This window comes from Mytilus galloprovincialis, chromosome 6, assembly GCF_965363235.1.
Source record: "Mytilus galloprovincialis chromosome 6, xbMytGall1.hap1.1, whole genome shotgun sequence".
NCBI classification, from domain to species: Eukaryota; Metazoa; Mollusca; class Bivalvia; order Mytilida; family Mytilidae; genus Mytilus; species Mytilus galloprovincialis.
The window spans coordinates 24,630,056-24,702,144 of record NC_134843.1 but is presented as its reverse complement, the minus strand read 5'-3'; positions in this window follow the sequence as shown (position 1 = coordinate 24,702,144).

Here is a 72,089-nt window from a genome sequence, read left to right as displayed (position 1 = left end):
TCCATACTTTGGTTGCAGAATAATGAAAATTTTTTTTTATAAAATTTGTATTTGGTCTTGGAACAAAAAGATCATTATTAGAGACAGATCGTAAGTTGTGGTGTTGCACATCATCAATATTTAGCATTTCTAAGTAATCAGGTGTTAGTCCATTTACAATTTTATACATTAGAATTGATTGTTGGTATTTCATTCGTTTGGTAAAAGATAGCCATTCTAAAGATGAAAACATGAAATTAGATGGAATAGAAATATCGCATTCCAGTATAATGCTTACTACTCTTTTTTGAAGTTTTATGATTCTATCTGAATCTTTTTGTAATAAATTTCGCCAAACTGAACTACAATAGCCTATATATGGTAGAATATATGTATTATAAAATAGTTGCCTTGTGTGTATTGGCAAATATACTTTAATTTTATATAAAAGTTATATTTTTGATGAGATAATTTTACATATAGATCAACATGATCTTCCCAGCTTAAATTTTCATCAATGTCAATTCCAAGTAATTTGAAAGAATGAACATTCTCAATACATGTTTCGTGGACGGTAATACATAATTCTGATAATTGTATAAGTTTTTGTTTTGAACCTAATTTCATACACTTAGTTTTCTGTGCATTGATTTTCATACTGTTAGTCTTACACCAAGATTGTATAGCATTTAAATCATTTTGCAATATGCTGTTTATTTTTTCAATGTTTTTATCATGAAAATGCAATGTTGAATCATCAACATATAAATCCATGTTGGATTGTTTAACATGAAGGGGTAAATCATTTATATATATTAAAAATAACAGCGGACCTCAAATAGAACCTTGCGGCACTCCATGCTTTACAAACTATTTATTAGATTTAATGTTAGCGTATTGGACTTTTTGTTGTCTTTCAGACAAATGTGATTTTATCCAATCTATCATATGTTCTCCGATATGATGAAATTTTAACTTTTCTAAAAGTATGGCATGGTTAATAAGGTCAAAAGCCTTACTGAAATCTAAAAACACTGTACCAATTATTTTCTCCATTATCTAAATATTTTAACCATTCTTCAATTGGTTTAGTTAGCGCTGTTTGGCACGAATTACCTTGTCTAAAACCTGACTGGGCGATATGCAACAATTTTTTATTGTTTAGGAATTCATATAACTGTGTACATACATGTCTCTCGAAAATTTTAAATATGGTATTTAAAATAGAAATTGGACGATAATTTGAGGGAATATCTCTTGGTTTTATGTATAGCAGTTAGTCTTGCAAGTTTTAATTTTTGCGGAAAACGATTTGAAGTTATACTTTTGTTTATTAAAAAAGCTAATGATGGGGATATTATTTCTGCACTTAGCTTTACAATTTTGTGACCAATTCCATCTAAACCTGCGGATTTATTAATAGTAAGGTGTTTTAGTTGAGAACACACTTCTCCAACAGAAATGAGTTTTAAATTAAAATTTTCAGTTTTCTTTAATTTTTTACTAGTAAAATTTTGTAGCATAGAAAAAACCATATCTGAAGTATTATTTCCAATAAGCTTTTCAGCTACTGATGAAAAATGAATATTAAGAGTATTTACAATATCTTGATTGTTACAAACAGTTTGATTTTCATACTGCATATTAGTTGGAAAAATATTATCCTCTTTTGGATTTGACTCTTTAATATGATTCCAAAGTTCTTTACTATTTTTGGAACTAGTTACAGCGTTTTGGTAATATTCCTTTTTTGCATTAAATATTAACGACGTTATTTTATTATGCCACTTTTTCAAGTTTACCCAATCTTTTTTTGAATGATACATATTCCTATATTGAATAGAATTTTTAATGTCTTCATTAAACCATTCGGCTTGTTTAAATGTTTTTACTCTTTTAGTTTTCATTGGTGCATGCTTGTTAATAACTTGATTAAAAAGTTCATACCATTTGTCGACAGCAATATCAATATCATCTTCCATTTCAACAATATAAAAAGGGGTTTGATGTAAGTCTGTACAAAAGGCATCTTCATTAAATTTTTTGAAACACCTATACTTTACTTCGATATGATTTTTTTCTTTAACTTTATATTGATTTTTCTATTTAAGCATACAGGATAGTTGTCACTTAAAGCATATGAAGGAACATGACAATGGACAATATTTTCAGGATTAGTAGTGTAAATATGATCAATTTGAGTTTCAAATTTGTCACAAATACGTGTTGCAGTGAAAATTTGTTGTTGAAGATTAAAATTGTTTATAAAATTGATCCATTTTTTATTCTCAATTTTTATCAAGTAATAAAGTCCCCCATTAAAATTATCTCTTTGTTTTCTGAAAGAGCTGCATTAAATTCCTTCTCAAAAAGATCTATTCAAACTGAGGGGAATTTGGTGGTTTATAAAAAGTACAAATGAAGAAAGGTTTAGATTTTGAAAATTCTACCTCTAACCATAAAGTTTCTAATGTATCAATGGATAAATCAGATCTATTGTTAACTGCAAGAGAATCTTTGACATAAACCAATAGGCCACCACCATCCTTACTCTGGCGATCTTTTCTGAAAATTTTGTATCCTGACACTTTACATTGTTCATTGTTAATATCAGGTTTTAAGAATGTTTCAACTAATCCAAATAAATCTAAATATTTGTTGTTTATAGTAATTATATTTTTCAACTCGTCAAATTTAGATAAAATATGTCTAGTAACATTAAGGCATACAGCATTAAAACATTTACATTTTAGATTAAGACAGTTGTTTTTATAATGTTTGTTTCTATTACTTTTAGGTTTTGAGCTGAAGCTATTAGCACGTATACCGTTTTCTGATTTATGAAAATTTTCTCTAGAACTTTTGATTTTAAAATTCTCAGCTACAGACTTACATTTTTGAGTACATATACATTTTGATGTATTACACTTTGGACATAAATAGAGAGTATATCGAAATTGTTATGAAATAGTAATGATTTACTATGTTTTGATAATTTGTCTACAAATTGAAATACATCAGATTTATCCTAAAGTGTGTGACAGTCTTTACAATGATGACCATAATATCCACTTTTAAAGCAGATACCATTGAATGTATTTGCAATGCTTTGTCTTTTACTATGCTGTTCATTACTTTCATTATTGGTTTGGTTGAAAATGTTTACAACTCTGTTTATGTTCCTAAGTAAAAGAATTGTACCCTAATTAGTCAGGTGTATGCCATCATGGTGATGGTAAGAAGAAACGAGATCGCCGCCTCTGGAAACAAATGCATCTGTTTGTTTAATGATATTTAAATTATGTTCAGTAAAAACACTGTGTAATATCGCATTATAAATTTCTGTATCAACATTCCGTCTTGGACAAATCTCAGATACAGCAATGTCTATGTCTGGGTTTATCGATTTGACAGTTTTTATCATACCATCATATTTTTCTTTGAACGCTACTGTATGTATTCTTGACGAGGCATCATTTCCACCAACAACTAAAATAATACTTTTGTAATGTTGTATATTAGATTTTTTTAATCTTTTCTGTTAATGTTGGTACTGTTGCGCCTCTATTTGTTCGTATATAAACATCTTTTCCAACTTTGTTTGCATCGATGCCTTTAATTATGGAACATCCTATTATCAATGTTGTTTTCTTTCCGTTCGTCTGGAAATATTTGAGAGTTTCTTATGGTTGTATGTGATTGATTTGTATATGCCTTTGATGTATTGGCTGTGTTGCTGTTAACACTACGATAATCTAGATTTTTATTATAACATCCACATCTTTATTATAACTGTCAAAACTGAAAAAAAGTATATGGGAAACCAGTTACATTAAAATTTAATGTCTCTTTGGTGATGCTCGAGACAAAACCTATTAGTAAATAAAAAACATAAAAAGAGCAAATGAAAAGGATAAAAATTTAGTCCCAGAAGTATTTAGATCTTACAGAATTTTGCTGAATTTATTCACGGATAGCATATTTTAGAGAAGAAAAAAAAATGAAAAACAAATAAAACACCCATACCCATCTTAAAACGGTGGCTAGTTCATATACACAGCTTGGAAAAGCAATTCTGTTCGACCAACAATCTAAAGACTACAAAAATATGAAAATGAGCAAATAATTGGTTGCCTATAAACTTGTTATACTAAAACAGAACTGTTCTTTATACCAACATAAGCAGTCATGATTCTACTTCGTCAAAATTATCTCCCCATTACGCCAGTGAATTTTCACAATCGTAGAAATGGAAGCCATTGTAGGGATGACGCGCTGCTAATTTTGCTCTTTGAAACCGATAAATTTATCCACATTGCACCATTACGATCCTTATATGTCAGTTGTATTTTAAAAGACAAATGTATCAACTAACTAATGAGCATCAGTTAGTGATCTTGTCTGCATTGATTCAACTTCAAACTATTGTCTGATCGGTTGTCAGGTGGAATTTTCGAAAATTCATAAACATTTAAAAAAAATCTAATAAAATATTTCGTGGAGGGGCAGACTAGATTTGTTTAGTGGTTAAAGATAATAAACCCTAGTTATCACACACAAAAAAATATAATTTTTCGAAAATATGCATTTTTATCATCCAACTTGAAAGACTGTCGTCAAGTACTTTCAGTGAAAAAATAGCTATTCGAACACACCAACTCTGTTTTTGTGATTCATTAGATAGGTATTTCACTTGACCCATATATTTCATTTTTTAGTACTGTGATTTTTTTTATGTTATAAAGTCAACCTGTAGCTTTGATATATAAAAAAATATAGAATCTGAAGCGAGACAATGTATGAAATATTCTTGCTTTATACGATATCAAGACAAAATATTCAACTCAAACACGCCCTAACATAAAAAGGTGCACTCGATTTTCTCTTTTCTATACAATTGTTACCCATTTTTTGGATTTTTTTCTTGAGTCATAATGGAAGGGCAGACACGTAAATTACTGAACTAATAGATTTATATGTTTTCCGTCTGTGGTAATTTTTTTTGTAAAAATCGCAGGTTATGCATTTTCTACATCCAACTTGAAATATACCCATGTCGCCGACTTGATATCTAATTATTCGGCTTTACTATGAACTAGATAAATTGAAAACTTATACAAATGGTGTTTTTAAAATAAAAAAACTTCATAATTGAGAAGAAAAGTGTAATTTTGTTTGTTTCTATTAACTTTTAAAAATTTTGTCACTACAGTAAACATTACAGTAAGCATTTATCGCCTTCTCTAACAAAGAGCTTTGATTCTTTTGTTCTATTTCAACCGGTTTTCCGACTGTTAGAGTATGCGATAACAATGCTTTTCATCAACATAACAGACCTTGGTAGACTTGTTTATTATGGAAACACGTTTTGTATCAATCTGTATAAAGTATTTCAAAACTTTAACCAACATTTCTAGTCTTTGAATATCCATTTGTACTCACAACATTATCGAAAAAAAACACAAACATAAAGAAGCATCTTCTATACGAATTTGCGACTTTTCGTCTGGAATCGTGACAAAAATTCATCAAGTTATGAAAGATGAGACAGCGCCGACGTCTACGAACTATATTTCTGATCCCTATTTACTGCCTAAACAAAAACACGGCATATTTTATCCATTTCAAAATCTGCAATTACCATTAAGAATATATAAAACAAAAATCTCTCGTCTGAAAAAAAAAATTTTGATATTCACTTTTATCATTATCAAGTTAGTTAAAATCGTCCTACAAGTGCAATAACTAATACAACAAAATATTATAATCTCATGAATCTATAAACAACGAACATCTAATGCCATATTACACCAAATAAAGACAGACAATGAACGAATTATTGAGCTTAAGCGACATAAGATAAAACTTTGAACATTTCATCACCAAAGACATTAAATGGTCAAAGAAAAAAGCGAAATTCTATATTACACAACATCAAACCAATCACTTACTGCCAGGTGAAACATTTGTTTACTATCACTGTACAGATACATACGGTAGTAGATTGCAGAAGAAAACTACTCATGTTCTTGACAAAATAGATAGATTTTGACAAAAATGCATTTCACTTGTTTAGTAAAATTGAGAAAAGTTGATAGAGTTGGGTCTCCTGAACAATTATTAAAATAAAATGGAAAAAAAAACCATGAAGAGGTTTACTTTTTAATATGAATTTTTCACATTTTTTTTTGGTTTTCTACTATGAAATTGCTTTATATAACAAAACAAAACAAAAGATATAAACAAAAAACAAAAAACAAGTGATGACTTTAATAACATTTAATTCAAATCGTTTTTGAGGCAAACGGGTTGAGTTTTCCATCTCAATTATTGTTATAGATGTATAAATATGTATGTGTGTGTTTGTTCTGACCTTTCTTGCTGTTAACGAAATTTTCGAAAGTACTTAAATTTGGGTTAAAATATAGTTGTTAGCATAGTTGATTTTGTAATGTTATTTTGTAATATAATTATCAGCAGTGCAATTCAAATTAAATTTTCATTGTCATTTGAATTTTGTACTAAAGATTTGTGCACAGAAATCAACTAACGGGAAACAAAAACAAGTTATCACAGTACAAACATCTGTCTAGGTCAAATGATGTCAAGGTCAATATAACAGTCTCATATACTGATGATTTTTCGCTGCGCAATTGTCGACAACCGTTGAAGCTAGTTAGAACCTTTTACTATTTACTCTCATAAAAGGACATAAATTGAGAACTTATATAATATATGATGTGCTTATTTTAGAATGAATGAACGTAATAGCCACATCCTGGTATCAATAATTCACAAAACATCTGCACAAATGTAACATGTTATTCTTGGTACATTTTTCAATTACGTTTTACGTTTTGGAAATAAATATAAATGAGCATACCTGATTCTCTTATGTAGAGGAGACGCGCGTCTTGCATATTAAATTATATTCCTGATACCTAATTACCTTGATAACTAATTACTAAATTAAGGAAGAACAATCTAGTGAAAAAATGATATTCATTTCTGAAAATGAAAATTGCACAAATATCAAAAAGCGACACTTTTTCTCTCTTCATTAATTTTTTAAGCATTCACAAAACAAGAAAATGTTTGCAATTCATTATTAAATGTTCAGAAGTACCACAAAGATTAAGAAAATGTGAAATGAGCATTGTTACACCTTATAACCAGTTTAGTAGTTCAGTACTGCAGGGCGTAACGTTTTGTACGAATTCGTTTTGCGTGTGTGCAAATGATTTATCACATGTTTGCGACAAATCGCTTCGTTACGTATATTCCCGTTTCCCTACGCTTTTAAAACGTAGTAAAACATAGCTCTTGAAATGTGACAGTGTGACTGGGGCTTAAGTAAGATAAAGTTTACCATTTTCGTAGGCAGACATGGAGAAACATCCATTGTTAAGTCGATTGTTTTGGTTATTGTGTAGATATAACGATAAAAAAATAAAACATTTTAAGAAGATAGACCAAGAAAAAAAGTAAAGATAGTTAATGAATTGATCGCGAATGGAATGTTTTGTTTAAGTACATGCAAGTCGCGGTAGTGATACTTCATCTCAACATGTTTGATTCATCTTTTAACTGTATTTAAAATTTTACTAAACAAATATCTTTAAATTTATTGAGGTGAAAGACCATGCAAATACTAATTAACAGATCGTTCATGTCGGGAAAATTGATACTCTATTTCATAAGAGACTATTGTATATGCCTTTAATGATATTTTTTTATATGCAATACAAAAGTGTTTTTTTACGGTTTGTTTGATTGGTTCAAAATTGAACCAATTTGAATACTACTGTAAGTCTATAATTGTTTTGTACACTGTTCTTTCTACAACAAGCCCTGAAAGTAATCTGTCTATAAATACAGTGTTTCAAATGATGGCGATCCCAGGTGCTCCGGTGGGGTTAGCAGATCCTGCTCCACATTTGGCACCCGTTGTATTGCTCATGCAAGTACTTATATATATGGTGTTAAGTGGAAAAAAAATCTTACAGAATGGGAGGTAATTCATTTTGTTCAGGTTTGGTTGTACTTTTATGATACAATCCAAGATTCAAATATTTCAATTTCGAAACGATAACTGAAAAAACACCATTTAGTATCATATTCGGATCATCTAGTGAAGAACAATATTACTGTTAATGTTATTATGATATGGAAACAACTAAGCGTCTTACAGTACAGACACTCTAATCATAAATAACATAAACAATCAAAAAAAATATTTCAAAAAAATTGATTCACTAATTGTGATTTTTTTACCGTGCAATGACCTCTTGACAGGGATAACATAGTGCAAATCACTGTCATATCATCTCTATAGATTTAATATAAAACGACCACTTTTTAATCAGTATATAAATCCCATATGGAATTAAATCGAATAACCATTACAGACTAGTAATTAATTTATATTTACAATATCTCTTAACTGTGACAAACAGACGGCGAAAAGACAATCATTTATAATAACTAGCAAAACTCACAAGTAATCTTCTTTCGTTGATTTGATCTGTCATGATCTACGGTCACAATTAACTTTTAGATAAGCATCTAGAATGAAGATGAGATTTGGCACGTACTACATGGAAATATTTTATTTGAGAAAAAAAAACTACGAATACTTCGGTGAAGAATTAAACGTTTCCTTGATACTGGTTTGAAAATCTTATGAAAATATTTGATGCAGAAAATAAAAACGATTATCCAATTTTCCAATATTAACATCGCCATAAATTATAACATTTTTTTCTGATAAAGAATGTTAATAAATTGTTTGATCTATAAAAACAAAGGGTTGTGTTGTTTTTGTTTTAGAACATTCTTATGGATAAAGATTTCCAAAAAAACGGAAATGGGGAATGTGTCAAAGAGACAACAACTCGACCAAAGAGCAGACAACAGCTAATGGGTCTTCGTGCTCCAGCTGGCCCCTAAAGAAAAATTTATACTAGTTCAGTGATAATGGACGTCATACTAAAATCTGATTGTGAAAAAAGAGAAATAAAGGGGTTCCAAAATTGTAAGCACACTTCCTTAATTTTTAAAAAGAACAAGAAATATTTGCTTTAAATTGCAAGTCACAGAATTATCGATATTCTTCAACATAGATAATTCCATGAGTAAGTTTATCGGGCAAATTGGAAGTACATGTAAGTGAGGAGAAATTTTAAGCTTTCAATGTGTGTGCATTGCTTACATAATGTCACAATGATATTTACGGACTCTTTTGAGTATAAGACCAATCAGAGAATAGATACATATGATTGTTTTTATTTCTGCTATTTGTGATAATTATCTGTATACATTTGCATACAAAAATACCCATGATCCTTATGTCATGTTCCCATAGCTTTTAGTTCAATTTAGTGTACATACTTCGATTTTGAGTGGTCCACCTGTTGATAAATCAATCAAGTGATAAACATAATAAATATCAGTGTTTTATTATCGCCTCACCCAATCTCGTTGGTTTTGTATTTCTAGGTGTCATAGTTTCTATTTTCCGCTTATGTTGTTAACACCGGTATAATATACAATGACATAAATATATTAGGCAAATAAAGTTAAAGAGGTATGGAAATATTACACTGCTTTTATGTCATTGATTTATAGTCAATATCTTGGAAAACTGTAAATCGGATTCATATAATAAAAAAAAATATGGTAGGTTAACTGTGGTTTGACTGACACACAATTGCATCTCATTTATAAAATTTCAAGACAAGACCAAATTTATAATGAAAACAATAGATACAGCTTAGCCAATATACAGCCTTTTCAGAAAAGTAACATGGCCCCTGGAAATGTTATAATGGATACGGGCATGCATTTCCCTTACCTGCTGACCCTTCAAAGTGACGTGGCAAGTATCCCTTAAGGTCAAGGAACAGTAAATGGGCTATGTCGCAGATTTCGCTAGATTTTACATACATGCATTGGCTCATTGAACTACAACTGAAAGTCGAAAAAATAATGTATTTATCTCTTTAACCATATGCGATTTTTGCAGATTGAATTCTTTCCAAATGGGTAAACATCTGTATAGAAAGAACACAAAATCAGCAAAATACCGTCTTAGATTTGTCTGAAAATCATCAAATGTCTAATTTCTAGTCGATAGATTTTCCTTTAAAAAATGTATGCTTTTGACACATAAAGTTCTGTTTTAGTGATATAATATAATCATATGGTCACCGACTTCGTTTTTTGTCTCATAATCAACTTGTAACCTTTTTTTGGTAGTGAAAAACGTCAAAAATCGAAGTTTAACGGAATACAACGTGATGACGTTACGATTATTTCGACGTGTTTTGGTATTTTTTTTCAGAAAGAACACAACTTTCTGATGTATACCGTTAAAACGAAGTCAGTGACCCTATCTCTTTTTTTGCACTAAAACGGAAATTTATGTATCAACAATATACAGTTTTTTAAGATAAGTCTTTGGAGTAGAAGTAAGAGATTTGATAATTTTAAGACAAATTTTAGACGATTTTGCGTTGAAAGAATTCATTTTGTAATATTTCAAATGATTATTGAGTTAATGGATTGTGTTTTTTTTCATTTTCAGTTGTAGTGCATCGAGCCAGAGTTGTATGCAAAAAATTACTGAAATCTGTGACATATAGCACATTTACTGTAACTTGCCCTTAACCTACATGTACAAGGAGCATTGAAGTTTACCTACTAAAGTCTTCGGATTCATCGTTCTCATTCTGACCGGATATGCATAAACTACTTTGCTATGTACTATTATGCAAGCAATTATCAATCATACGTTTTGTAGGTTATGTCGCAAACAAACCTTTTTCAAACTCAGTCATTTCCTTAACGGAACAAAACAACGTATCAGAAATAAAGGATCAGAAATAAGATCTAGTTATGCTATAATTGTACGATGGATCATCACGACATAGCTGATAATTACAAATTACAAGTTCCTCTTTTAAACATCACATGATGAAAACAATGATTAGATTTGAAGGATGAAAATATACAGATAGATTATAGTACGAGCATTCGGATTTTCCTTCTAATTAGACAAAACGTCTGGCAATCCCTTGTTTTGTCTATATTCCACATTGTTAGACAAACACATGCCGTTTAGCTAATATCGTTTTACACATCTCAGAATGCTTTCAGTTCTTATTATCCAAGCTCTACAATATTATATCATACTGTGATTTAAGAAACGTATCTTATGATGGCGAGTTATTTGACTACAAAAAGTTATCTTTTTCATTCAAACACTGTCATTTGTAAAGAAGATTTAAGAACAATAACTCTTTTAAAAGCAAACATGTAGGACAATAAAAAGATATATCATAATAAATACTGCCGCTGTTGTTGATGATGATAAGGATAGTGAGACGAGGAAGGGGAGACGGGTAAAGTGTAGCCGGAATTGGAGGAGCATGATGATTGACAGAAGAACATTTTACATCTGTGACAATTTAGTGTATGCTCAAACGAGAATAGTATCATGTGATATGGAACCTTTTATTTAAGACCAAAACACTGAACCTTATATTTAACGTTCTATACCTAGTTTATAAGGTTATTTTCTGCAAGAGAAGGTCTAACCACACCCTCATGCACTATTCTGCCCCTGTTGGCATTCGGTTGATCTAATAGTTACTGGCTCGTGGTTAGTGAAGCAGCATGAAGCTATTTCAAAGTCTTTGGTTTTATCAGGCTTAATAAATCAAAGACATTTATAACATGCTTTAAGATGCTACGTCGAAAAATATGTGTAATATTTGTTGGGTAGAATAAATGCATCTAGTAATTGGGTACTTAAAATAAATGCTAATTCGTATAATGCTTATTTGATTTTTCAATTTAGAAATCCTTTACTGTATTAAGTAACACATTGTAAGTGCCATACAATCGACTATTTTCGCTGTTTATATTTTGATCAACCTTTTTCATCAACCTTGCTTGTCTCATCTTATACTAATAAAAATATATACAATATCACAGGATCTAACAAGATTAAAACGTACTGTGTGTGAAAATGGATATATACTCAATGCATTTTAAAACATGACGGTGGTAAGGTCGTGTTGACATATCCCTATACTCACAACAATCGTATAATCAAACAAGCTATTCTGATAATACGGAAAAGAATGTTGATATTCAAGGTTTATACGTCTTAATTTGAATTTCTGAAATACAGCATTTAAAAAGGGGCGAAAGATACCAGAGGGACATTAAAACTCATTAATCGACAATAACTGACAACGCCATGGCAAAAAAAGAAAAAGACAGACAGACAGAACATAGTACACACAACACAACATATAAAAATAAAGACTAAGGAACATGAACCCAACGAAAAACTGGGGCAGGGGGGATCCCAGGTGCTCCGGAAGCTAAGCAGATCCTGCTCCACAAATAATGTACCAACGTCTATGTTGCATGATAACATCTCATAGTTTATTTAGTAAGCTCGAACTTATTTCATATACAGTAAAATAAGTGACTACCTGAACAACGCAAAACTGATATCTCAGAAATCATATGCAGTTACCTAATTAAAGTATCATAATGAGATAGTTGATATGATGACATGTAGATAAACTCATCATAGATACCAGGACTAAATTTAGTATATACGCCAGACGCGAGTTTCGTCTACAAAAGACTTATCAGTGACGCTCGAATCCAAAAAAGTTCAAAGGCCAAAAAAGTACGAAGTTGATGAGCATTGAGGACCTAAATTCCTAAAAGTTTTGCCAAATACAACTAAGGTAATCTATGCCTGTGGAAGAAAAGCCTTAGTATTTAAAAAAAATCAAAAATTTGTAAACAGTGAATTTATAAATATAACCATATCAATGACAATTCATGTCAGCACAACATGCAGGAGATTCCTCGTGAATATATTTATTGAATAAAACGATATTATCAACAGAAAAATAATAATTGTATTTAGCAGAAGACTCTTTTGACTTAAGCATGTGTTTCATTTATGGACCAACATCTTTAATAACAACCGTTCGCTTTAAAACACAAACTGCTTAAGTTTTGATCGCATTAACTGACATCACTGCATATGCTTTTTTTTACTTTACGAACCTACGCTCAAACAAAGCTGCATCGAACTAATTTTGAGTCATATGTCAAATAGGGAAGATTATTGGCATATTAACACAAGATCATGTCTTTTCGTTCATAATGTCCACATTTTACGTAAGTTACAATTAATCTAATAGTTTTGTTTGTTAAACATCGCTGGTTATTTAATATTAATGGAACAAGACTAGTAATGCAAAACAGTGTATTGATAGTGGGAACTTACACGAGGGTTTCATGACCCTGATGATATCAATAACCAAAAGGTCATGTCTTTTCGTTCATAATATCCACAAATTACCTAAGTTACAATAAATCTAATACTTTTGTTTGTTAAACACCGCTGGTTATTTAATATTAATGGAACAAGACTAGTACTGCAAAACAGTGTATTGATTGTGGGAACTTACACGAGGGTTTCATGACCCTGATGATATTAATAACCAGTGTAAAATGCTACTTGAAATATTTTTGTTCTAGCGTGTCGTCCAGTTTTGGATTGATGGGATGGGGTTTATAATCGGCAGAGAAACAGCGACCTTTGGCTAGAGAATTAGCAATATTAGTCAATAAAATCGAGTTATATGTTCCTGTTATGAGCAGGATTCGAATTACCCCCCTTAGGTTGCTACTGATTACATTAAATAAATACTTACACCTCTTTGCGAAGCCCTTATGACACAGAACCTGTCGTCGGTGAGATACATACAGGAACTCGATTGTACATGGCATTAAAAATGTTAGAATACAAAGGACAATTCAAAGCGGGAAATTATTTAAAAAATGGAAAAATCAAAGGGTGAACACACCAGACAAATTTCGAATGGAAACCAACTGTCATATTCCTATCTTAATACAGATATTTTTTAATGCACAAAACGGTTGATCTTATATGGTTTTACAGCTATCAAAGTCTCTCATTGGTAAGAAAGTCGAATAAAATTCCATTATAAATAAAACAATGTGTGAACAACTAAACAGTCATAATAGATAAAAATTTGAAACGTTAGGATACAGCACCCAACATTGTGTCTAAATCTTAATCAAACAAAGATACAGTATCTACTAAAATCATTTGTTTTGGTAAAAAATGAAAAGTCTCGAAGTATATAGGAATATTTGAACTCATAGATCGAAAATCCTATGACAACGCCATGGCTAAAATACAAACAAACAAACAATAGTACACAAGACACAACTATGTAAGCTTTACCATGGAACAAATTTCCAGATCTCTCATCGATCTGTTTTATGTTTTACAAATATATTTGTACATGTACTTTGTTCTTTATTGAAGTGCGTATACAAATCGGCAACTACACATGATAGTTTTTTTTATATTTTGTACATGCAAATGCTCAGATCTTCAACTAAAACTATAGTGATGTTGTTTTAAGGTAGCCGGGTTTCTTATATTTTCTATTCTACTTGAAAGAAAACACTATTAACAATGACATATACTGTTATAATTTATTACAAAATGGTCAGATGAACCATATGTAAGTTTTGGGTAACAGAGGCTTTTAAATATTGTATGGGTTAAGATATTACGAGTCGTCTCATATCTGATAGGTGTCAGATAACATTTCAGTAATAAATTATTATTTTGCTTTTACTCTTGCTCGTAAAAGAGCAATTAGTTTTTTTTTTTAAAATGGAATAGTCCCATAATTTTAAATTTTTCAAACGCACTACCCTTTTTAAAAGACGTTTCATAGTTAAATATCGATTGAGAATTTTATTTTTATTGTCTTTTTTCTATCTTCATATTGATACCCTATAACTGCTTTTATCCTGATTTAGAGTAATTTCTTGCAATTTGATTGCTGATATTGTCCTAATAAATTTCAATACAATTTTTTATTACGTCAATATGAATTATCTCCCTTATTTATTACGTCAATTGGGATTATCTCCCTTATACCATTGACCTAATAAAAAAAAATAAGTTGCTTTCTAGCCCTAATATTTTTAGTTTTTCACAGTTTTAAATTAGATATCTAAAATATATTTGGTTGATATTGTCTTTATATAAAGTTAGGACACCTAATTAGGTGTCTTAAGATCATCATCTCTTCATCCTAACTTTGTGCATGCCTTTTTTTCATTTTTTGACGCGAGGAGTGACGCACCATTGGTTATTAACTCGTATAAAGAAATTGTGCATGATTTTCAACTTTGAACTTCGCGTTTTTACGATACGATGACACTACGAATTTAATATTCTCTTTTCAAAACAAATTGTTTTACAGTTTATATCAAAATTCAATTTGATATTATTTTATTATTACGTTTGAAATCATGCAATTAATTAAATACATGTTATTACAAAATTTTATAAACAATTTTATTAATTGGTTTCGTCTCTAATAAATGTTTTATCAAACAATTACTTCAACTATTTAGACTTTCGCACATAGGATATGTTTAGGACGTCCTAACATAAGATGCGTTTGAGATAGCTTCGAGACGCAACTTAAGAGTGTCCTAAGTCGATCCTAAATTCATCCTAAAATCGATCTTATCTATTATTTAGAACGAATCTTAGGATACTTTCGAGAACACCACCCCTGGTCAATAAAATTCATATCTGGTTTGGATTCCCCTCACCCGATATGAATTTTATTGACCCGATAAATTCTCGTATTAGGGCAATTGTACACTGTGTAAAGCTGGGGTCACACATTCACGATTTTTACTGCCGTCCTTAACAGGACAATTCCCAAAAAATTTATTTAAAGTCTGATCAAGATCCTAAGAATCGTGGATAGAAATTCAAACTTTAATTAAAACTTGTAAAAAAAAATGATATAATCACGACAACATGGACAACAATCAGATATTGCCGTTATTTAACCGTATCCAAGCGAATTTATCCCCATAATCCCGTTTTAAATCCGCTTCTAATCCGATTTGTATCTTTCGCCAGGTAAAATTAGACCGAGTCTGTCACGACTGCGTCCCGATTCTACCGAATGTAATCCGACAGAGATCAGATAGTGACAAGACAGTGAACCGACGCTGACGGAAGTTATCCGTTCGAAAACTGTCGGCATACTCGGGATGATCAAGTACTGTCGGAATGTAATCCTATCACGGTCCGCTCTATCGCATTTCAAACGGCTTTGTCTGGTCTCAGTCGTATTGTATTCTGTAATTGTCGGGACTCTGACGTGGGTATCATTGACGAATTTAGAATTAATAACGGGACTGTTTCGGAATGGTTTCGGAAAAACCGGTTAGCAATCGACAAGATCTGGATGCAATCTGGACTCAATCGGCAGAAAAACAGCAAAGAAAAATTTCTCCAGATCATTCACGTTCCACAGGACACCGTCCCAAATACACAGAACATTGTTAGGAATTCGATCCGATACAGCAGAATCTGTCACGACATAGGCACGATTGTAATCCGACTAGACAAAATCGGCTGAGTTTCCCCGAATGTTACGGGACGCACCTAACTGTCGGGGTGCTTTGCCGAACTATTCGGACCCTTCCCGACCAGTAGGAATCTGTTATGAACTAAAACGACTGCGTTCAGACAATAATAGGACATTCCAGATAATTGAGGATACTAATCCGACTTTTTACTTTTCGTGTCGTATCGCTGTCAGATCTCAAACGGGAGCATTAGTCGGCAATGTGTGAACCCCGCATTACTAATAACATGACATTAAATAAATCCCTTTATTATCTCGTCTTTTTCTTGTTTGGTTGGTTGCTAAAACCTGAACTTTTTGCGGATAAATGATAACACTTTTATGTAAATTATCAAAATAATGAAAAAAAATATAAATATCAGTGTTTTTTTTTTTTTTTTTATCGTCTCACACAATATTGCCTGTTTTGAATTTCATAGTGTACTTCAGTTAGTTTCATGAAAAGTAAAAACCGAATACATGTAGAGTTCAACAAATATGAAAACACTTCACTGCATTTGATTCATTTATTTATACATGTAGTCAATATCCGTAAAACTGTAGAACATACATAAACTAAATTAATTAATATCATAAAAATAATTTGATCGATTTAATTCTTTTTATCAACATCCTTTGCAAATAATGTTTTCAAATTAGGGACACGGACAGGTTATCAAATAATGAAATAGGTAGCATGGTCGACCAGCAAGGAGGAAGGACATTAACTCTGCCATTAAAAAAAGAATATTATATAAAGGCATATACTTAGCCTGTGCTGCAAGTTTTCCTTAATGACAATAATGAACTTAAAAACTTGTTAACATGTATTTATCATGTGTTTTTTCTGTATTAAGCTTAATCATGAACTCTCAAAGCTTTAATTTTGAAAGGCAAGGAGCACGAAAGTTTTCCATTCACAGGGCTTCGGATTCAACGTTCCCATTCTGACCGGATATGCATAAACCTGTTTGATACTTAGTGTTAAGCAAATAACAATCAATCATTTAGCTTAATGCATGAAAAAGATAAATACAAAGAACAGAACTAGGACGTTGCCCGAGTTCTTCGGAAATTTTGTTATCTAACTTTGTTTTTAAACTTGGAATGGTTTATTTGGGAATCAAAGTTTGTTTCGAATTCGGAGAAGTTCGTAACGGATCAAAATAACAAATCTGAAATAGTGGATTAGAAAAAAATAATTAGTTATGCTATGATTGTCTAATAAATCATGACGATATGGTTGATAATTACAAAGTCGATCTCTCAAAGATGGCATGTTCAAATCAATTATTGAATTTAAAGAAAAATAAGTGAGTGATATGTTGTTTTATAGAACCAATAGACTGAATAGTACGATCGTACCTTGTAATTTAATGGAAAAAAACTATAGCAATCCTTTGTATCTCGATTTTCATTTTGTTAGACAAACGCATGTCAATTTACTAATCTAGTATTACACATTTCCAAATTGTTCAAGTTGTTACAACACAAACTCTAATTATAAATTGCTAAATCATAGTGATTTACAAAAAACTGTCCTTTAAATGCTAGTTATTTGATTACAAAAGGTAAGATCTTATTATATTTTGATAAGAAATTTCATCGAACTACATGTATAGCCAAAATATATAACACTTCCGATTAAACTACATGTATAGCCAAACTATATAACACTTCCGATTAAACTACATGTATACCCAAATATATAAAAATTCCGCTTGAACTCACAACACACTGATACTTGTAAACAATATTACCAATCGTTGGTATAATTATAAAGGTCAACATAATGACACCAAGGATTTTATGTTAAACCTAATGTATAACCAGCTAGACCAATTCAATTCATGTAAAATTCTTTTTTGACAATTTGTCGTTTTGGTATATTCCTTTACTTCTAACAATTTTTTAATCCAACTATTTTTACTATATTGAGTAAATCCGTCTTGATGTTTACTTTACGATCAGAAAAAAAACCTCATCAAAGATAAAAAGGAAAAGAACTTAGTGCGTCTAACACGCGCTTCGTCTACGTAAAACTCACAAAACGCTCCAATACAAAAATCCAAAATAAATTAGAAAGTGAAAGAGCTTCGAGTTCCCAAATTCCGCTGGGGGTTGACAAATACACCTATGGTAATCTCTGTCGGAGTAGAAAATTCAAAGATTATACCGTAACGGATTTGTAACGTATATGTGACTGTCTTACAGTTGAAATGTTAGCTAGTTGCACATCAGGTGTAATTCACTATTTTCTACATGTCTGTACCAATCAGGAATGTGAAAGTTGTTTCCTTCCCGTTTGATGTTTTGATGATTTGATTTTTTGTCATTTGGTAACGAATTTTCAGTTTTAAATTTCTTGGATATCGTATTTTTATCGTTTATGTATTCTTCACAATGTACTATCGTCTAATGTATAGGATGTCGATATTTCGTAGTTTATTCAGTAAGGAAGATCTTGGTCCAGATACAGAGACTTTCATGACAGCGCAAATTGATATATCAGAAAACATATCTAATTACCCTACTAAAGTCTCATATGAGATCGCTGACAATTAGAAAGGCTTACATTTGTAGATGACACGTAAGAGATTCCTATTAAAACTAAATATTGAAATTCAAAAATTAAAAAAGAACATAAATAAATTATTTGTATTCAATAAGTACACTGTATTTTTACAATCATGTCATTGTTTTAATACAACAATCCTCCGCTTTTAAGAACAAGCTCCTTAGCTTTTTGTTTAGTTTATGGACATGCACTGTAAGAGTGTATTACTTTTGTAATTTAAGCTCTAAGCATAGCAATATCAAACTGATTAACAGACAAATGTCGTTTAAGGGAGAATAATTGGCCTAATAACACGAAATCATATCTTTTCATTCTAAATATGAAAAGGTTAGGTGCGTTACTTTATCGTCAAGAAACAAGTACTTTTAATAATAGTACTGATAATGCTAGCCAGGTTCAACCCAACATTGTTCTTAAAATGTGCGCACTAAGGCCGGAATATAGCAGTTGGTATCTAATACTTGTAGTTCGTTTCTATGCATGTTGCATTGTCGTTTGTCTTTGGTTGCACTTTAGTGTTTCTGTTGTTTCGTTGTTATCTTCTGAAAGAGGGACGAAAGATACCAGAGGGACAGTTAAACTCATAAATCGAAAATAAACTGACAACGCCATGGCTAAAAATGAAAAAGACAAACAGACAAACAATACTACACATGACACAACATGGAAAACTAAAGAATAAGCAACACTAACCCCACCAAAAACTAGGGGTGATCTCAGGTGCTCCGAAAGGGTAAGCAGATCCTGCTCCACATATGGCACCCGTCGTGTGGCTTATGTGATGACAAATCCGGTAAATAGTCTTATTCGGTAGGTCTAATAGTTGATGCGTTTCCCGTTTTTGTTTGTAAAACGGATTTGTTTTCTCTCAATCGATCGATAACTGTTAAACTGCGGGTAGCTTCTGTTGCCGTTATTTAGATCACTAATTAATTGGTGATGGTTGGTGTTTAACTCTTATTTCATACATTGTGGCAATTTGGCGTCGTCTAGTTTAGTTTTGGTGGAGGAAACCAAATAACCCGTAGAGAACAGGCGACCTTCAAAAGAAACACTGGCAAAGCTAGTCAATTTAGATCACTTATCTAATCAACAACACAGTGGCTTCTTTTGTAAGCATTATTCGTACATGACCTTACAGGAGCATTATATAAAAATGATTTTTAAGAGAACACTGAGAGTTACACTGAAATCAGAATGAGATTCTGACAATAGATACCTATGAGATATTCAAACTCATGAGAACAATATAGACTGACAATGCCAGCACGAAAAAAAACCAGGGAAACAACTGTTCACAAAATACAACATAAGATAGTTGACAATCAGAAAGGCGTAGATGACACGTAAGAGATTCCTATTAAAACTGAATATTGAAATGCAAGAATGAAAACTACAGAAATATACTATTTGTGTTCCATAAGTACATTATATTTTCACAAGCATGTCTTTCATTTAGATTAACAATCCTCCGCTTGTAAGAAAAAACTGCTAAATGTTTGGTTTAGTTTATGGACATCACTATAGTGGTGTATTAATTTTATAACTCAAGGTCTAAACATAGCAATATCAAACTGATTAACAAACAAATGTCTTTAAAGGGAGAATCATTGGTCTAATAACACGAAATCATATCTTTACATTCTAAATATGAAAAGATTAGGTGGTCATCAATCTGTTTGTTCAACACAGCTGGTTATTTAATCGTTAAGGAACAAGTACTTTTAAGAACAGTACTGATAAATGTATCCCAATTCAACCCACCATGTTATTCTTGAAATGTAAATACCAAGTCAGCAATATGGCAGTTTTTATCGAATAGTTCGTTTTTATGCATGTTGCATTATCGTTTGATTTTGTTGCTCTTTATTGTTTCTGTTGTTTCGTTGTTTTCTTCTACTAAATGACGTGTTTCTCACGGTTTTTGTTTGTAACCCGGATTGTTTTCTCTCTATCGATTTATGACTTTTGAACAGTGGTTTACTACAGTTGCCTTTATAAAGAACTCTAATTGATTAGTGATGGTTGGTGTTTTACTCTTATTTCATACATTGTGGCTTTTTTGTGTCGTCTAGTTTAGTTTTAGAAGAGGAAACCGGAGTAACCTGGAAGGAATTCCAGTATGGCAATATACGTTTCTCTAGTATTACTGACCGAGAACATTCATTCTATCAATCATTTCTAACAATCGTTGCTTTCATTGTAAAGGAAATATGATGCCCTAATATAAGAAATATCACTAAGGTGATCGGTCATTTTACTGTCGTAATGAGCTAACAAACCCTGTTAAAATCATTCATTCAATTTCGCTAAAAGGTACAAAATCACAGAGATTTACATATTATCTCTCCCTTCGTGTTTTTTATACATGCTGTTTGTAAATATCTAGTTCATTATGTAGTGAAACCTTGATATATAACTGTCTACTACCAGAGGAGAAATTGAACTTAGAATGATTTGGCTGTTCTGCTGTCTATATTTATAAATGTCTTCATTTCTCATATTGATTTTCTTTCTCTCGCATATAATCGCGAGCATGCAAGATGAAGGTCATGCACGAACCTCACGTGTTGAACGAACGGATATGACTTATCATAAGTTCTTAACGTGTATATTATCTAGGCTCAACAAATAAAAAAAAGAATTTGACTTATTCGTACTTTAACATTGATATTGTTCAGACCGATGAACTGTGTAGCATATTATTATATTAGTAAGACGAGCTTATATCAGTTAAGATTGAAAAAAAACAACATTATGCTTTTACGAAGTTTTCACAGTGATTAAAAACGTGCCGAGTTTCTGATAGTTTTAGTATTATGATATGTGAGTGAACTGTTTCAGCTTGAGATATGTATCGATAAGACATGTGTTATTTAAATAGTATAGTTTATGTATAAGCTACACGCTGAAAGAAAGAGTAACAACGAACTATAACGAAGGCATCAATCATTTATATCAAAGGAAATTAGGGTTAAAAATCAATTTAACAGTGATGCAACCTCGCAAAATGTCGTTTTGATATAAGAAATTATATATACAAGGGATAATGGGTTTTTAAAAAATTATTGGACAGTAAAATAAATCACATCAGTCACCGAACACGATCCTTCCTAGAAAAAGGGCAAAGTACAATACCGGACAACACATGATAGTCCATAAAGTCCAAAAAATAACTGGTCTCGCCAATTTAATGCAACGATGTCACACTAACACTTTCAAAAATGAGCAAAACTTATGCCACAACGCAATCTATACAAGTTTTTAACTGACAAAAATGAGGCGTTTCAAACAAGATCAAACACAGAAGCTAATGACGACTGAATTTCTAATTACTAGTATTTCATTATCTAAACCCATTTTGGTTTTGAAGCAATTACATGTTTCATGCTTTGTTTTCTCTGTATTTTGTTTTTCTTAAATTCCGCGAAGTTTTCACAGAGATTAAAAACGTGCCTAGTTTCTGTTTTTGTATTATGATATGTGAGTGAACTGTTTCAGGATGAGATATGTATTTTCAAGACATGTGTTAATTAAATCGTAGTTTATGTATAAGCTACACGCTGAAAGAAACAGTAACTACAAAGTATAAGTCAATTAAACAGTAATACAAAAAAGCAAAATGTCATCTTGATATCAAGAAATTATACAGACAAGGGTTAATGGGTTTTTCAAAAACTATTGGACAGTACAATGAATCAATCAATTACCAATGCTAGACTTTACCGAGAAAAAAGGCGTACAAACAATGATTTGACTCCCGTGAAAGATACATGGTGTTGCTTATTCTTTAGTTTTCTATGTTGTGTCATGTGTTCTATTGTTTGTCTGTTTGTCTTTTTCATTTTTAGCCAGGTGTTGTCAGTTTATTGCCGATTAACGAGTTTGACTGTCCCTCTGGTATCTTTCGTCCATCTCTTATAGAACAAAGAGGGACGAAAGATACCAGAGGGACAGTCAAACTCATAAATCGACAATAAATGTCAACGCCATCTTTGCACCCTAGATGGCGTTTGGTTATGTGTGTCATGAAATGCTGTCTTATCGACGTATACATTTTGCAACCATAAATAATTCGTTTTACTAGTATTCAATAATAAATGCTTTAGTCCTGATGAGGTATAAACTCCCTTATACATTTAAAACTAGAGAGTGTTTGGCTTATCTGCCAATATGTAACCAGAATGTGCGTTCTGATTACCACAGACCAAACAAAGTAAAAGACAGCAAGTTAGAATCTACAGCTCATTGGGAACACTTACTGAATAAATTAATAAGTATATTTACCAATTGTTTTCCCTAACTTACCTGTCCTGTACTCACCTGTAAAACAGATGCGCGTAAATGTAACCAAATGCTTCGTGAAAATGTAATGCAACGAAATCATCGCATTACATTCAACAATGAGCAAATTTTGTGCCTCAAAGCAGGCTATAAATAACGTTTCCGGAATAACAAATATCAGGCAATTAAAAACATATGATATGATTTGCATTTACTTATATTTGGTTTATCTAAAACCGTTTTGGTATGAAGCAATGCCATATATTTTTTTAGGGTTCCAGCTTAGGCTGACCTCAAAATGCAGTATTTGCTCGCTGCATTGAAGAACCAATGATTGACTTCGACTGTTATCTGCTCTTTAGTCGGAATATAGTTGTCCCTTTGACATATTCCACATTTCCATTCGAATGAATTGTTTTCTCGATATTTTGATTTCGAAACCACTTTATCTTCTGACAAAGTCCACACGTAAATAGCTTGGAATCATAATTGTACTTTTCACGCCTTCTTAAACATGATTAACTTAGTTTTCAACCAGAATAATTAATAAACTCATCATAGATACCAGGATTAAATTTTGAATTAACGCCAGACGCGCGTTTCGTCTACAAAAGATTCACCAGTGACGCTCGTATCCAAAAAAGTTTAAAAGGGCCAAATAAATTACGGAGTGGAAGACCTATAGCTGTTAATGTCTGTGTCATTTTGGTCTCTTGTAGACAGTTGTCTCATTGGCAATCATACCACATCTTCTTTTTTATAAATAGTATTTCAAAAATTCAAAAGTTTTGTAAACAGTTTTAAATTTATAAATATGACAATATCAATGATATTTCATGTCAGCACAGAAGTGCTGACTACTGGGCTGGTGATACCCTAGGAGAGTACAAACCTTCAATTTGGAACAATTAGATCAGAGTCATCAAAGGACTCGTGACCAGGACAAGAGTCAAACTCCATGCACGTTACAAAATTATAAACAATTCTCGAGAGTCCATAGATTGCCTGATGTTTAACAAGGCAACATTTGTTCTCACAACAACGTTTTTTTCACTTAAAAACAAATTTTGACCTTTCATTCGATTGACCAATTTACATTATATATTACTGACTGGTTTTTGACAGGACTATGACTGAAATATTTGTCATTGGGATTTAAACAAACAAAACTCGGAGATTCAAACAATAAAATCTTCTATACAAACGTGTGATGCTGACATGTTTTTGCAAATGTAAATATTAGAACTTTGGGTCATTTACCAATATCACTGACCCTCCAACTGGGCAACGACCAATGTATCTTTCGACAGCAATGGCTTATTAGTAATTAATTTGAACTTGTCAAAACCATTGCTTATCTATCAGCTGTATTTCAGCTGTAAGCTGATAACCTTGCACGTAGATTAATTGTACAAAGCAAATTGTCAATTTCAGGAACATCGCTAAGTAGCCACTATCTGTTTCGATATTTACATTTTACAAACGATGTTGTATGGTAGAGTTTAGATAAGGGATATTTAAGGGTCACAAAGAGGTTGTATAGTTATCAATATGCTGCATTGTGTGTGTAATAAAGTTCGTTATGCCAAATTGTTTAATTATAATAAAATATAAGATATAACGAAAAAGTGGAACTCATTTATCATTGTATTTTATGATAATAAAAGAAGGACTTATAACAAGAGATATTACGCTGTAATCATTTAATTCTTAAAATGCTATTTTTAAAGAAATTTAACGCTCTAATTGTCCAATGTAAGCTCCATTCATATTATCAAGGAATACAAAAAGTACCACATATTAAGCATATTTCAATCCAAGAAAGGTACTAGAAAAAATCCAAAACAAAAGGAATACAAAAACAATGATTTAGTATAATCGAAAAGCTTGTACTATTGTTTGTCTGTTTGTCTTTTTCATCTTTAGCCATGGCGTTGTCAGCTAATTTTAGATTTCTGAGTTTGACTGTCCCTTTGGTATCTTTCGTCACTCTTTTGAAATAGTGTATCAGCTGAGATAGAAACCATGTATGTTTACATTTCAATATCGGTCATCGCGCCTCTGTGTTGATTAACCATAATAATGCCTTGAACAAAACATAATCCCACGATTTTGTTCTTTCAAAGTTGAATTATGGACAAATATATCACCACAAGAGAAAAATTAACAAAATATTTTATTCTTTTTAAACCAGTTAAAAAGGTGGAAAAATCGGATTGTTAATCTTGATATTTTGTTATACGCACACTGGAATATATTCTAAAATACATATGTAATTGATAAAATAATTCCAATTGGTAGAAGTGAACTTGGCCAGAATGAACATTCGTAAAATGTAACTGTCATAGATAAAAGAGGTTGACTGGATAGGAACATTCCCTAAGACAAGGTATCCGATGTAATGTTTCCGTTGTGACGAGGTGTCCGTGTGTCTTTACAATACGCATGCGAAGCCATAGGATTGCTTTCTAAATATGTTCCCTACTGCAGGTCGTGACTCTAACTTTAGCAGTTTTAATTTTAGCTGCCCTGATTTTTTCCACTGGTCATCCCAATAAAGACGTACGCAGCTCCTTAAACACACAAACAAATCTTCGTGTGTTTTACTTTATTTTGTAGCTGTTTTGTTTTATAGCTATCAACCCAAATTGTTTATGTTTTGCAGTTGACATGCTTATGTTGAATTTTTTTTAACATTACCAATAGTCTAATGAAGCATGTTTACTACATATTTTTTAAAGAAATTTACATAAATTGTACGTTAGACAGTATCGTTTCACACTACATTTAACCCTCTAGCTAACATATTCGTAGTTCGTGTGAATGAAATTTTAGAAAATCTTTTTTCTTTCCTTATAAATGCATACGATATATGCTATCATATTTTATGTTTAACCTAATTTCACTTTCTGCACCAAGTAAGCTATCCGAAATCAAATCGATCTCTCAATAACAATGACGTTGCAGGAATTGCCGACCGATATAATTTAATCTAGTTTTTCTCTGTTTGTTATTTATCATATCTTTTTATTAAACAATATATAAATATGCAAGAGAAACAGTCTGAGAGTTATTATTATCTGTCTTTAAAATGTTTTTTTTTTTATATTAGTGCACACTATTCAGATGTCATGCACAGAAGAGTGTACCGTGCTCGAATATTTTGCAACAACTTTGCATAAAAGATTTTGAAAAACAATATGAATTTTCGCCGTGTCACATTCATGTCTTAATGATAGGCCACTTTGTGCAAAATATGTTTAACCTTCATGTTTGACTTCAGGTAGAAGTAATGTTACATTAGCGAAACATGTCGTTCATGATTTTCGCATAATGGAAAAGAGGGTATAATGTTGTGAAGTGACCAATAACATACAGTGCCTACAGGTTTCAGGCATACCTTGTATGAATTTGAGCAGCACAATACAATTGGTAGATAGATTGGTGTTTGCCAAATCCCAGTGGTAAATGTTACATGCATATTCAGGTTTTAAAACTATTAATTAAAAAACATTCTGAAGAGTAAGTAGATTTGGAATTAACGACGGGAACTGTCGACTCCCATTTGAAAACGAGATTATGTGCGATATGGACAGAGACTTTATCTTGCCTACAAAACCCTCAAAATGTTATTGGTGGTTTCTTTAACTCCTAGAATCGAGTTACTTCGATAAGGATTCAAATCACCCGTTACTCCGGACATCATTGCGTTGTAAAAACAATTTCTGTTTCAATACGGCTCTTACTCTATCCAAACTTTGGATGCAAGCAATACAAATAATTCTATTTATTTCACCTAAATTACCCCTCAGGTTCAAAAATATTCCACCGTAATTAATGGTTTACATATTGTTTTTTTGAAAAAAATGGTAATTAGAAATTTGATGATATCATAGCAACTTTAAGAACGTTTTTTTGCAGCTTGAATGTGACCCTTTCAGAAAAAAACATAGGTAGATGATTTTTTTGCAGTTAGAGTTTAAGGTGCCAAACGTTGTTAGTCAATTTTAACTGAATTCTGTGACAAATCCGTGTTATAGTACCTTAATTAAGAAAATAATCTTGGAATGTATGTAACGTTTACGAAATCGCTCTTCCTGCTGAGTTCCAATTTAACAGCAGACATTCTCAATAACTGCACATGCTTCGGACATGCGCAATCGATTTTCAACTAAGGTCACATCACAAGTCGCAAGCGATGAAGAGGAGTGTTAAAAAATATTAAGGATTAAGAAAATTTCAAATAAGGAATTGGATCGATTTGAATTAACTAATGAGTGGTATTTACAAATGTATGGAGTAGTATTAAAACTAAGTCCCCCAACTCGTGTACTTTGAGAGTTAACTGTCTCTTTTCTTCCGTTCCAATACCCAGTAAGTTAAGATATAATATTATATCAAAATCAAAATCACAAGAAAAAAAGATTACTAGTCAGTTTACATTTTATAACAATAAAAAGGCGCGAGTAAATTCATCCATGAAAAGTACAAATCCCAGACAGCCAGTATAAATTTTTAATACTATACAAGTTTTTGCCGTAAAAGCATTACCGGCCTTTTAGTTGAGCAAGATAATTCGGAATAATGTGATATCAAATAGATTATATTGCAAATCAAGTAACAAAATGTCAGTAAATGGATTTTCTTAAATGTCATTAGGGCAATTATTATATTTTATGTTAGACAGGAATAGAGTAGGACTTCAGGGTGTAATAAAATATTTTCTTAAAACGATATCATTGTAATAGCGCTTCATTTTCTCTTGATTCGTGCTGTGCTATTTTTAATATAAAATTTTACTTTTACATTTGCTAAATTTTTCAATATAAATTTCACTAATTAGCTTTAGAAGTGATGAAAAATACTGTTGGGACAGAAGTATATTTAGGGGTTCTATAATATATTGCTGGATAAAAAAGTGGCAACTTAAAACTTACACATGGAACGCAATATGTTTTGTGCCTGTATTCATTAATATTAAAGTACATGCAAAAATATGTTACATGATGTACAAATACTTATATTCTGCTGATTTTCACAACCCAATAATAGTAAATAATATTGTGATAAAGAGTTTCAAATCACCATTAAAGTCTATGTCAGGCTTTGCATCTATGGTGGCTTGTTTGTAATGACTTCTCATTTCTTTGTTGTAAATTTCAACATTTTCATGTAAACCAAAGGACATATTTGATAGAATAAAGTTTAGATTCATATGGTAAATTTCTATATGTCAGTGCATTCAATTTCGTTTAAACAATAACACGTTATTACAAAAGTACTTTAATTTGACATACAAAGCAATGAAGTAAGCAATTAGATTTTGATTGAAAATGTTAAGTGAGTTTTTTAGATATATATACTGCAGTCATTGATTGGTATTCCAATGAGAGCTAATTGTGCAACTCTTATCGATGATTTTTGTTTAAGCGTGAAAGTTGAAAGCCAATTTAAGGTTAAATAAAACATTACTTGAAAATTATTTTCAAGAGTCGTAGCAGATATTTCGATGACATCCAGATTTTAATTACAAATTTGCAACCTTGTAAAATACATGTTTTAGCAAAATATATGTTGTTTTAAATCTTTGCTCAAATAAAAACATGAATGAAAAAATCTTAGAATTTGGACACTTTTTACAGTAAGCACAAGATTTACGACGTTTGAAGTCTAAATGCAAATATGTTAGACAATTAAACATTTGAATCCTAATAAAATACATGTATTAGCAAAATATTTTGGTTTAAATCTTTGTTCAAATAAAAATATAAACAACAAAATCTCAGAATTTGAACACTTTATGCAGTATTGCACATCCTTTACAACGTTTGAAGCCTAAATGTAAATATGTAAAAGACGAAATTCAAAAATATAAAAAACTGATGTTGAATGATTTATAATCATTTGAACATCTGAAGTATGCTGTTTATCTTATCTAACATATGTGTTTATTATCAAATTCAGAAAACTAAAATATTACCATGAGTAAGTCTAGTTGATCTCCTTTATTCATCTCAACAAAAAATAAATTCTTTGGAAATCAAACGTTGAAAGCTATCTTTGTTGTGCTACTTTAAAGATTTATCAGGCAATATTCATACAAACAATACTCAAGTATACCTGACAAGAGACGACTTTTCCGAACGCGCAGATCCAGGATTGGTGAAAGGAGAGACATCTATGAGAATTAAGGAAAAGATAACACATTTTCATTTTCATTTTCACTCGGACCACACATGGTCTGTTCCCGCCTGAATCTGTTCCTTTATAATATAAAAAAGAAGATGTGGTATAATTGCCAATGAGACAACTGTCCACAAGAGACCAAAATGACATTAACAACTATAGGTCACCGTACGGCCTTCAACAATGAACAAAGCCCATACCGCATAGTCAGCTAGGTCTTGATATGTAAAACAATTCAAACGAGAAAACTAAAGTCCTTATTTGTAACAAAAAATTTAACGAGAAACAAATAAGTTACACATAAACAAACGACAACCACTGAATTACAGGCTCCTGAATTGAGACAGGCACATACATAAATAATGTGGCGGGGTTAAACATGTTAGCGGAATCCCAACCCTCCCCTAACCTGGGACAGTGGTATAACAGTACGACATAAGAACGAACTAAAAAAAACAAGTGGACGTGGCCGGGTACTTGTACATCCCGACAACAAAACTACACTAAGAATATGTCTATTTTCCTTTCCATGATAGGGATATTTATTTATTTATTTGTCTAGTATTAGACTGATTCCTTTTCCTTATCTTTTTGACTCTAACAGGTACAATGGTGACAAAGATATTTATATTTCTTAAGAATCAGCGTATTGAAATCATTTGTTTCATTTGAGTCTGATATATACATGTCGGTTTATGCAATGACGACTCATATTTCAGTGAATATAATAATGATTTAATAACTGTGGTTTGGAGCCAAGTAGTATAGATTAGATAAAATACATTCACAAATTCAGTTAGCTATTGCGAAAGTGTGTTCACACATGCTAGAATTTAATATAAATGTCCACATCCCGTTCAAACTACAGTATTCTTTTTCATCATAAGCCAGTGTAAAAAAGTCTTCTTTTTAGGTGGAGTTAATATGGAGTCGGACCCTTATTAATAATCTCACATTTTGAACTAAAAGTGGTGTTGAATAGAAGCTATAATGTGACATTTGCCCAAGTGTTTCACAGAAAACAACAATCACACCTTAATATGATATTTATAACTTATTTTGCATTTAATTATTAATTCAATATAAAAGTACAATTCATTTCATTTCGCTTTTCGGTGACACCATTGCACCAATCTTTATGCCTTGCCAAAAAAAAAATAAGGATATAACAAGTTGAAATATCAACCAATTATTACCTAATATATATATATTGCACCACTCATAAAGAACACGTAGGATGTTCCTAAAATAAAATTGTAAATTTAGTACATTGCAGGTAATGTGCGTCTGGCATTATAAGCCTGGTACCTTTTATAACATGCTGTGCTCAACAGAGTCAAGTAGCAGACAAACAAAATATTATCAATGCCACATCTGAGCTTTGGTCTCTTTTAGATATTGAAATTTACCTGCTATTTGATGCACTAAAACTACATTGGATCTATGATGAAGACGGCAAACGTTCGTCTTTTTCAAAGTTAAAGTGAGATTCATAACGCTTGTTATTTATTTGTTTTATTCGATATCATAGGCCACTAGACATCAAGCAACCAACAATCAATCACTCTGAACAAGTCATTGTTATAATTGCTTCTCTTATCATGTGTGTAGTTTTATACATCTGATCGAAAATTACTAGAAATTCATAGTGTTGCTTACTTGATTGCAACATACAAATGTATAGATACACATCGTTTAGTTTAATCATGTCAAACTTATACAAAGAAGAAGAAGTGTAAAATTTTGTAGTCATTTTACATTGTACTTATATGTAACTTCAAAAGGTGTAACATCTAACGTTGAAAGCTATCTTTGTTGTGCTACTTTTAAGATTTTTCTGGCAATGCTCAAACCAACAATACTCAAGTATACCTCACAAAAGACGACTTTTCCGTAGGCGCATTTCCATGAATTGGATCTCTATCTGGTTTTGAAAATGTAATGTTTATTTTCATTTCCTTGATAGGAATATTTACTTTGCTATTATTCACAGAATGTCCAGTATTAGATTGATTTCCTGTCCTTTTTCTGTTTGACTCTAACTGATACAATGATGACTAATGTATCAATATTTCTTAAGTTAGAGAACTAGCTTATGTAAATTATTTATTTCAATGAGTTCAGGAAAATGTGTGTATGCAATGACGACTCAGATTTCAGTGAAAATGAAAATCATTTAATAACTGTGGTATGGATACAAGTATTATAGATTGGAGAAACACCTTTCACAAATTTATGTAGCTATTGCGAAAGTGTGTTCACACATGCTGGAATTTAATAAAAATATCCACACCCCGTTCACCCTACAGTATTCTTTTTTCGCCATAACCAAGTGTAAATAACTCTTTTTTTAAGTTGGAGTTAATATGGTGTCGCACCCTTATTAAATATCTCACATTGCTAACTAAAAGTGGTGTTGAATCAAAGCTTTAATGTGATATGTGCCCGAGTATTCACAGAACACAGTAATCACACCTTAATATGTTACTTACTTTGTATTATTGCATTTACTTATTAATTTAATATAAAAGTACAATTCATTTCATGTTACTTTTCAGTGACACCATTGCACCAATCCTTTATGCCTTTCTAAAAAAAGGGATATAACAAGTAGAATCGTTTTATTACATGTACTTGATTTCATGAAATGTCATCCAATTATTACCTTATATACATGTATATTGCACTTATAAAGAACGAGTAGGATGTTCTTAAAATGAAATTGTAAATTTCACTACATTCCAGGTCATGTACGTCTGGCGTATTAAATTATAAGCCTTTTATAATTATGTGCTCAACAGAGTCAAGTAGCAGACAACATATCATTGCCGCATCTGAGCTTTGGTCGCTTTTAGACATTGATATATACCTGCTATTTGATACACTAAAACTACACAACTTATTGAAAAACCAAGTCTTTTTCAAGTTTAAGTGAAATTCATAACGCTTTTTTTTTCGTTTTATTCGATATCATAGGTCATTGAACATTAAGTAACAAACAATCAATCATCATGATCAATTTATCAATTCATTGTTATGATTGCTTCTCTTATCATGGTCGTAGTCTCATTCATCTGACCTAAACATACTAATAATTCATATTGTTGCTAACTTGATTGCAACACACAAATGTATAGATACACATAGATTGTTTAAATCATGCCAAGACGTACGAATCGGTTGCCACTGAACCATACACGAACCCTCAGAACTAGATAGGAATGATATAACTTTAAGAAACAATAAATTCACTTTAATGACCAAATAACATCAATTCATGATCTTCTATGAGTGTGCATACCTGGGAATATGAATAGTTTGGTTCTCTAACCGGATTTAATCAAAGTTTTTAAAATACATATTGCCCCTTTTTCTATTTGCAAGCAGAGGTTAAAACTAAAATAAAGACTGGTTGGTTCATTGTGTGTACGAAATGTTCCGATTGATAAGAAGTGGGAACCAACACACCGGACTCCAAACCCAATATGTCGATCTAGTACACAATAGGATTCAAATTGATATTACATTACTATGTTTTAGTATTTACACCAAGATGTCGTTAATAAATTGGATATCCTGCATTTCTTCTTTGTCAATAATACCTTGATGTTAATAAGATACACCCATTCGGTCTAACGCCCTCAATGTGTATCTAATACTACATGTAGGTGATATTTGTCTCTAGATGAAATAAATATCGAGCCAGACGATTTTGCCATTCAGTTTTGTATTTCAATGCCGTTTATTGTCAATATTAGAGTGTTCATTTACATTAACGGTACCAATTATACAATACTAGATTAATTGGCATTTCGACAATAAATTTCTCTTCAGACCCTCAAGTCAAATTAATTGAAATAAAAAACTGTATACAATCGTCATATATAGTGGTGATAGATAAACATGGAATTGAAGTAAAGAGCACAACTTGGACAATATTTTTTTAAGTGGAAGATTCCTCGTGCGATCGTCAATTGCCATATTAGCAATCATTTCTTGCAATGGCGTCGTTACTTTTTATACTGACTTCCGAGGTTTCAATGTGTCATTGTTTTTTCCCGTCTGTTTCATTAGAGTATAAACATGAGTGTGTAGATGTATAAAATAAAAATAAAAGATGTGGTATGATTGCAAATGAGACAACTCTCCACCAGAGACCAAATGACAAAGAAGTTTACAACTTTTGGAAGGTGTTTTTCCCTATATCCGTGTGAAATATATGTATCGGTTTACAGAATAAATTATACGATTAACATTGATTTGAAATATTATTTTATGTCAATATAACTTTTTTTCGCAAAGGACAAAATGTATGTTATAGTTTATTTAGGAATTGTGGTCCTCAATGATTTTCAACTTCGTACTTTATTTGGCCTTTTTAATTTGTTAGGATTCGAGCGTCACTGATGAGTCTTTTAAAGACGAAAAATTCGTCTGATCGACGTAAATACAAAATTTAATCCTGGTATCTATGATGAGTTTATTTACAACTTTTTGGTCGATGCCACTGCTGTTGGAGTTTTAAATCCCCGAGGACATTACCAGCCAAGTAGTCAGATCTGCTGTGCTGACATGAATTGTCAATGATATGCTCATATATTTATAAATTGACTGTTTACAAAACTTTTAAACTTTTGAAATAACAGAGCTTTCCTAATTCAGGAATAGATTACCTTAGCTGTATTTGGCAAAACGTTTAGGAATTTTTATCCACAATGCTCTTCAACTTCGTCTTTAATTTGGCCTTTTTAACTTTTTTGGATTCGAGCGTCACTGATGAGTCTTTTGTAAACGAAACGCACGTTTGGCGTAAATACAAAATTATTCCTGGTATTTATGTTGAGTTTATTCACAAAATGATATAAAAGTGCAATGTACATCATTATCTTCGAATGCAAAAGTTCAAATATTCTTTTTTGTGTTTTAGTTTCTATTTCAGATTAATGAAAAATGTATCAACTGAATGTCTTGGTAGGTCAAAACCAAGGCATTTAGCGTAATACAATTAAAATGAAATCTGAAATAGAAAACTGAAACTGATAATAAAATAAGAATAAAGATTACAGAAACTAAAATAAAATATGTTAAAACTAGTATATTGGTAAGGAATTATTTTTGTCATTAATTCAATTTTCCAGAGCGTTATAGAGTGGGAAAAACTGTCTAACATACATAACTTCTCAGCAGGCCTGACAGTTTCATTAGTATTGATTCATGTATATATACAATGCAGTATCTTCTAATGTTTGAATTTGAAATTGAAAAATTTCACAATTGTGGCTTCTGCTAGCCGATTAATGGGTATGGATTATTTTTTTTTTTCAATTGTTGAAGGCCGTACGGAAACCGATTATTGCTTACAGTTGAACTTGTATAGAGAGTTGTATCGTTGGCAATCATACCCCATCTTTCTTTTTTATTATACTCTTCTAGGATTTTTTTTCGTTTATCTTAATTTTTAAGGACCCTTAGATATTGACTATCAAAGAATGGTTGATTATCAATTATTTTTCTATCGTTTTCATAAAATAATTTGACTTGTAGAAGCCTCCTTGTAGAATACTATGATCTGACGCTCAGTTCGTTTTGTATTGAATATTATTGCAATAAATATAAAGACATTTCATTTTGTTTGATTTTAATTGAACATGATATTAACAGGTCGAAACATGTACAGAAAAGACACTTTGTGCTATATATATTTTTGTCAATTTTTCATAGATCTCAGAATAGATCGTGTTGAAAAGAACGTAACAGTCTTAATTTGAAAATGCAAAAAATTACAGAAGTATCTGTAGATAACACGGCCGCCACGGTTAAACATAGAGCATAGGGGTCAAATACAGTTTTTGGCTTTTATCTCAAAAGGTAACGGAGTAAGAGCAAAAACGACAAAAGTAAAGTGACAAATAAGTCGAAATCTATCTGTTATCAAATTTGTAGACCGAAATAACCTATTATAAGAGATTCATATCTCTGAATTAAATGTTATTGTTCAAATGTTGTCAACATGTAACGACAAAATTTTGTGTATAAATTCCATTATTGAAGAATTGAAAAATGATACATGTACCAGGTTTTACATTTGTCATTTCGGGGCCTTTTTTAACCGACTTTGTGGTATGGGCTTTGCTCATTGTTTGAAGGCCGTACGGTGACCTATAGGTTTTTAGTGTCATTTGGTCTTTTGTGGAGAGTTGTCTCATTGGCAATCATATCACATCTTCTTTTTTATATCATTTATACTTACATTTCAGCTTTCCTTCTGTGTACTATAGGAATGAATTAATAATGCTAGTATATATTATACGACTGTATTTTTCCATGCTTAGATAGCAATTAAATACTATATCAAAAATTACTGCAAATAAAAACACCTTGCATCTACGTCTTCCTTGATTACCGTACGTTGCCTACGTGGTTATGTTCTATGCTGTGTTACTGTTTAAGGAGATTTAATGAATTTAGAATCAACCATTAAAACACAATTATTTACGGGATATTTAAAAACATTATGTACATTGCATCTGCGACACATACGTAAACGTGTTTGAAAGTTTTATAAACGTGATGAATTGCGAAATTTAAAGCAGACGACCACGTCAATTTGAATGTCATTAGATATGACAAAAGAACAAAGCACTGGATGAATCCATCAAAGAAAGATAGTTAAACATTTATGCAAGTTTTCATTTGTAGTTGTAGTTCATTAAGTGTACATGGAAAAGTTAAATCAACGTTAATAACATATTATGTAACGCACCATACATATATATTTGTAACTTTTCGATACGCATGAAAAATGCCAATGACTTCATTTTGACAAACGACAACCAAAGCTGCAGCTCAAATCGAATAATTAATCTTTCTTTTATTTAAATATATATTTTATATGAGCATTTTTTCCATTTTCCAAAATTTAATCAAAATTTGTGTAACGATCACCTTATTTTTCTACAAACCTCATACACTGTCAAATTGAATGTTTTTCGTCATTTCTATCTACTTGTGTAGTTTATGACTTATTAATTAACAGCAATTGAATAAAAATGTCCTGGAAAAATGGAAAACAAATCAAAATGTCTATCTTTTACCACTTAAAAGCAGCTGCAAACAACACATTGTACAATTTTACCAGATTTAGCACTGTCATTCAGTGGAATTCATAGTCGTAGTATAAACACGGATTGTTGAAAAGTGAGGAATAAAGAACAACAGTAAATTCACTTATAAAATGTTCAATTCTGAGTATTTTTTGAGTCATTTTAGTTATTAACAAGAATATCATTGATACGGTCATGTTACAAATTATCTTTTTACAATACTTTGAATTTGTGGAAATACTAAGGATTTCTTAACCCCGGTATAGATAATCTAGCATGTATTTGGCAAAAACTTTCAGATGTTTCGGTTTTCAATGTGCACCAACTTTGTACTGTATGTGGCTGTTTAATTTTTTTATTCGAACATCACTGGTGAATCTTGTGCAGGAGAAACACCCGTCCTGTGTACACTATTTTTATCCTGGTATCTTGGCGGGGTTTAATTGGAATATAAGAAACAATGACAACATAATTGTATAAGGAAAAACAAGGACAAGAATATGAACTAAACCAACAAGGTTTCGAAACGTATTCTTTGACAATGGATTGAACTTCACGATCATTATGTGCATCTACTGAGCGTTGAAACGTTTCAATCAGTCGTTTAGCTTTCCCTTAAATGACACTAGCTGTCAAAGTCATGGTCAATGATTTGACTCAAATTCTCATATTTGATTTATAGCACACTAAAACACATGTCCAATTTACAATAAGTCTGAAATAAACAGTTAACAATGCCTACAATACAATGCTTATAATTTTATGTGTATGTTAGTCAAGACGCCATCTGATTATCTATCGGAATGAACTCAGAAAACAGACGACGGCCACATAACACGAAATAAACATAAACGTGAATATAAATAGATAGCGAACTCGTGTAATTGGATTTTTCTTTTTCCGCCTGATTTTATAAGTTAAACAAATAAGTTAACTACCGTAACTAACCTGTATAGAATGAGTTTTTTTTTTTTGAATCAGTCATTATTTCCTTTTGATAATTAAAGACCCATAATTTATTCATGTTATTAGTAATGCATCTCTATCTAAGGGGTTAAATTGAAGTTTACATAAATACGGATTTAATGAGGTCGAGTTATTCACTTCCAAGTTAATTATTCCTATTCGATATTTCTTAGCTTATTTTAACAAAATTGAACAATACTGGCTGCCGAAAAAGAATTGTCATTTCACTATTTTACTTTTAAATGATTGAACAAAAAATATAATGTCTAGTAGCTAGTCCATTTTAATAATTTCAAAACAGTTGTTCTTATTTGCACTTTATGAACAAAAACTATGCTAGGTAACTCTAAGTATATCAATTGGAAATCTTGCACTAATATCCAATGCAAGACTACATGAAGATTTGAGTAATGTTAGGTCAAGACGACATTTTACTATTCAAGTTTTATAACAAAGCAACCAAAAAGATGCCACCAACAACTCTTAATTCATTTGCATTTGATGAACATGATGCACAAAAGATAGAAGTCGGCACCAGGGACATTGCGTACATACAAATGTTACTTCATACTCATTACGTTACTGCTCTCTTTTTGGATTGTGAAGTTATCATTGAAATGTGTCAGGACAATTCTAGAAAGGAAATACTGTTTGAAAGACAATTTTATTATGCTTAAATTATCGATAGGAATTTCAATGTTAGCTTTCTTTGAAAGACGTATATCTCTGCGTTGTTTGGTTATATTCCATTAATGCATTGTTTTGAAGGGAATAATGAATGAATGAATCATCATCACCAAATTATTATGAAATAGGATACACAAATATTTACGATATAACAATTTTGTTGCACAGCAAATGAAGAAGATCGCACTTTATATATTTCGTGCGTGGAAAAGTTTTCTTGATTGCAGATCGCTCAAACCAAAACACCTGAACCACCAAGGATTTATAAACACGTGGAAACGTTTGGAGTTATTAGATCTGTATATAGAATAGCAAATTCATCTGATGCTAATTTTCCCTTAGGAAGTTGGAACTTTGGTTTCTTAGTATTTTTTCTTCAAATTATCAACAGGCAAATAAAAAAACAATGTAATATATCATGTCAGTTTAGACGCACTGACTATTGGTTTGCGGATACCAAATCTACATCATACTTCAATTCCATTATAAAACATAAAACTGTAAGAAAGACAGCTTGACAACTAAGTTTAATGCATACTTTTAAGTGTGATAGAAACGGTCGTTTATCGGAAGGTACTTAGAACTTGTTGATAAATATTCCGTATCAACTTCACAAATAATACACGATGGTCTTGAAGTATAGATTTTGCGTACTGACGTTGTTTATCATCTTAATAACGTGTTATATTATTCTTTTATTTGTTTTTATTAATATTACTTTTACTGTTAAGTCTGTTTTTTTTAGATATCCTTTTTGACTTAACTCTGTGCTTATGTATCCCATCATATTTTGAACGACAAAATTATTTTATGATGTGACTCTGTACCTATGTATCTTGTCATTATTTGAATGACAAAATTATTTTATTTATTAATAGTACTTTTACTGTTAACCCACTTTTTTGTGATATACATTTGACGTGACTCTGTACTCATGTATCCCGTCATACTTTGAACCACACTATTATTTTATTTATTATTACTTTATACTGTTTAGTCAGTTTTTGTTATATCTATTTTGCGTGACTGTATTTATGCATCCCGTCATACTTTGAATGACAAAATTATTTCATGTCTACCTGTGCGAATTTCAAACGCGCAATTTTACACTAGTACTCAAAACCCTCCTTCCTTGATGGGTGCATTTTACATAGACAAATAAAATCGTATAATATAATCAAAATGAGGATGTTAATTTGATGTGTACTTCTTCGTTACATTTGTTGTTTTTATAGTGATTAATATGATAACACAATGTTGACTGCTGTACCCCTATTTTTGACATTTTTGACTATTGTGTCTGTTTGTTTTGTTCAAGCATCGGTGACAATATAATGGAATGTGATACGACTGTCATACAAGTGAGAGGTTTAGCTAGCTATAAAACCAGGTTCAATCCACAATTTTCTACATTTGAAAAATCCTGTACCAAGTCAGGAATATGACAGTTCTTGTCCATTCGTTTTTGATGCGTTTTGTTATTTGATTTTGCCATGTGATTATCGACTTTCCGAATTGATTTTCCTCTGAGTTCAGTATTTTTGTGATTTTACTTTTTATCTCATAAACTGTATATCTCAGATGGAATATGTTTTACGATTGCAATTGATCATAAATTAGAAAAGTTTTGTTATGTGAGTTATGTATATAAAATAGTATATTAGGCTTGAAATATATATAATTGCGAACTATAAAATGAAGGAAAAGTGCAATATAGTGTTTAAATGAAACTGTAAAATCTTTTATTTTCAATAGAACGTACACAATCCAATGCAATATATAATATATAAAAAAGAAGATGTGGTATGATTGCCAATGAGACAACTATCCACAAAAGACCAAAATGACACAGACATTAACAACTATAGGTCACCGTACGGCCTTCAACAATGAGTAAAGCCCATACCGCATAGTCAGCCATAAAAGGCCCCGATAAGACAATGTAAAACAATTCAAACGAGAAAACTAACGGCCTATATGCATTGTATCTTTAAGGTAACTGGACAAGGCAAAGTTAGAATCAAATACTGATTTGAAATGTAGTATTATTGCAATATGTAATTAATTCAGTTAATTGGAGCGTTTTGGTGTGGGATTTCAAACAGTTTTTTAACATCAGTTTGGAATATATCACTTTTCTGCATGCTTGACAATGTCATTAATAATGATACATGTATTTGTACGATGCAGCATGTCATCCTATTAGATATTGAAATTGAAAGTAGTGTCTGCTACCGAAGTAATCTACCCACTGCAAGCATTTGAAGACAAAAAAAAATCATTGTTCATTTACCTCAATTTTGAAGAACTGTTGCAGGAGATATTGAAAATCAAAGATCTAGTATTATAGATTATTGTCCTGTTGTTTTTAACTCATTATCTGACCGAGTGAATGATGCTTGTACATTACCAAAATGCGAAGCCAACTAAAAAAAAACTTCAGTTTAGTAAAACATGGAAAGTAATAGCACTTGCATACAAGGCCTGTTGTGCTGTGTTTATTGTGTTTTGGTTAACTCTACCATATGTTCAAAATGAACGTTCTATTGATATAAAAAGGTAGTCCTGATTATTTTTCTAAAAATATTGGTTCAAATTGGTTCATCACTTGAACTTGAAATGTGACAAAAGTTGCGCTTTTAAAAATGAACAATTAAAAAGATATGCGGAAAATACCATAAGGATAGCAAAATTCATCAGTTGAAACCGAACGAACAACGCCTTAGCAAACAACGTAAAACGACAAACAACAAAACAATAAAAAAACACAACAAAGAAAACCAAATACTGAGCAACATGGGCCTGTCAATAACTTGGGGTGATTAGGAGGGGTAGCAGATTCACCTTTACATGTGGCACTCACAGTGGTGGTTATGTTCGTACAAATCTGGTGACACTATCATCACTATGGATTTTATTAAGTACAATACATGTGAGCAAATGAAAACGGGATTACAGTAGCAACAACATTAGCGTATCGGCCATCATCTGTGAAACAGATAATCAATAAACGGTAAGCTCACTCGTGATGGCTTCATTAAAATTTTCAATATTCTTTAAATTCATTAATTTGAAATTTTGATTTAATGAACTCCCTGAAAGCAGAAAATCGCTAGGAAACCGTGATACACAGTAAACACATGCTTTGGAATATCATATGAATTTTGTTGAACATCCGTTTTTATTTAAAGTCATATGAAACGAGTGAGTGGTGAAAAATGATGTTCATCCAATTCTTGAACCAATGCATGTATATATTATAAACTTAGTTCTCTGTAGACGATTTTATCATTTTTTTAGCAAAAATATCGTATAATAGTCATTTTATTTCTCTCTGTCTGTTATAATTTAACAAATATGGCTGCTCATTAAATGCCGTGTTTTGAAGCCGAAGTTTACCGATTGTCACCTTATAGTAAACAAATAATAAAAAAGCATGGGTATTGAGCACGTGTTTAACATGTACAATCAAATAATTGTTTATTTTAATGACAAATCCATGCGTATTGCAATCACCGGATTTTTACGAGAAGGGTTACGCTCAGGTCACTATGCATACGGAAAATATGTCGGCGAATTGCTTCCTGGAAGGAAGCAATTAAAAATATGTAAACTTCTTCTAAATGTGTACAAGTTAAAGAATGTTCCTCAGAAAAAAAGTATATGTACATAAGTTGTATAATGAAAACTATCCATTTAGTTATAAAAATCACATGCATATTTTTTTTTAATTTGAGGTTTCTTATGACTTTAAATTATTAAAATCTATTATGTCTTTCCACCTTTCCGTGGAAAGACCTTTTGATTTTGTTCTGATTATTATTATATTATTATTTTTTTTTCTTGCGTAATTTTGTTGTTTCAAAAGATGTCGCTCAGATATTTGGAATATGATATTGTATAGTTTATACGCTTTTAAACTGACAACTGCGTAACTAAATACTTTGCGTTGTAAGAGTTATTTCCCCAAACATTGTTTTTCTTGTGGTCACTACTTCTTTGTAAACGTAAAAGATTACGACAATTCATTTTACCAAATTGCTCGTTACATCTTCAGGATTAGGAGTTTAGTTTTGACCGAAGCTATCCAGAGACTCCATATGAAACTTATTCCCCTGATGTATTTGAAATAAGTGATTTGCATTTCTAACTGGTAAACTATAAGTGATAGAGACCTATGGTATTTTTGATTTGAGATCCTTGGTCCAAAAAAATTAAGATTAAGTCAAGGTCAAAGGTCAAGGTCATATTCTAAATTTTTATTTTGGCTTATTTTTACTAATTTTCAAAACATTATAACATATCAACATCTTATTTTTACTACATTGTTAGTTGCTACCTGCCGTTACTTATAAATTTTGGTTGAAAGGGTGCGTAAACAATAAATAGGAGTTTTCGCCCATCTTATATTTAGAATTATGCGTAAAGTGATATAACTCATTAACCATACATAATAAAGACCTAGGGTCTTTTGATTTGAGATCCTTGGTTTATGACCTTGAAACTAAGGTCAGGGTCATAGGTAATTTGCACGTTCAAGAGTTTGACCTCTGCTTTAAATTCATATTTATACACTATAAAGCCATAGGAACTGACATTTTAGATTGATTTTTAATGTTTTGATAATAAAATAGATCTTTACTTGTGGAAAGACCTTTTCTAGAATCCATTATACCTGCCAAAAATTTTTTGATCAACTATTTCTGTTTATTTACTTCAAGACTTGTTTATAAAAGAAAATGAAACTTTTAAAAATCTTAACGTAAAAAAAACCGTTATAATCTAAGCAGTATTAAGCAGTATAAAAATTGGTTTTTTTTTTATCTTTTTGTCTTCTTCCCTTATCATTATAATTAAGTGTAAATCATAGTCATAATACAAATATGGCTTTTACAATAGGTAGTAATTGAGAAAAATCCCTACGTTGATAGCTATATTATGTTCGATAATAAGTGTAATTTGGAACACTGGTATAAAGAATGACAACGAAATAACAAAAATACTTCGAAAATAAGGAATTGAAAAGTATTCTATCACCATGGATAATATGCTTTACAATCAGTTTACATTCTAATGATGTAAAAAACATTAAAAATTAAAATTGTACCTCAATACTTTTCTCTTTGCACCACATGAACGAAAACTATACACATTAACGTTACAGTGTATTTCAAGGCAACCGTCATGACTTTTCAACGTAAGACTGAGTGCAGGCTGTGGTATTAGTAGATCAAAACAGCGATTCAGTATCTAGTTTTAATTAATGCAAGCGAAAATATTACCACCTTACTTAGTTCCTTTGCACTAGCGAGACAAAAGATGGATGTCTGCATCAGGGACATTAAAGAGACAATAAAATCGCCACTATTAAAATCGTCACGTTACATCTCTCGTGTCTGTTTGTAAAGTTATCCTTGAAAAGATTCAGGACAATACTAGAGAGAGTGATTAACTTTTCCATTACCCAAAAATGTGTTAAAAATGAATGCTTTATTTAGATTAGATTGCAGAAGGACATTTAAATGTAAGCTTTTCTTGACAAAATGTGTGCACTTCACGCTTCAATTTTAGAGGATTAACAAATTGAAGGAATCCCCATACACCCACTTATAATTCAATGGGAATCAACAGCATTTACTTTATAATTATCTGTCAAAGTGTGATTGAAATCGTTCAATAGTGCAAAAGACAATGTTAGATGAGGATGCCCACTATCCGTTTCCTTATCTTGTATGCCTTAAGAACAAAATGTTTTATTACAATTCACAAAAACCATTGCCAGGCTAAATGATGTGGATTTGTTTGCTTCGACTTGCTGAAAAATACATAGATTAAAGAAAAACAAAACTTTTTAGGAATTGTTTTACAAAACACAATTATTAAAAACTAAATATTTAAAGGTTGCTTTTGAAATTTAATGCTATGAATTCCTAAAATTATAACCAGGTTTAAAATACAAAATATGGCTGCTGATTAATTGTAATCGAGACAAAAGGTTTGAACTAAATAATAATGATTAAAACATTGTTGTCATTCAATTGTGTGTTTGTGTCTTGCAGATTAATATTGATGATTTTGAATTTCTGTGTTTGATTTTCTTCTTTCCGGGTAGATATTTTATTTGAAGCAATACAAGTTGAAAATGTAGACATGTAGTGTGAAACAAACTTGTTCGTCTCTTTCAATTCCTCATTTAGCTGAGTGAGTGTATTCATTTATAATGTTAGTTACAATTGCTCTTTGTTTATGACTAACGAGTGGTTTATGTTTTTGTTTTTGTTGAATGCAAAGGTTTAACAGTTTATCGAAAGAAGAACATAATTTGATTCAATCTATATCATGATAAATTGAATTTTTTAAAAATGAGGTAAGTTGAACGTAGTTTTATGTCTAGCCAAGCCTTCTAGTTATGGTAATGTTGAAAATACTACTTAACATTATGTAACAGGAGTATGGTTCAAATTAACACAAGAAAATTTAGGACAGAAACATAGATAAATAAATAAAAGAAAGTGCAATATTAGTGCAATAAAATAATGTTTTAAATAAATGAAAAGATTAAATATATTTCTAAATCTTAATCTAGAAAGTACATAACCCAGGCTTACAATGTAATATCTTTTAAGTAAAAGCTGTAGCAGCAACTATATAAATTTGGATTAACATTATAGAAAATGAGAGGTTTTATGTTAAAGCTAGTAAAACGGCAATGAATTTATTTAAAGTATGTCATTAGTTCAATTTACCGGATTGTTGTATGAGACAGGAATAGAATGGAACTTTAGACAGCACAAGACATTGGTACAGCAATTCTTCTTTCTAAATTTATTATAAACATCTTGAAATTTCTTGTTTCCAATAAAACATTCCGAGTAAACATTTTTTATTAACAAACTTTACAATTTTTACTTCCATGTTGACATAGGAAGTGAAAAAAATTGAAACTGAAAAATATCAAAATCAAAAAGAATAGTGTAAAATTTAGAAATGAGACATGTAAACTTGTGTCAAAAAGGAAAATAACAAAAATACTTAACTCTGAGGAAAATTCAAGCGTACTTAATTACAAGGCGAGTATCTTTGTCAAATACTTACGACACAAGGTCCATTTCACTGCGGGAGGGATAATCCTTAAAACCATTCGCAACGCCTAATTTATTCTACATCATGCATATATATCCCTTCATTAGATTTGGCTCGACTTTCAAATACATGTATTTTTATTTTCATATTTTTTTTTGAAATGATACTGTTGCCTTCTTCATGTTTAATTGAGCGCCAATTTAGTCAACGGAAAGCCAATATGGCATTTAAAGTTATGATAATTTAATCTTTGATTTTTTTCTTTGAGTGCGGGCGGGGTGATTTTGACATTTTACAAATAACGTATTGACCAAAGTCTAACGGTATGACCTCAAATTACAAACTGACTATTTTCATAATATTACACACCTAAAACTGAAATGTAAAAACATGAAGCTTGTAATAGATAATAATAGATAGGCATGGCACGTCTCTTGGAAATCTTTAGTTAAAGAATGTCACAATCTTTAATGAAATAAATGACACTGGCATCTATGTAAACACTCATCGTTCAAGTATTACTATGAAATCAGTTTGAGGAAAGTTTACTGAACGATTACAAATCTTGTCCTTGTTACATTGACAACCTAATAATAGAGTCGTCAACTCGATGCCGATCATTAAAACATATGAATATAAGTAACGATCTAATGATGTACGTTAAAATGGCGACCTAAAATTACTTTTAAGCTATACACATGAATTTAACTGAAACAAGATTCCTTTTGTCATATGGAAATGTCTTTTTGAATACTTGATATATATTTTTGGCAGTATAGGGAAAAAAATGACAGGTATACGTCAATGAGACAGTTATAAACACCAAAAACGACCAATCAATTTTTTTAAAGGCAAGCATACTTTAGGTGTGTTAACCCACTCTTCTACATTTCATTATACATGAAGAATTCCTTAACAGCAAGGTATATATTTAATTATTGAAGTTCTGGATCGCCATTCTATGATAAGAAGATTGCAAGTAGCAATCGAACCAGATTCAATCAACCATTTTTTACATAAGAAAGTGTCTTTACAAAGTCAGAAACATGTTTCCCATTCGTTTGATGCGTTTTGTCATTTGATAATAAAGGGTCTTTACGTTTGGAATTTACATTGGAGATCGGTATATTTGTTATTTTACTTTTTTATATTTACTTTAATATCTACAATCAAATTTCTCTTTTTGCACTAAATATAGCTACTTCCATCTGTTGATGCTAATTATGTCAAATGTCATACAAAAAATGTCTATAGCTACAACCTTGCTTAACAAATAATAACTACACTGAGAATTCCATAAAACTGAGTGAATACTTTCAAGTAAGTCAAGGCGTTTAATTTCCTGTTTTTATCAATGAAAATGAAAGGTCGGTCACTGTATTGGTAGGTTTGCATTATCAGCAGACTTTTGTTAGACACGTGATTTTCAAACTAGCACGCGTCTTATTTCTTTTTAGAGTGTTGGCTTTCAAACTCTCAATGCTCTTCAACTTTGTACTTTATTTGGCCTTTTAAACATTTTTTGATTCAAGCGTCACTGATTAGTCTTTTCAAGACGAAATGCGCGTCTGGCGTAAGTGTAAAATTTTAGTCCTGGTATCTATGATGAGTTTTTTTTTTAAATATGTCTAGTTTATTATAAACATTGAATCTTACTAAAATAATTAGTCAAAATAAATCCTTTTTTCAAAATAAATTACAGATGTAAAAAATGAAATGTGAATTGACCTTGTAAGATATGTGTTACCAGTGTAGAAATGTTGCATTAAGTGCATTTTTCTTACCCAATATACTTTTCTGTGCAGGTTGAACAATGTTAAACAGTCTACTTTTATATAAATTGCTAATTTGCTCACATTTTTTTTTCTATGTATGTTAGTATGTTTACTAGTCTGGACAAGAAGAAATAACTATTCGGAGAGTCGGATGTTTGTTTGTGGCATTGTGTCATTGTCACAAAATGAGGTAATGTATTGAAATCTGTTATGTTGTATATGATAATTTTACTATACCTATATATATATTGGGAAAAGAATCAAAAGTATGCAAAACGATGTAATATCTTGAATTTTGATTAACAAACAAAAATATTTCCGCAGTATTACTATGATTTTATTATGGTTTAAACTTTTAATATTTCAAAACTAAAAACTTATAATAATGAAGGACTTTTGATTAATGAATGTGAAATAAAGAAGTGAAGAGCTATCAGAAAACAACCATTTAAAAAAAGTCATTCCATTAAGTGTTGTTTTTATTGTGTACTATAAGTCACCTGATGATATGATAAGATCAGAAGTCAGTGTGCTGGTACTGACAAGGTTTGTAAAAGCCTTATATAATTGTAATTGGCGGATTTTGGTTCAAGTTTAATATTTTTTTTTTTTCTCAAATTGTTAAACATTTCACAGCGGTATATTACTGTTCTCTTATTCTATTCAACTTTATTTAATTGATTTTATATAAACAATGTATAATAGATCAACTTTATTCGTTCAGTGTATATTCACTGTGTTTATATGTCTTTTGTTTGAGATAAGTCATTTCAATTGATATTTTATAGTGTGTCTTTATATGATGTGATGATGCACTATTGTTTCAGATACGGGTGAAAGTTGGTACCTTTTTAATCGTTTAAATCAGCTGCAATTGTTTGCACTTGTTCTACGTCAGGAATCTGATGGTCAGCTGTTGACGTTTGTTGATGTGGTTCATAAGTGTTTTTCGTTTCTCATTTGTTGGGGCCTTTTATAGCTTGCTAATCGTTGATAGCTAAGTCTCCATGTTGAAGACCATACTTTGTCGTATAACGATTTCTCTTTATAATTTATAAGTCCTAACCAAAAAAATTGCTTTGGACGCGTGACATCTGAAATTTTAAGTTTCATTTTGTAGGTTTTTTTCTTCACTTGAACGATATGCAACCAACGATCGAAAATCCCAGTAGCCTCGTAAAGTGTGAATATATGATATATAGTAACCTTCAACATATAACGTGTAACAAGTATCAGATTTAGAGCACGCAAATATTTGGTTTATCTTTGTTTATTTTGCTGAAATTAAACCGTTTGTCTTTATAACTCAATTGTGTAAACCTAGTGTCTCTTTCAATTTACATAAATTGAAATTTGTATATCCGTAATTTAATTACAGGTGTATCATATGAATCCAATCGTTTTAAAATACATTTTACTCCTCCCCAATTCTCTCTTGTTTTTATGGAACATATTTGGAAACTCTATCAAGGCCATCAGTGATCAATTCATGATTCTTCGTCTAGCAGGATAAATGTTATAAGGTTTCGGCATGGGAATTATGTTTTAACAGTTATCCATATTCCAATTTGTGATAAGTGCAAAATGTCAGTCACGTCAATAGCTTCAATGTTTATAGTTATAATTGTTTACCAAACACATTTCAAGGACTAGGAAAAAGGTAACAAAAGTCGTTTTCAACTGTCAGCAAAATTTTCAGTTGCAAGCAATTTATTAATTATGCCCTGCGCTCTCTACTACTGCAATGAAAAGTATTATAAAATGAAACGGTTTAATCATATCTTTTTTATTACCTTTTTTGTCTTTAACAAACCTTGTTTGACCTTTCTACATACAGTCACACCAATATTCTAAAAACGTCACGAACCAGATTTAACCCACCAGTGTCTTGAGTTGATTAAAGCTTTATTTGTTTTGCTTGACAATCTTTATATACACTTCGTCAATAAAGTTTATCGAAGGGTCGTAAGTATTCCCATAAAAAACGATTGTATACGTTTACCAGCAGACCCGCTCTTCTGTTTTTACGAATTACCATGAATGGCCAAGCACAGTTCCGTCGAAATGACATTTGTTTTATTAATTTAAAAACACTTACTGTTACCTTGTCGAAATCTCTTTGATTTGAATAATGAGAAAAGTTTTAATTTTACTGCGGACATTTACACAAAGAACTTACTTAAAAAAAATAATACAGAGAGCAATACAAGCCCTTTTCTAGATTATAATATTTTAAACTTCATGCACAAATGTACGACAAACGAGACAATATTTCATTCCAGATTGTTAATTTTCCTGTCGTGGATGATAATTTTCTTTGCCGCCTTCTTAAGGTTTGTATATTTTCAAACTTGTTCGTAATGTGCATGTCTGTATTGGCGGTTTCGAGTTAAATGAACGTAACGAATGATAACCAATAAATAAAGGCAGAGTTTTTGTTACCACAAATTAATTACAATCTTTTTCTGATTTTGTCAATTAATCCACATATTTTGTTACGAAATTGGCTTATTGAAAACGGAGTATTACATTTTAATGTTTACAATGATAATGTTTACATTTAGACTAGATCCATGTTAATCCTTTGAATATACTTATTTGTAAATAATATCAGTTGAATAAAGTTACTGGTGTGAAATTTAAATCATTCCATATAATTTTTATAAGCAATAAATTTGATTTTGGTTTCAAACTATTAAAACATAACTAGATATGTTGCTATATATCTACAGTGTTAATTACGCATGATTTAACAACTGGTCAACAGTGTTTATTTATATTTTTGCATTGCACAAAAGCATGCATTTTTTCGAACTGTTGATGATGTCTTTAAATTTATTTCATTGGATGTGCACTGATTGATACTTTAGTCTTAAAGACATTGATTTATCTATTTGTTGTAATTGTTTTTGAATAAGCTTTAGTAAATTCGAGTACTCTCATTTCGGGACTTTGTTTCGATAAACTTCATGTTAGTTGTTTTGTGCCTTGTACTGATCTGTTGAGGTAAGTCATTTTCGACTGATTTTACAGTGTGGTCTTATTTTGTACTGAAACACCACTGTTCAATGTTAGATGAAGGGTTGAGCACTCAAATATGCTTAACTCAGCCACATTCATTATGTGGCTATCCAAAGTCAGAAACCTCTAGTTCAACTATGATAGGGTTATTCATATTGGTCATTTTTGTTTTCCGAAAATTGTTTTGTAATTAAGAAGCCTGTTGTTTTATATTGTTTGAATTATTTCACATTTTTCATGTCAAGGTCTCTATAACATAGATTTTTAAATCTCTGACTACTTGGATATCATCCTTAGGTCATGTTTGGTCACATAGCTCATCATCTGTTTCGGTTCATAAACATCCATTGCTTTGAAATATTCGATTTTATTATGAGCCTTAAAGAGCATCAGATGCACAAAGAATTTTGTAATTCCTTTTTATATATCAGTAATGGTCTTACCCTCAGAAGACTGATCCACTTCAATTTGTACAAAGATGTTGATTTATAAAAGAAAAAAAAATCAATAATTTAACCAAATATATTATATGTACCAATAGCTTTTCGTGTGGATAATTATGTCGATAAACCTTTTGCAATTGGGGTAAAAAGAAGGGTATCAGAAATATCCTCAGTACAACATACAACACAAACATCTAACATCTTTGAACAAAAAACTGTACAAACACAAACCAACAACAGCGAACAACACAAGGCCAACTAGTTTTTCTTAATACCAATTCTGTATTAAAGTATTTTAAAAACTCGAAACTTGATTTTATTGTAAATACTATACATGAGGTTGACATTTTGTAATGACACTTGCCTATTTATAAAGACAATTAGTTGTATTCTAGATTTGTTTGCGTTGTGTATTTGCTGTCTGATCTAAGTATAAACTATTGCATAAAATATTTTTTTTTAAAGGTTTTATTGAAATCTACATGATATATACATGTAGAACAATCAAACATGTTGAGTATACAAGTTAAATTTTAGTCGCAAAAAATAATATCTGTTTTTGACAAAAATGAAAATGACCAATTCACAGATTTTAAGTTATTTCGATCCTTTCAATTGTAGCAATTTTACCTATCTTTTTGATTAATATTAAATGTACGGAACCTATAAGGGCCATGCTCTTATGTTTATTTTTGAAATTGTCGATTTAATCTTGGAATTGTCATTTTTTTTTAATTTTGATTTTATTGATAGTCGTTTTCATTTTTGATCAGTACGTTCTCGTGTAACCTTTAATTCATAAATGTCCGTGAGGAAAGCAACTTAAATATGTATAGTCACGTTTGGAACTGAAATTATTTGTCAACAGTTTTTCAACATAAAATAGCATGTCATGCTTGTATATATGGTTTCATGTTGAAGTACAATGTATAAGCAAAATACGGCTAGGATAGAACATAGAAAACCACAGTGCAGCAAATAAATGACTGAGAATGAATTTTCTTACCAAAGATTTACTAAGAATTCGATTTGAGGTTCAATGCCTGGTATCATTAATTTTACGAATATGAAGCTTGAAAGAAAAAAAAATGAACTAAAGGAAACCAAACAACTGATTTCTGCTAAAATCTTCAAAAATAATTAAAAAAAATATAATATTAATTAGACTTCAGAATGGAAATGGTCAAAGATTCAAAGAGACAATACCCCGATCAGTTCAAGGCCACCAATTTCTCTTTAATGCAGCAAGTAATTGCCGCACCCGGCTGCATGCTTTAGTTGTTTCTTTAACAATAATGTAAACAGGTGAAAAAGACGCCACATAAAATTCTTAAACATATAAATGAACCAAACTTATATTTAACATACTTGTCTGCTCTATGGTCGGGTTGTTGTCGCTTTGACACATTCCCCATTTCCTTTCTCAATTGAATACATCAAAGGCCTGATGTTCCTGGCCCGAAAATGCAGCGGGCTAATCGTGTTTCGTGTACGCTCCGCCCCTTTATCTCTGGCCAATTTCGAAACACAAATAAATCTAATCTTATAAGAAGTCCAATTCCTATTTCGAAACGGTAACATATATGACAATGCTCAACAGGGATTGGCAATTGCATATGACTACTACAATGTACCAGTAAGGGAGATGTCACCTCCAGACAGATTGAAATTTCATGTCGTCCCCTTATAAAAATCCAGCACAATTCCTACCATTAGGAATTTTTCATAGCATCATATATAGAATACCGGGGTAGAACATAACCCATATCATTCATACAACTGGTCCGAGAATAAATATGCCTAAATAAATTAATATTGATTAACAACAATGACATCTCTAATGACTTTGCAATAGTATTATTACTATATCCTTACAGAATAATAAAGTAATTTTAAGGTTTGAGTAACTTCCATGGTGCATGTCGATATTTTTGTGCTTTGTGTTGAATTCTACCATAAAGGATGGTTGGTGAAAGACATAAACGTTTAAGATGTTTACCCATATTCAATTATGAAATAGACATTAAATTAGATGATTGACGGTTTATTCAACTTTTTAAATATAGATAGAGCTTCAAGCAAAATATTCAGAACATACACACCTACCAAAATAAAAAAAAAACATATCTGAAAAAATCAAAAACAGAGTGAGGCCAATTTTCATAGTACCATGATCATCAAGTTAAAACTCTGTCCTATATGTTTTCCCATTGTAGTCCTGTCATGTAATGTTGTCATTTTAATGTTATATTTAACATTGCCTTAAAACCGGGAGGTTTGGCATGCCACAAAACCAGGTTCAACCCACCAATTTTTTCTTTAAATGTCCTGTACCAAGTCAGGAAAATGGTCATTGTTATATTATAGTTCGTTTCTGTGTGTGTTACATTTAATGTTGTGTTTCTGTTATGTCGTAGTTCTCCTCTTATATTTGATATGTTTCTCTCAGTTTTAGTTTGTAACCAAGATCTGTTTTTTTTTCTCAATCGATTTATGAATTTCGAACAGCGGTATACTACTGTTGCCTTTATTTTTGTATTATCAATGTAATCAACTTTTTGTATTTTGAATCACATGTTGATTTGAGAATTCATAGTACTAAATTTCATATGCAACCTTTGAATATCTTTTTTTTTTTACATTTTAACTGATATTTATTTTCATCAGTGTCAAAACTATGTTTCAACAATGAATCTTATCTGAACTTTATTCAGGAAAAGTCAATCAATAACACTATAGTAAGCCTGTTTTATGTTCTATCCAAAAATAAAAAAAACGTCACTTAAATATGTAGATTTCATAAATGAATGCAATCCCCTTGGGTCTTATAGTCCCAAATGCATTGCACCAGATGCGCAATTCGACAATTTATGACTCTCTAGGATCAAGGCCAAAATAATTGCAAGTAGCAAATAAGTTGTCTCCCTTTCCATTTATTCAGCAAATGGATTTGATATCAGTTGTCAGATTATACATAAAATTCGTATATATTGCATGCTACAATTATAAATATATTCAATGCCAGTTTTATTTGATCATCTTATCAATTAACAATTTCACATTACATGTTCGACATGCATTGTCTATTGTAGTTTTTATTGCCCTAACTTTTCGCTATTTACAGACAATAAGTGTCGAATTTTATTACCTTATCTTTGTGAACTGTAGACGCTTGGCATTTATACGTCTTCATCACGCCAGAATTGTGTCAAATAATACTTAATAGTTGTCAGTAAGTATTGTTATCATCATCAAATAAAAAAAAAATAAGATTGAATAAAACATGAAATGCTCCAAAAACTGATAGTTATTTATGACGTGTAAATCTATTTTTAACTTGTCCTCTAATCGTCTTTGATTTATTTTTTTGCATTCGTTTGTGTTTTGGCAGAGATCTACTAGAGTTTGTTGCAAAATTTTACATGAAAAAACTATTATGCATAGAAATGAAAAGTAAAGTCTAACTTTTGTTGGTATTGGTTCTTTTTGTTGCAATGTCGTAGGGGTATAGAAATATGATTTACTTGATATTGTTTTTTTTTTTTTTTTTTTTTTGCAGATATGTGTACTGATTACTACACAAGGCTTTTCATAAAGGTTTTTTTTCAATTTTTAAATTCAAAAATGTTGTCTGCGAATATTACTGAAGAGATATTTTGTCGACAAAAATTGCTCACCCTGTGCTTACCAATTGGTAGCATAGTGCAATTGAAACGTTTGAGGTATCATTCGTCCAAATACTGTCATTCGTTGAGTATTGGTAACTAATGCCATTTTAACCACTGTCGGCTATATCGCGATGGTAAGTTGAATTTAGTGGAGAAAGCTGGACTGTTCAGAGAGAACCACTGACCACCAGAATTCATGGATAACATTCAACAAAATCTCGGAAATCATTCAGATTTAGTACTTTTTCCTCTACCTTCATCTGTTTTTGTTTAATTTTTTTATCAAATTGCTTTCTGCGAATTCCATGAATAAACGCATACATTCCATGCCAAACTTTTGCTATACTTTTCTGTCCTTTTTGGTAATATCGCTTAACAATGGTGTTTGCTGCATATATTCTTGTTGTGGTATTACCACGTTGGGAATTTGACAGCTGTTGTCCATTCGTTTGTTGTGTTTGAGCTTTTGATTTTGCCAATTGATTAGGGACTTTAAGTTTTGAATTTTCCTCGGAGTTAAAATGGTTAAGTAATTTTGTGAACTTACTTTAAACCAATTTCCGTGGCAATTAAACAATAACTTAAAGGTACTAGTAAACACATTTTAAGATTTTCTATATTCGACATATCAATTACAGAAATCAATATTTATGAGCGTCCTTCGGAAGGATATGCTTGTCAGGTGATCTTCCACTAATAATTGGTTTCTTTTTGTGTTGTCACTCATTGCACTGTGATGAAAAAAACAAATGAATGCTTCTTTCACTAGTTAAAGATCATTCGTTCTTAAATCCTAGCATCTCAAGGCACGCTGTCTGGTTCTCAGGTCGAACATACATTAGTTCAGAAAAGGCATTAATACACAGGAAAAACCCCAGATTAACTGAAAGAGTAAAGATACCCGACAAATATATCTGAGGACAACTTCCATGCTCGTAAAATTGTCATTTAAGTCTTTCTTGTAACCAACAGACAACTTTTCTTTTGCAAAATCAAGATACGCGTCATGGCAGATATAATTGCTGTTTCAACGTCAGAACTAGTGTCATCATGGTTGTTGCTCGGGCCAAATTCTATTATACTATTATAATTGTCACGTTTGCCACATTTTATTATACAAACACCATCAGAATTATTACTGGAGCTAATTTGTATTATTCCATCAGAAATGTTACTATGGCTTATTTCTATTGTACTGACTGGCATGCATGCATATGTATAATTATAAGTTATAATTTGAACAAAATGATAACTGGCACACCACATATATACATCAATATTAAGAATACACACAACTGCCATTGTCATTCATCAATTTTGTTAGATTTCAAGTGTTCCATGTAACAAAACACAATGTTATAAACGTGTGAAAACACTACACGTGGTTGTGCATAAATAATATTGTGAGATCAATGATTTGGAATAGTTAGGAGTCATTTAACAACACGTTTTCAAAATAGCTGTGTAGAAAACATGCATGGGAATATCTATATGCAAATTAATATTGCGTAAAAAAAGATTCTGTTAACTGTTCAATAAATCTGGATTTTGATACAGTGAAGTACTCTTAAGCTTTTCAGAAAGCTAAAAATTGTCATATGCATTTATATCACTGGAAGATAATTATACTATTTTGAAAGTTACACAGACGCTTTCATGGTGTGGTTGTCCTGAATGGTATATCTTTGTCAATAATTTGTTTCATCTGTTGTTGCCATAATACTGTACAACAGCATTACGTTTCCATTGGTAAGAACTCCGCTTTTTGATACTTTATTCAACATGTTCAATATGGTAGTTTTTTATGTGCTCCGGAACGTTTAGCAATGCTTGTTTTACTATTCACTAAAGGCGCAGTGTGTTTTTCATGACAAGCAAATAAATCAACCTACTTTCAAACAAGAGAGAGAAATCTGAGGTGGTATTTTTCGACTAGAGGAAATATTTAATGACAAAAAAAATGTTTTCAATGTCATCCTTTTCAATTTTTTTAATTTAAAATATACGTTATAAATTTACGATAACTTTATACACTTGACCAAGATTGTGGAAATTTTAAATATAATTTGTTAACGGACTTTAACTTGCAATAGGCCGACAAGGGCCACTCATTGGGTGCCACTAGTGGACCGAGAACTACTTCCTGGACAGTTTCTATTAGTTTTGTTTGTCTATACGATAATTTGATTTTTACCATGGTGTTGCATTTTTTTCATCAGTCTTTTGCTTTTCTACTGCCAACTGTGAATCTTCTCAAACTTTTTGCTAGTTTTTTGGCGTGACGTAAACTTCACTTCTTTTTAAAGAAGAATTTTTTCCGCTTCCTGTCTACTTTTAAAATACAAAATAAATGAAAAATCATGTCAAATATAAATAAAATCTCTTCAAACATATAACTTGCACTCACTAATCATCATTGTCTTTTATTTTAAGGAAATTATCAAGACAATATAGACGAAAATAACATGTTATCTAAATACTTACAAAGTTGAAATCAATGTCACGTTCTAAATGAATGATGTCTATATCAAAACAGGTAAAATCAATGATATATGATAAAACTGTCTTGATAAAGTACAAACTTTGCTATTATGATATGATATTCTGATTAGAAATTAATAAAACAATTCTTCCAACATTAAGTAAGACCCCATATCATAAATCAACCTACCTTCAAATAAGAGAGAGAAATCTGAGGTGGTATTTTTCGACTAGAGGAAATATTTAATGACAAAAGAAATGTTTTCGATGTCATCCTTTTCAATTTTTTTAATAATCAAGAATTTCTGATTGTTTTAATAAATATATTTTGTGAAAATCACTTTACGAATAAATATGGAAAACTTGCGACGTTCTTCTTCAAATTTAAAGGGACACTAGCTACGAGATATATAAAAAATGTACAGTTTGATTTTTTTTTTTGTTCAATCAATAATGAAAGTGAAATAGTGAAATAACAATTCGCTTTTCGCAGTCAAAAAGGTTCAATTTTGTCAAATTACGCTAAGAAACATTGATAATTAGTTATTCACTTGCAAGTGAATGAGTCGACCTCTTTAAATCCGTATTCATGTGAACTTCAATTTAACCCCTAGCTAGAGATTGACAACGCATGCATTGTACGTGTACTGGTTATTCAAAGAAAAAGAATGTCAACAATGAAAGTGAAACTACAGTAAATCATTTGATTACTAATTCGATGCACATAAAACCATTCTTATACGGTTAAAAACAAAGAGAAACATATATTTTTAATCTATAAAATAAAATCAAACAGACCTATAAAAATCCAATTGCACGTGTTGGTTTAATCTATTCGTATCTTTATTTATGTTTACATCGCTTATATGGTCATCTGAGATCAAATCGATAGTTAATTAGTTGGCGTCTGGACTAAAATACACACGAAACGAACCTATATATTATCTACCCCGTGCTCTGTAAACTGTTTATTTTAGACTTTTGATAGTTTGGATAAATGTTTTACATTGTTATAAATCAACTATGAGAATTTGAGTCAAATCGGTGACCATGAATTTGACAGCTAGTGCCCCTTTAAGACCAACTATTTATTTTATGAAAACGAATACGATGTGTACATAGAAAGTTATCGTAAATTTATAACGTATATTTTGTTCTTACCTTCTATTTCCGTAATTATTTACATGGTTTACATAATTTCATGGAGATAACACAAGAAAAAGGATATATCAGGTATGTTTTCGGATTTTTTTTAAAAACAGAACATAAAAATACAGAATTAGAACGAAAAGTTCAAAAGTGAACGTAAAGTGCGAAGTTATATAATGCACCGCGAATTATATTTGCTTGTCATGAAAAACACACCGCGCCTTTAGTGAACAGTAAAACAAGCATTGCTAAACGTTCCGGAGCACATTAAAAACTATCATATTGAACAAAGTATCATAACAGCGGAGTTCTTACCAATGGAAACGTAATGCTGTTGTTATACATATATGGGCTTTACATTTATAGAAGTAATACCCTCTTTCATAAGTGCATAGTTATGTCGAAAAATACATTTATTACTTTTGAACAGCGATATACTTCCTTTGCCTTCATTTTTGTGTTTTCTCGCATTTAGATGTATAATGTAGACTGGGCTGTATTTCATTAATAATTATATAAAGGGGGGAGGGGTATTCAAAAACAATAAAAAGTAGACAAACAGTACAGTCAAATTAAAACGTCTACACAGAAACTTCAGTTGAGCAACACGAACCCCATCAAATTCAGATGATACGGAAAGGTAAAAAGAATCCGTCGTGGTGCTCGTAAAATTAGGTGATTAGGCTATGTTTTATTCATTTTGCCTAACAAAGTATCAGTTAAACAGTTATAGCACATATCGTTGACAGGAGATTGCATTGGTATCGTATCGTCTAGGAAACTATAGTTCTTTATGGTAAAGTTAAATGAAAAGTTTAAAATGTTCATTTTATGAAAGCTTTTCAAATGAAAGGATAACTAAGATCAGTTCAAAAACAAATATTACAAAAATAATGTAACAAAAGACTTAAGTGATACAACTAAAACAAACGCAACCAGACTCTACTAGTTGTATGTTCCGGACGAATTATATCTAAATATTTGCACCTCACAGGTACAATCCGATAATTCTTGTTGATAAATTATAAACGGTTTGTGGAAACGACAAATGGAATAGTATAAGGTATAGAGAATCTACTAAAGAATTCATTATGGCTTCAACAAAAATGGTCATGGACATAAAGAGGAATTTACACTATATTTGATTTTGCAATTTGATAAGGGACTTTCCGTTTTGAATTTTCCTCGGAGTTCAGTATTTTTCTGATTTTACTTTTTCCTGTACATTTAAAAGTTGATTCATAAAACAATATGTATTCACACTGGGGTTATTGTCATTGTTATCGTTTTCATCGAACTTTGAGTTATTCAATGCAATGGTATCGTCCATAAAGAGAACTTTAAAACGTAATGGTAGTTCGAGCAACACATTCATCCTTTAAATACGATCCTAGCCGTATGCATTATGTCTCGAAAGACTAAATAACAAGTCGATGAGAATAAAGTCAAATAAAAATACAGACAGTTTGTTGAATACAAGTCTAGCAAATGCACCTTGTATATTGTTAACAGCAAAAACACATTTTGATGATGTCAACATTTTTCCTCACCTAAAACACGATTTATGAATTAACGTTTGCAGTTTTTTTAATGAAATGAAAGACAGGGCTATTTTGTTTAATCACAAAAGAAATGTTAACGCATTGAAGCGGCTAAGGGAATATATGTATGGTGAAGAAAACTCGAATGTCGAATTATTTGATAAGTAATAATATATTTATTATATATTAGTTTGACAGTTAATTAAAAGTGGAAGAAACATAGTAACCATCGATATGTCATGTCAACACAAAAGTGCTGGATAAAAGACACAACAACCACGGGCAGTTGTAGACATCATCAATATACCCGACTTATAAGTTAATATGCTGAATGCATTACACAGTCCTGTAAATGTACCTCTTTTTCTAAGTGGTAGCTGATTCCGGCAAGTCTTACATCTCCTTTCCATTTCCAGTACATTTCCTGATTGCTTTCTACTTTCTTTTAAATATGAATACTGTTCATAAAAATGATTTATGTCATATCTAAAATCTTGATTAAGGAATTACAATGCCATAATTGCGATGCGACATGACCTCCACATTTCATTATTTCACGAACATAATTTATCGAATAAAGCCGTGAGATGAGATATTAAACAGATTCACATTTCTGTTTCACCGCTTCTTTTAGAAGTTATTTAGATAATTTGCGAAGAGTAAATGTTAAGTTTTTTTGATTGATACAAACAATGAAATTGCTCCAACAAAGTTATGAGGAGGACAGATTAAAATTGACACTCCGTAAATTTTATGGACACCATCACGATTTGGTGGATCCATACGATGTTTCGTTGACCAAACTAGCTAAGGACATTTTTACCACATGGTAGATTGTGTTTTGTCATAATGTCGTCTAATCTTTTAATTACCAAACGTGACTTATTCCCGATTGTGACTGTTTTGCCGAGTGTGAACTCGCATTACTATAAGACGTGGTACGGTACTTATACATCCCATATTCATGTATTTAGTTTAAATGTTTAATGTTATATTTGTAATTCTCATCGGATTTTGTCAAATGTGTTGACGTCTTTTCTATTATATTTCTGTGTTATGGTAAAGAAAATTAATCACCGCCTTCATTTATCAGATTTGATTTCGTTCAAAGTAATCAGTACGATATTTTACGTTTGAAGTTAGATTCATAACAAACCTGACATAGTTTTATAATATAGTTAATTGCTACCTCAGTTTTATATTAATAAGAATTAAAATGTGCTTTGTTATTAAATGCAATATCAGTATTTAGTTCAAATATATAATCTTAAATTAATCCTAATTCTAATGACGTCATTTTTTCGTCATTTTTCATTTTTTGATGCTCTGTTTTACTAATTCTAATGACGTCATTTTTTCGTCATTTTTCAGTTTCAAATAGGACGTCACTTGGCGTAGAGGTTTAAACGTATTCGGATGTGTCTACTTTTGTGTTTCAAATGTCTGGTTATGTAAATGTATTTCAGTTGTTTCCTGTAATTAGTTAATACTTCAGCTTTATCATGTACATCTTTTGAATATTCATTTTATTAAATTTACTGTTTGCAAAAGTATAAATTACTCTAAATTATAGGGATTTTCTGGTAACTTAACGGAAAACCCTTGCCGTTTTTGGCACAACCTTTTTGATCTTTTGGTCCTCGATGCTGTTCAACTTTGTACTCGTTTCGGCTTTCAAACTTTGGTATCTGTGCGTCACACATGGGTCTTGTGTGGACAAAATACACTTCTGGCGTATTAAAATTTTGAACTTGTTGCCTTTTGTTGGCTGTTGTTCGTGTGATTCTTTGTCTATTGTGTTCTCCAATTTATTTATATTGTAGTCCTGTGTTGTCATTTTGATGTTATATTTCACATGGCCATAAAAGTGCGAGGTTTGGCATGCCACAAAACCAGGTTCAACCCACCATTTTTTCCTTTAAAAATGCCCTGTACCAAGTCAGGAATATGGTCATTGTTATATTATAGTTCGTTTCTGTGTGTATTACATTATAACGTTGTGTCGTTTGTTTTCTCTTATTTTTGAGTGTAAATTCACATTGCGATAAGACGTGTCACGGTACTTGTCTATCCCAAATTCATGTATTTGGTTTTGATGTTATATATATATGTTATATTTGTCATTCTCGTGGGATTTTGTCTATATGTGTTACATTTTAGTGTTATGTCGTTGTTCTCCTCTTATATTTAATGCGTTTCCCTCGGTTTTAGTTTGTTATCCCGATTTTGTTTTTTGTCCATGGATTTATGAGTTTTGAACAGCGGTATACTACTGTTGCCTTTATTTGAACACACATATGGTTCTCTTGTGTTTGATACGTTTCCCTCAGTTTTAGTTTGTAACCCGGATTTGTTTTTTCTCTATCGATTAATGAATTTTGAACAGCTGTACCGTATACTACTATTGCCCTAATATATAACTACTACTACTTCTACTACTAAGTAGTAAAAGTAGTTATATCCTTAAACCTTATAACAAGAACTTATATTTTATGATAAATAGTTTCAAAACCATTTAGTCTTTTTTTTTTAATTATGTTGAAGGTACTGTCGGATTCAAATTGTGTTTGTAAGATTGAAAGTTAATGAGAACATTTAATTGGAACATGTATTTGTTTTATAAGAAAAAAAACAGTATGTACATTTGTTTTTCAGTCATGAAACTAGATATAAGTATTATCACAACAAATCAAAACAAAACAAATCTATCAAAATCAATTTAGAATAGTCTTTTGAATGTTTGTACTAATGTATCATAGAGACATTTTATGAATTCAACATTTCACATGAAAAATCAAATTGAGCATAATAAAATCTTTATAGTCAAGGTTATTAACGTCATGAGTGGCAAAACATTGTTGGGACCTTTACATTTAGTGTACGTCTTGATGATTCACGTGCTATCGATTACCTATCAGTTCAGTGTTCAGTTTTATAAGTACAACGTATGGATGAAGATGAGTATTATAAATATATATAGATAATGAGTTTCAGGACACAATAGATTGGAATGCAATAAATCTCTTATAGTTATATTATATTTATTGATATTTAACTAAATTTATTTATCACTTTTTAATAGACTTTCTCGCAGTTAACCTTTAATTTCTGCTGAACTGACAGGTTGTTGTGTAATAAATAATACGTCGCACAACATCAATTATATAACGAACTATGATGCGGATACCTTATGACAAGAAACCACGTTTCTTTACAATATTTTAATCTGTGTAGGGAACGGACAATAGGTTTATTTAAACTTCTATGTTACACAGAAAACTATGTAAAAGGAGCATCAAACTTGGGTGTTTTCGTGTTTTCGTGTTTTAGTTGAGATTTCCTTTTACCATGATTTGCCAATTATATCTTTTTGAAACGAAAATATCCAAAACTCTGACTTTTTCATATAATGATCATAATCTTGTTACAGGCGAGTAGAGATCGTGTGTACTTTAAATACAGTATTAATCATCGCTAGTGTTCCTCTAGATAGTCTAGTTTTAAGTGTTGTTGGTTGACTCCAGCATAATCTATATAAATGAATCCAGCGTAAAAAAAGGACTTTTATTCTTGTCCAGTATGTATTTATTTCAATAGATAGCTCTTATAACAGCAATAACATACATGTAGATAGTTTAAATTAGAATAGTAAGATGCTGGCCTCCCGAACCTCATATGTAACTTGATATACAGATTTACAAGACTCATCCTATCAATCGTACTATTTCAATTTTGAAATGAACTTATAGAAGGTTTTCAACGTGGTGGGACATCGTATCTATACATCTTTAATATTTGCTATAATTTGCCAAAATCTACTTTCAGAATTTGTAAACATTGAAAGGGTTCCGCATAAATTAAATATGAAGCCACTTCCGGTTGAAGACCTGAGTAAGCGAGAATATTTGTAAAACGGAATTCGGTTCGTAGAAAATCTTTGAGTATGAGTTTGGTTCAATATTCAGAAAGATTAAAAAAAGAGTAATAATAACTTAATATAGAACTTTAAATGTTATCGTATAGCTAAAGGTTAAATAGCTTTATAACAAAATGCATCCTGCACCTCGATAGCTTTGTTGACTTGAAGGTTTATTCGGTTTTAGAGTTCTGCTGTTAAGCTTGACAGCCAGATACGATATGCCAAAGTGCTAGTGCTACGTTGTATTTATACTTGACGCTGAAATAAATCCGCGACTCACAGAACTGAAAATATATTATTACTTTGAAACGCAAACGAAAAATCTGGCTCATGTAACGAAATGTCGTTATAAATCCATAAAACTGCGAAAGTTTGCCCATATTTCCAAAAGACAAGTGAAATATTAAATATAAACCTTAAATTCCATACTCGTAACCTTATCACGTACGTTTCTATCTGACGTCAATGAAATTAGAAAATAGTTCCTTAGCGGCACTTGACAAAAACGTATTTAATGTATTTTAACTTTATAAAGAAGAACCTTTACCCGCAAGTGATTTTTTTTATTGAAATGGTAACTTCTAGAACGTAAACAAGCACTTGCCACGATAGAATAATGTAAAGTTAAAACTACCCCAACGATGTGTCAAATAACACTCAGACTGAATGAGTAGGTAACACTAAACATGCTTTATAATCAATCCCCTTTCCTACTTTGAATTTTTCGAAAAACTAAGGGTTTTCCTATCCCAGGCATAGATTACCTTAGCCGTATTTGGCACAACGTTTTGGAATTTTGGATCTTCAATGCTCTTTAACTTTGTACTTGTTTGGTTTTCAACATATTTTGATATGAGCGTCACTAATGAGTCCTTTGTAGACGCAACGCGCGTCTGGCGTACTTAATTATAATCCTGGTACCTTTGATAACTATCTACGGAAAATGTGAATTTAATGTCGACCCTTGAAAATCGTGATCGAAGGGCCTGTTCAGTGACAGTTGAATTTTACTGCTATGTCAACTTGATAATTTGTAGACGTTATTTTAAGTGTTATGATATTTGCTAAAAGTGGTACAAGTTATGAAAATATTAAATTTGATCCCCCTAAAATTTATAATCCTGGTACCTTTGATAACTATTACCAAAATTGTCTGAGTGCATGAAAATCATCTAAGACCGTTACTTTTCAGGTTTCAGATATTGATCCCAATAAATTTTGGTATTTAAAATGTGTTGTTTCTTTATGATTATTATTAAGGTGGTACCCAACACCTTCACTAAAATTAATTCCGCTCGTTTAATTTTCATAAAAATTTTGACAAAGTATTTACTCTGACCATTTGACAAAAATATGAAAATTAAAAAAAAATTGAACCAACCGTTTTAACAGAAAATTTACACTGGTTATATAGCAATTTGACAAACACTTATTTTGATCATTGAGAAGCTTAATATTCCTTTAAAACACAAAGTAATTAAAACTTTTAACTGATTTTACAGAGTTATCTCCCTGTAGTGTTAGGTACCACCTTAATACCCATTTATAACAATATTGAAACATTTTTTGTTTAATTTGATCAAATAAATTAGATTAGGTATTGACCTTGCATGTGTCGTTTCGATTAAAGTTTCCTTCACGATTCGAACTGACTACCACTATTCATGTTTTACAGACCGTATTGTGTACACCGAATAACAACCATCAAATAGACAAAACACAGATTAACAGTTCTGTTTTACAGCAACCTATAGAAGTTTTTATGCCCCACCTACGATAGTAGAGAGGGATTGTATTTTCTGGTCTGTGCCTCCGTTCGTGTGTCCGTTCAGGTTAAAGTTTTTGGTCAAGGTGGTTTTCGATGAAGTTGAAGTCACATCAATTTGAAACTTAGCACACACGTTCCCTATTAGATGATCTTTCTAATTTTAATTTCAAATTAAAGTTTTGATCCCAATTTCACGGTCCACTGAACATGGAAAATTATAGTGCAAGTGGTGCATCCGTGTACTTATGGACACATTCTTGTTTTAAGATAATTTGAGAAGAGTTCATATTTAGCTTTCACGATGGAGACAAACCCCAGAAGATTGATTTGAATGTACCTAAAATTAGTAATCGTAGTAGTAGTATAAAGTAAAATCACAGAGCGGAGAGTCCCTAAGCAAATGGCAATATCAAAAGATAAAACACTTCAATTGAATGGATAACAACTGTCATATTACTGACTTGGTACAGGCATTTTCTAATGTAGAAAACGGTGCATTGACAACGATGCGTGAACAAACAAACGTACATATTAGGTGAAAAATGACATAAATAGAGGTAGAGCAGTCAACATTGTGTTATAATCACTTAAAAACAAACAAAATGCAACAAAGAAGCACAAAATGGCACAAAGAACAAACATATTAGCAAATATCAAAGAAAATAATACGCAAATTTACTATAGTATAGTAACACAATGACGGAACGTATAAGTACAGAGCCACGTCGTATATGTATTAAAGAAAAATAAAAATGCATATAGATAAAGCACAAAGCAAATATGAACCACTAGAATACCAGAATAGAAAAAATAGTAATAGTAATAGTAGAAGTACATATGTACTTAGTAATAGCCATGTAACAAATTGATATTGATCACTAAAATGGTAGATGGTTTCAAAACCAGTTAGTCTTCTTTTCCAAGTATATTGAAGGTATTGTCGGACACACATTGTGTTTGTCAGATTGATTGTTAGCTAGACATTTAGCGGAACATGATTTAATCTTATGCGAAGAACTATATATAAAGAACTAACTCGAAATATATGTACATACTTATCAAAAAAAAAAAGTTTGTAACAAAATGAATATGAAGTAGTTTTGTAAATGTTTGTAATGCATCATATAGGCAGTTATGAATTAAAAAATATTGCATTTTCTAATGTAAAATCTATGAAAACACATTCATTAACGTCATGAATGGCAAACATGTGTTGGGACATTCACATTTAGTTATGTGAGATTGAGTACACATTAGTTCGCTTTGTAAGTACATAGTATTAGTACAAATAAGTTTTAAAATTATTAATATATAATACGTTTCAGGACACGAAGGATTAAAAAACAGTTAATTTCTTCCAGTTAGCATGTATTTATGAATTAACCTTTAATTTCTACAGAACTGACTGGTCGTTGTGTAATACTAGTACAAATGTACGACGCATAACTTCAGTTATATAACGAATTGAGATGCGGATAACGTATAATAAGAAACCACGTTTCTGTCATTAAATTTCCTATGTGAAAAACCAAGTCGCCACTTTGGTGTTGACATGAACATCAATTATGTGATCATTAAAATTTACTGTTTGCAAAAGTACAACTCTTTATAATTTTTGTTTATCAATGCTATTCAACTTTATACTTGTTTGGCACTCTTTACTATTTTGATCTGAGCGTCACTGGTGAGTCTTATGAAGATTGAACGCACGTATGGTGTATTAAATTATAATCAATGTACCTTTGATAACTATTACCATGTCGCAATGTCTAATTGTATTGTTTGTTTGTGTATTTCTTTGTCTTGAATGTTCTTGCATTTATTTGTACTGTAATCTTGGCATGTGATGTTGTTATCTTACTGTCTAACATTGTCAATAAGCACGAGGTTTGGATAGTCGCAAAACCCGGATTTGTTTTTTTTTTTTCTTAATCGATTTATGTATATAGAACAGCGGTATTGTATTGTTGCCTTTTGCTATCTAACACTTGAACAGACGAGAAAAAGTATCATAGAAATTGGGCATATTTTTTTTTGAAATTTTCTTTTACCTGTAAAATTTCTTAATAAGAAAAAAAAAAACAACACGTAAGCAATAATGTTCATTTGAAAGCTTGGATATGGTGGGTGATGCTGTGTGGTTAAAGAGATCGTGTTGCTTAGTCTGTAGTTTTCCATGTTTCTTCTCCTGTACTATTATTTGTCTGTTTGTCTTTTTATTTAAGCTATGGCGTTGTTAGTTTATTTTCAATCTATGATTTTGACTGTACTTTTGGTATCTTTCGTCCCTCTTTTAAAAAGTTTTCGAATTGACGTTCGGTGAACTAAACCTGTTATAACATGTATTGTAAATATATCAACGACAAAACCAGGGAAATATAGCATTTTGAAATTATTCATTCTATATACATTTTTTTCCATAGGAAAATATGGAAGTTGAAAAACACAAATTCCAAAGCAATTTTTTTTGTGCGATGGATGGTCGTTCTTCTTTTTGTTTGACGTATTGTCAATTTCGAAAGCAGAGTTATTACAAAATAACCATATGGTATAACTTACAATTAAGCAGATATTGAATGAATCCGAATATAATTAAAGTAAAAGGATACACACAACTAGTGGAAAGGTAAAAAGAGTCGACAGGCACTGCCAAGAATAACATTACATTGATGATAAGTCAATCATACATTTATCGTAAAATCACTGTTATCGGCATTGTCGTGGATATTTTATGAAACATAGTAATTTGGTAAAACAAGTGCACATGTAATGATTCTGAAATGTCCGAAACAAGTTGAAAGTTAATGTTTTAATGTTTCCATAGAACTGAATATTGACATGTAATAACGATTGCATCAAATGCTTACAGGATGATTGAGTAGAATAACAATGCTCTTCAACTTCGTACTTTTTTTTTGCCTTTTAAACTTTTTCGGATTCGAGCGTCATTGATGAGTCTTTTGTAGACGAATTGCGCGTCTGGCGTAAATACAAAATTTAATCCTGGTATCTATGATTAGTTGATTTACAACGATCAGACAAATATACGAAATTGAACATGTTGAACGCAATCAGTAGAACAGAAAGATCTATAAACATGACATACGAAGTCATATACAATTTGGTACCAATAACACATTAAAGAAATAACAAATCCTAATTTTTTTGGATCACTGAACTTTTAATCTCTAAATAGTCAACTTATTCCAGACTAACGCTGTAATCTGGATAAAAATGTAATGCAGAAGTTGTGCAAATAAAAAAGTAAAATCACAAAAATACTTCCAAACTATAAATTTCATCTAGCCTACTGACTTGTTTGATTCGTGTGCGACTGATTGGTTGGAACCTTCAAACTATTTTAACCCCACCACAATCTGTTATGTGCCTGTCCCATACCATGGACCTTTTAATTCAGTAGTTGTCGTTTGTTGATGTATATAATATTTGGTTTTGTTCAATACATTGTTCATAAATTATTCCGTCAGTTTTTCCAGTTTGAATTGTCTAAAATATGTAATTTCGGTACCTCTAATAGCTGACTTTGCGGTATAAGTATGACCCATTGCTTACGGTTGTAAGGTGACCTGTTGTTGTAAATCTGTGTCATTTGGTCTTTTGTGCAATGATATATCACACTTTAAACTTATTCCTGGTATTCCAAAGTGAAGTATATTAAATTCTGTTATCTTTGAAGAAATTCGAATGACAGCAAAATGACAAAAAAAAGTCAAAAATCTCGATAGAACCTTGTACAGTGTATTTTGATTTACAAAAATTGAATTGAAAGGTTTTCTTTTTTTTCGACCTGATTTTACAAAAACCTACACGTAAACGATCACAAAACAAATAAAACATTGTAAAAAGTCAAAATTTAAATAACTCGACTCAACACAAGTTTAAAAAACAATATGCTCAAATATTCTACTGTTTTACACTTTTGGCTATCACGTCATTATCTATTGCAATTAAAACCAAAATCAATTGAAAACTTAATTTTAAATATTCTACGAACCAAACTAATTGCCTATTCTTGTCTTATGGAGTGATGTTTAAATTAGATATACTGCACACTGCTTTTTATTCATACCTGAAACTTTGACGTATTTTATTAACGTCAGTTCTCCACAGGTAAAGACATATAGCCATCGTACTATTGTACGCCACAAAGATTCTTTTGAAATTTCCTTGTATAATTTGTTTTATTGTGATGTAGTTATTGCATCTATTAGTATAATTTATAGCAAACTACTTTAAACATAGAGGTCAACATTATTCTATCGCAGTCCCAGTCTTTTAATCTCAAACAATTGAATAATATCAAGTGAACAGAAGCAACGTACTATCGAAACAAACAATGCTCAATGTTACTGCAACAAGATACAAATGCATTGTACTTCATTGTATGCAAATAACAATAGTAAAAAATATAATAAGGAATGTACAGGATAAAAATAGAAATGTGATGAATAGAAATAAAATGTGCAGAATGGGAACCAATATATTATGTATACGTTGAAATGCGGTAAACTTTAAATAATGATTATAGAAAAGATTTGAAGAAGTACGATTATTTATTATTATGATATTCTAGATAAAACTTTAAGTTACTTTTATTTTCTTAAATATTACGTTTAGTTTTGCTGAAAAAAAATCAAAGTACTCAATGTGCAGAATGATAGAGAAACCATGCCTGTGTATATTGTAGGTCACTATCTATTATAAACATAAAAATGCGCTAACTCTGAAAGCTGACCATAGCAAAGCTTGAAATTATACCTTAATTTGTTTTCCATCTAGGAGTTTGAATTTCCATCTAGTATCTTTCGCCACTCGTTCATATTACTGTAGATTAAATTCCATTTTACCAAGTTCTAAAATATTACGCTTAATCGGCTCAAAGCTGTTCGCCATCAGGTTTGAATATGCATGCCGACACCAGTAGCCTAGCGGGTGCCAAATGTGGAACAGGATATGCTTTAACATACAATCACTCCTTGAGATTTTTCTTAATTAATCTTTGACTTGTTTTTAGTAGTTTGTAGACAATTTCTTGTCTTTTTTTCAATTTTTCGGTTTTCATTTACCATGTCATAATAATGGTAATATCAGATTTTCTTCGACAGGAAAATGGTTTTTTTTAATGGTTCAATAAATAGATATAAGAAGATTTGGTATTAGTGCCAATGAAACAACTCTCTCATCCAAATCATATTTTTATAAGTAAACCATTATAAGTCAAAGAACGGTCTACAACACGGAGCCTTGGTTTACACCGAACGGCAAGCTATTAAGGGCCAAACAATTACATGTGTAAACCCATTTTAACTGGAAAACCAACGGTCGAATCTATACAAAAAAAAGAAACGAGAAACGAGCAACACTTATGAACCACATCAACAAACGACAACTACTGACCATCAGATAACGAATAAGGACAGGTGCAAACAAATACAGCGGGTTAAACGTTTAAATAGGTACCAACCTTCACCCTTATCTGAACCTATAGTGTAACATCACAACATTATAAAAAGTGATACACTATAAAACAGTAGTTGAAATGGCTTAACTCAAGCAAAAGATATATTAACACAAAGAAGACATGACTTGTGCAGTGATAAAAAAAATAGTATCGACATAATTTCATAGAAATTAATCCAATATCCACCCTTTTAGGTGCGAATCATATATCTGGCCTTACATTGATACTGTGCTATGTACGCAATATTTCAGGTTATTTCGGAAATGTTTTTATTTAAGGTTGCTGCAAAGTTTAAAGCTTAAAACTTTTGAAAACTTCACCAGTTCAAGTATAACCAACTCAAAGCAACACACCATGGCTGAAAATATGGATTTTAGTATTTCCACAGAAAATCTGTACTCTGATGAAAATCCGGAACCAAACGATGACTTCACCATACCCTGCAGTCAAATCCCAAACAGTCAAAAACCCAAAGATGAAATCGGTATCAATTATAAAATTATTCAAGTTGTAAAATGATATTTAAATGTTATTTTATGATTCAAACGCCACTTTTATGCTGAACTGACCACAAAGAAAATAGGTATGACATAACCTGTCATATAAACTAATATGTGTTAACAGTATAGGTTGCATTTCTGTAAATATTGACAAAGGAACCTCTTTTACGGCTAAAACTGTACCACTTTTACTATGAAGTTTTGAAAAAAATCTTATTCATATGCACTACAATTTTTTTTCAAAGGTCAAAATATAGGGCTGTACGGCATATTTGCATGGTTTATATGCCCTGAACTTTTCAGAGTTTAAACCAACACTAAGTTTCTTAACAACCCCTACCCCGAATGAAGGGTTACCACAGATTTCAATGTAAACAATATGCACATGTATATTTACTGGTAACATTCCTAAGTTATGTCGCTATGACATAGATCACAGAGAGCATAACTGGGAACCAGTATGTAAACACTATTAATTTTCTATGAATATTCTAAATCTCCCCAAAAGAGGCATGGTTTGAGAAACAGCTGTATTTACAAAATGCAACCTATACAGACATTTATGCAAATAGAAAACTCTCTAAAATCACTTTTTCTCACATTAATACTCATTTATCAAAATTATAGCCTTAAAGAAATCACTTTGTATACTTAAAGGGTTTTTTTAACATTTTATACCCCTCCCCTGTTTCAGTTTTTAAAAGAATTTGAAAACAAGACTTTAATTATTGCCAGCTTACCCTATTTACATTTTTACTGATTTAAAATGCCTAGAACCTGTTTAAAACTGTTTTTATAACATATTGAAAGCATATCAGAATACTATAAATGTAATGTTAAGCAGTCAATCATTACAACACTCAAGATTATATAAAGTATCCAATCCTGCCTCTGTCTCCAGTCCACATCTTACTGTATGCCTATTTATCAATTAAAAGTCAACATTTTCTACCTCAAAT